Raw genomic sequence first — 72089 nt, forward strand, 5'->3', positions numbered from 1 at the left:
ATTTGTTCTAGTTCATGGAAGAACATTCTTGCTGTTCCTGATATAGCAGGAGTCAAGTAAATGACTGCTTCCCACCAAACTGAGAGGCATACAAAGATTAGACCAAAGAAAGACTCTGACAAGTCTGGCTTAGCATGGGCAGAGAGTGTGGCACTTCAGAGCCTCGAGCTGCATTTGCCACAAAGCAACAAGGGTCTTTTATGCTACATGTCTACATGAGTTTGGGAAGGGTATGGAGGGGAGCTTGATTAAAAAGTATAGTGCTCAACTTCTTTCATTAGTGTGTTACATTCATTGCAATTGGTGATGACATTTTGGAGCATTGCCACACAGCATGGACTATACATTACTGGGGAGTGGGGCATATGGGAATCCCCTATATTTTTTTAGGTAACATTTTATGTAACCAATGTATTTTTTTAAAAATAATTTAAAAATATATTAATATTGATATATATAGTGTTCAAGAAAGATATTCAAGGGCCAGATGTTCACAGTGTTTCCCAGCAGGGCAGAAGTTAGACTTTACCAGCAACTATGTAAAACAAGCATTTACAATGCTTGCCAGTAAGGTTGAGGTTACATCTTTACAGTAGTTACTAAGGGATCTATTGATACAAAGGTGGTCAAACAGTTCACAGATCAGATTATTCTTAGAATTTCTGGGAAAGAAGTCTAAGCATACAAGTTTTACTTATCACACTTGGCACAATGATGGAGGATGTTGTTGGTATGGGAGGAGTGGGGTGGGGGGGTGGGGGGTATACAGGGACCTCATATTTTTTAATGTAACTTTTTTTTTGGTCATGTATATATCTTCAAAAAACACAATTTACAAAAATGATGGGGTTAGGGGGTGGGGAAGAGGGTATACGGGAACCTCTTAATTTTTTTATGTTTGTTTTTTATGTTTTTTAATGTATCGTTCTTTGTGATCTATTAACTTCAATAAAAAATGTGTAATAAAAATAAAACAGACTTTTTGATTAAAAAAAAAGTTTTATTTATCAGCCATGAGCTCACAGTTATTTCTCAAGCCTTGCTGTGTAACTATTAATAAATGAAATGCTTCCATGATTAGAAGGGGAAAGAATTGGAAAGGTTGTAGGAAAAATGCAAAGTCACATAAGCTAGAACCCACCCTGTCCCACAACTCTCATAATCTTTCCTAAGGTGGAGTTTTTTAATACTCACTTAAGCCAATGGGACAAGTAAGTTGGAAAACTCATAAGCTTGCTTAAAATGCAAGACATAAGGGTTCCAATTCCCATGTGCTTTTTCATTAGTGTACACTGCTTCCAAATAGCCCCACAAAACTGGCCTGGTTCTGCTATTTATTATCTGTGTCCTACTTGTCAGGCATCATATTAGTCACCAAGTATGTGGGTCTGACTTTCTGGTTTGTAATAACATTTTTAAGACTAAGATGCTTTCCAATTTTTTGAACCTGAATGGGAGAGCATGACCAGTGAAATATAGGGCTACATTTCATGAGATCCCTTTATTCACATAGGGATTACAGGAGAAGAATTGCTTCTACAATGAATATTACTTTTCCTCCACTGGCAGAATGCAAAAGGAAATCATGACTTGTGAGAGAGTATGCTCTCCTGTAGGGAGCCATCCGCTGTGAGACCTATTTACAACCTGCCACAACATGGCGGATCTCACAACATGGCGGAATTCAAATCTGCCCTGTCATTTCCTTATTCTTCCTCCCTGCTTCTTTGTTCTCCCCTTCCCGCTGCAACTCAGATGACCACAGCAATACGCATGCACAAGGCGCGAAACACTGCAGACCCGGCACGAACTTTCAGCCAATCCCCTCCTTGGACGTGTGCCACCCGCAAAACCAGCCTATCACCTATGTACATGCTCCCTTCCCTCTCTATATATCCCCGTGTTTTACCCCCAATAAACGAGGCTTGATCAGAATCCTGTCTTGCCTCCATTCTTCTTGTACCCCTGCCCCCACTTCTTCCCACAGGTCCCTGGAATCCGCCCCCGCCGGTTCGGACACTCTCCTAATGTCGAGACCACTGGGACAGTCAAGTCAAAGGTTAAAGCCCAATTTCACCCTAACTGTGCTCTCCATGGGGATTTACCCTCTAGAATTTTCACCAAAACACATTATGTCCATGATATAATATTCTCTGAACCAGATATATACAAGTAACTGATCTTAAATATTAACTGTCCTCAGAGCTGCAGGTAAAGGGAGAGTAAAATAAGAGAGAACCCATTTTCTTCTTTGGCCTCAGGGAGTTTTAACTAAGACTGCAAGATTAGCTTAAACAGATTCTTGCTCAGCTTGCCATAAAACTTAAGAACTATTTCTTTTTTAATTTTGTATATTATCTTACTGAACCCTACATTAATTTTTAAAGTGGGAAGGGAAATAGTAATGTTGTGGAATTTAAGAGAAGTTCAATTATTTGAGTATAGAGAGGCCAGGACTCAGGAATGATTTTGAGAAGGAAAAATGTTTTATTGACGGCCGGCCGGACTCGGGAGCTTTCTGTTTGAATCCCGAGCCCCGAACAAGATTTTCAAACGTCTTTTATACAGAGAGGAAAGGCCAAATGGTCCCTTTGTTTCAGTTCTCAATAGGCTTCAATTAGCATATATCTCTTCCACATCTTAGGTAAGCTTTTAGCAAGGACTCCAGACATTCTAGATAAGCCTTGGTTTTTGCATTTCCCCTAAATACTTAAAGTTTATAGCCCTTGCTTTGTTAAACATTTCCTGGGACTGGAGCCTGCTGTCACCGTCCCTAAGGGCAGGACTGCAGCCTCTTACCGTTCCACACCCACAAGTCAAACAACTTAGTTATTTCTGAAGAGACACAAGTCAAACAGCTTAGTTATTTCTGAAGAGACAAAGAGCCTTCCACCCATAGCCCACATCATTCCCCCCTTTCTGCCAAAGATTAACTTGCTAAGCTTTGGCATAATTATTGTTGGAGCTATGAGGTGGATGGCTGTTTGTTGTTTTGATTGATTATTTATCAGTCTTTAGTACAGCATCCAGGACTGTTTTTAGAAGTTTAGAGCTTTTCATTCTGGACAGCAGAATCTTGGGCAGGGGCCTCCTGCAGTTATTCTGCTGCCACTGGCACTCACGTGGATTTCCAGTCAGGTTCCAGATCCATCTATTACTTTTATTTTACTCTTAAAGAGTTTACACCTTTAATTTAAAAGGGGTGCTGAAGGGAGACGATCTCTTTTCTGTAACTGCTTCCTGCTGGCCATGGGCTGTAGTCATTGCCTAATAAGGTGTAAAAACTCTTTAATTTATTCTAACTGGAGGAAGATGGATCTGGCATTCTGTACGAAGTTGGATGAAGTTTTCATATGGTTAATAAGATGTTCACTCTGAAAGAAACAAACTTAATTAAAAATTTGGAATACCCGTTTTTAAAAGAGGACACATTGGATTACAGAGATAGACAAGATTAGATGCCTATAAAGATGGCATTCCTTAAAAGCTGGTGGGAACAGCATATATATTCTTTTTTAAGTTATCCATCTTTAGAGAGAAATTGCAACAGACACTTAGCTTTGTCTGAAGACACATTCCAAGCTGTTCAATGATTGACACTCATTCGCTCTGTCAGATGCTCCTGGTGAACTGGCACTCCTTGGGCAACTGGCTTCACTCAGGATTAGAACACTAATTTGGAAATACTCTTAGTTTTCACCTGTGGGAGTGATCAACTACAGAATAAAGATTTTTACACCTTGGTTTTCATTGTACAATTTCTAGCAATTTTGACTTGTTCAATAGGTGACTCACCATCAGCAAGCAAGCCTCACTTTTGCTAACTGAGACTGGCTGAGACTGCCACCTTATTCTATAGACATGTTATTAACTGTTTAGAAAATGATTTTACCAGGAATTTAACATGTCTAATATACTTCTGCACTTGATCCAAAATAGAAAAGATAACATTACAATTATTAGGCATATATTTAGTACAGGATAAAAGTACAGCACTTAATATTAACTAATGTATTACTTAATGCATAAGGATTCAGAGTTGCCATTATTAGTTTTGAGTTTCAGGTTTGTAATACTTTACATGTTATCTCTCCATGAGAGCAGGCCATAATGCCAATTGTGCTCAAGTTTTACTTACAGTCTCCTGGTATCATGGCTCCACTCAGCATGTTCTTCAACGCAGTGAGCAAGTTGCAGCATCCTTCCAGTATTCCAGAGATTTTCCAGTATTCTACTAGCCTGGTGCATAGTGCTCTCTGGCACCATGGAACAGTGCCAGTCTGGAGGCGATATCCATTGTACACTTGGCTGTACCGAGTCATTATTGGCTGCAGGAGCTTGAAACTGCAATATAGTTTCCATCAACTTCAGGAGCAGAACCAGAGACTGATATAGCACATATTTTTAATTGAGGGGTCAGTGACCAGCCTAGCCAATAACTCACATGGAGAGGCCACCTGTAATGTATACAAGGCCTGGTTCGAATGCACAAGAGTTTGACAATGTTAAAGTTTATTCCTTGTTTTATATATATTTTAAGCAACTTAACGCAATACATATATCAAATGACTATTTACTTACACAATTTTACTATGAAGATAACAGTAGGTACTTTACTTTAGTAATAGAGGAAAAATACTTTTCATTGTTAGAATGAAAACAGAATATTTCCAATAGAATCAAGACAACTTTTTATTACCATTTACTTAAATGTGTATTTTGCAGTGGCCTTCAGACAGGTTTATTATCATGAAGTTATTTCTGCTACCAATACCAATCTAAGTTTCTTTAGTTAACAATGACTTCTACAACTAGAATTATTTAAACATTTTCAGTTTGGAAGATGTTTTACAAACTCTTTATAATTGACTATAACCGCATTGACTAGACACCTCATGTTTAAATAAACTTACTAAATTACAATTACCAATGAAAGAAATTTACTCTTTATTTAAGAGAGCATATCTACAATCTTTTCCCTTTAGCCTAATTTCACCAATGTGAACTTACAATTTTCACTTACAATTTTCATTACTGTAAAGATTTTGTACATATGTTAATTTAGTTTATAAATTAACTATGGGAGATTACACTCAAGTTAAATAAAATTGAAACCATAATAGTTTATGCAAGGAATGTTCTCTTTTTCCCTTACAGGAAGCTAAAAACTTCTTTTCTTTAAGTTATGAAAATTATTAATTTAAAAGCATAACTGACTACCAGGTTTTAAAACACATGCATACTGACTTCCAGGTTTCAAAACACATTACACAATTACTTAATTTTTTAAAATCATAAGCCAGGAAAGATCTCTCCATAGTTTTTATGGACTTTCCTTTACTTACTGAAATTTGTTAATAGAGCCACTAATTACCTTATTTTGTTGGAAAGAAATCTTCTGGAAGAAAATAAGGCTCACCAGATTGTGGAGAAGAAAATACTTTATTCTCAATCTTGCAAGAAGGGGTGCAGAGCCAGATATGGCTGGTGCCCCGAACAAAGAAAAATGACACAATTTATACCCCTAAGCCTAGCATGCAAGCTCTTCCTGTTTTTCCATAGATTGGATACTTCAGAAGTTACAGCTTATCTGAGATTTAACTTTCCCACGCAAAAGTTTGATTTAACTGCTTCTTCTATCACATTCCAACCATTTTAGTTTTTACCTGCTCCCCCCCTTTGTCAAATAAGGAATAGAATTTAGTGCTGAAATGGCACCGACTTAGTTAGCTCCTTCTTGGGCATCCTTCCACTGCCCATAGGACTGGCCTAAACTGGTCTCCTCCACTGCTGTCCAACCCGGGAGTGGGAGACTGAGGCAGCAGGCCGCCGGGTTACATCAACATTTTTCTTCTGTGAAAATTAACCTAATCTTTGTTTTTGTTTTTTTTTTTTCCAATTTATGGCTGACAAAGGTTTAAACTGGGAAATTACCAGGCAAACTGATTCTTAATTCCCTAGCCTAGTAGATAGGTTTAATCTGCCACACCTAGTCTTGCCTTAAAAGCTCTTGCAAAGAGGAGGCCCTTTCCCAATTGTTTCCATAATCAGATTTCTATGACTTTTTCATCCTGCTTAGTTCAATTTGGGCTTTAAGAATATTTATAAATATAACTGCATATTTAATTTTTAACAATTTGAGCAAATAGGCAGACATGAATAGTTTGACACAACAACATGACTTTAGTTACTTTAAACTTTTCAAAGACTTTTGAAACTCTTCTTAATTTGCACTATGACCATGCAGTTTACCACAAGAATTTTCTTTCTTACTTAATGGATTGTAATAACCAAAATGTTCTCAATGCCTTAGCACCATTTTGTTTTAGAACTTTATATTTTACCTTGAAATTAGCAGAATTTTGGATAAGCAACAAGATTAGTTTTATATATATTTACTGAGGCTATTTGAAGCCTCAGGGAGACAGACTGCTTTCTCTCATGAATTGCCACTCTTAGAACACTGACCGTCAAGGCAGGAGACTTCTCCCCCTCCACCCCCCTTTTGGTTTTGGAGATAATAAAACTCCAGTGGTCATTTAACCTTATTCTATCAGGCAGCAATTTATTTAGTTTACACTTGAATTCATGAGAGAAAGGGTTACTAATACCAGAAGAGGAGACAGTGATGTCCCAGCTCTTCTCAATTATGAAATAACCACAGGCAAAGGCAAAGGGCGAGGTTAGGCCTGAAGCAACCATAAACAAAGGAAAGGTTAGTGTAGAATTTACACTTAAATAATAGTTTCAGGCTAAATTCACCCAGCTATAATCTCAGTTATTGTCTTTCCACTGTTTTACAATATAAATGCATTTATAAATGATTTTAACTCTTAGTTACAGTTTTTATTAATTTTTTAAAACCTATTAATTTTATAACACCTTTAAATACCTTTCATTCAACTTATAACATATTAAATGAACTTAACCATTACTTTAATTTTTCCTTTAAAGTGAAAGAATAAATCTCTTGCAGTTAGTTTGAAATAAAAGGCTACTTTTCAGGATTTGATTTCTAGAACATAAAATGTTCTTTTAAAAGAACTCTTCTTCAAACATTGAGGATATGATGAGGTTAAAGCACAAGAAGCTATTGATAAAATATTTTCTTTGTATATTGATCTTACTCAATTTAATCATAAAAATTTCCCTTCCACAAACCTTCTACACTTTCAGTATTCATTCAGGTTCTGTCCCACACTCTACTCTTTCCAATAATCAATCATTTTATCTTAGGACAAAATCATCTTCTGTTGCCTTAACAATAAAAACACACTCCATATATCCCACATACTAAGTTACCAGGCAAACTTCTTGCAACATATAATTGCCATTAATACTAAACAAGTTTGTTAAAATAATGAACTTTTCTTCACTTTAAATACTTAGTAGCATGTAATACCAGAAACAGTTTTTTTGGAAGCAAGTTGGCAGGGGAGATTGGCTGCCGAATAAGTTTGTTATAAAATTGCCTTTTATTATTATTATTATCAATTCAGTTTTGTTAAATAATGACTTTCTGCAATTAGCCACTTAAATACCTTAAACAATGCTTTGTAAAACTTTTATATTTATACCCTTAACACAAATTTTACCTTCACAGAACATTCTCTTACTTAAGGTTACTACAATACCTTCTAAGAACCTGAGCAGAATGCAAACGTATTTTGGCTTTGACACCCTAAGGAGGGAACTTTACTGCATTTATTCTGATTCTGCTTTTCACCTCCTTCACTTCCCCCCCTTCCAGGCAGTCGGGTGCACAACAAACAGGAATGCGGCTTATGAATAGAAGGGTGGACTCACTGGAAAGGGGCAAGCCGCTCCCCCCTTTCCAGCTTTCAGCCAAAATGGGCAGACAGAACCTACTCAAATTTGGCAACTCTCCCAGGAACCCAGCCGCCCTGACTGGGACATTCCCAACAGACTTGGGTGCTTGGCGCGGACACAGATGGCCTCCAAGCCCCGGCAAAGGGCCAGACCAGAGACAAGACACCAGAACATGCACAAACATCTAGACTCCTCAGCTTTTGCCCCAGAATCATTTCACCCCCTTGCCAATGGCAAGGGAGGGCTCCAGCTCAGCTGTAATTCTACTTCATGTAAGGACACAACTCCAACACTAACATTGAGCTGACACAGACAGAAGCACAAAGGTCACTAATCTGACTCACAAGTTTATATATTTATTTTCACCACGGCTGCCCCCACAGCCATCACAAACCTCAGAACACTTAACATTTGGTATAAAGCAAATTCATTCACAAATTAGCACCATAACAAAAGATTTCAGCTAGACTTTTCCACTGTTTAAACTTTACACCCAGACCAAGCTCCACCAGAAAAGCCGATCCATTTTCCTGTAACCAAGTTTTGTTTTCCTTAATCTAGACCAATTTCCAGGATATTAGGACTCGAACCTATAAATACCCTTCCTATTAAAATCGAGACTCCACTCCTTTAGTGGATATAAGACCAGTACCAGATTCTAACATGCAGTTAGACAAACCCAAAACACCAGGGCTTTTCCCCGGTTTTCCTCCTTTTCCCAAGCCTAGAGAGAACGGCTTCCCCCCAGCCTTCTGGGGCTACTAGGGTTCTCTCGGGAGGTGATCAGCCTCCCCTTCCTAGCAATTAAAGCTAGGGCCTTCCAGACTCTGCTCACCCGGGGAGTCTTACCTTCTTCCCTGTTCGGAGCTCTTTTTCATTCCCAGAATCTTTCTCTTCAGACCTTCCATTGCCCCTTGATTTTGTCGGGAAGATTCTGGTGGAGCCCACATCTTTTCTGGATTAAATTTAATCCAGGGGCGCCCAGATTTGGGGTTCACCCGAGTCCTCCCGGCTTCCTCGGGGATTTGGAAGGGGCAGCAAAATGCTACCGTCTCTGGCCTTCATTTATTATCCCTTCGTGGTTGCCATTAATGTTGTGGAATTTAAGAGAAGTTCAATTATTTGAGTATAGAGAGGCCAGGACTCAGGAATGATTTTGAGAAGGAAAAATGTTTTATTGACGGCCGGCCGGACTCGGGAGCTTTCTGTTTGAATCCTGAGCCCCGAACAAGATTTTCAAAAGTCTTTTATACAGAGAGGAAAGGCCAAATGGTCCCTTTGTTTCAGTTCTCAATAGGCTTCAATTAGCATATATCTCTTCCACATCTTAGGTAAGCTTTTAGCAAGGACTCCAGACATTCTAGATAAGCCTTGGTTTTTGCATTTCCCCTAAATACTTAAAGTTTATAGCCCTTGCTTTGTTAAACATTTCCTGGGACTGGAGCCTGCTGTCACCGTCCCTAAGGGCAGGACTGCAGCCTCTTACCGTTCCACACCCACAAGTCAAACAACTTAGTTATTTCTGAAGAGACACAAGTCAAACAGCTTAGTTATTTCTGAAGAGACAAAGAGCCTTCCACCCATAGCCCACATCAGTAACATATCTTATAAATGAAATACACTTAAGTGAAAGCAAACTTTATGTCCTTTGCTTCAAAAGCTGTTTAGGAGAAAGGGTTTTAAATAAGGAGAATTACAGCATAAATTAGAGAGGAAACAATATTTCAGACGTTCCTTGATTTTCTACCTTAAACACATTTCAAAGCATCTTCAGATATTGTTGACATGAAGCTCGTATTTTTATTCTCTGAGGACAAAGAGGAAAAATGTTTATCTTATATAAATTTTTGCCTTACTGAACATGATTTCTTTTCTTGACAAAAATGCTTTTTCATTGGTTTAATAGCTGAGCAAACGACACTTTCAATCTTGTGTAATTTGGTAAATATCTGTTGCTTTCTAGGATTAATGCCAGTCAGACCCTGGGAACATTTCTGAGTTTGCTGTTTAATAAGGAGAAGGTCCAAATACACACCTGGTTACAGGTGATATAAGTGTGATGGATAAGAGAGGACATCTGTACAGCAGGAGGACATATATGTGGCTTTGCAATAAAAGGTAGACGGTTAGGGCTAACCTCTTAAAGCAAAATGTAACAAAGCAAAGCCTAGGAGGTTGGTTGAACGCTCTTCTTACATAGTTGCACACTCACTTCACTGAACTTTTACTGTTTACTGGGCACTGGGTAAGAGCTAATCATCATCCCTACAACAAGGTTCATTGCTTATCCGCATTGTACAGATGAGAAAACAGACGCTACGAACAGACCCTAATAACTTACCCTAAGAATGTATCCAAGTCACATTTTTTTTTAAATGGCATAAATTCATCCAAAGTATACAATCAATGGTATTCAGTATAATCACAGATTTATTAATATGTATCAATAAAATGGGTTTTTAAAAAAATCATACCCCAACTGAAAAAAAAAGAAGAAAAAAAAAGCAGGGGTGAGATTTCAATACAGATTCCTTTAACTTCAAACCTGTGCATGCTCTTCTGCAATTTGGAGGATTTTAGGGCTCATAGAATAATATAATTCATTAATTAATCACCTTTAATCCTGACCAGAATTCCTTCCGAAACATAAGCATGTGGTCATCTAGCCTATTTACAAACCTCTACCACATATGTTTCTGAAAAGTTCTCACACATATTGTCCGATTCTAACAATCACATTTTATAACAGTCCTCTTCTATTCTTCAACCATACTGCTGCAAGTTTGACCTTCCCAAATATAGACCATTGTAAACCTCTCCCCTTCCAAGCTATTTATGGTTCTCTATTGCCTTACTGTAGAATTCTTTAAATTTGACAAAATTTGTCTTTCCATCCTTTTTTGTTCCCCATATATTGTGAATAATAGTGAGCAACATTACTCACTATGGAGTGATGTGAGGGTTAAGTATGATTTTTATGAATTTAGCACACCTTGCCTTTTTTTCCAGAATAAATTTTCCCTCCCAAACCATTATGAATACCTTGAGGACAGTGTCCATATTATCCTGTCTTCCTTTGTGCTTTATGTGCCTAGAATACAGTAAATACTTAGCAGTAATCCAATGCATGGATTTAACATGAGCAATAAAGCTGCAGGTAAGGTCATATATTGCTCTGACTTCATTGTCAGCCCAACCACTTCCATTTAAACTCTCATTTCTTCACCTCTCAAACTCCCTTTAGCTTTAATTCTATGTAAATCATGCTTACATATATTTACCCAAGGATTAGCTCACCTGGGCATGGCTATCACATGATTACTTTTCCAGATAAACTCATTTACCCCCAGTGATGATGTGGAAAATTCATACTTACCCATTATGGCAATTCAATTAATTGTCAGTAATAGGGTACGGGTAGGCAATGACTGCTTATTACAAACTTGAAAAAATATGTGCTTATTTAATCTTTAAAAAACAAGAATTTTAATTATGTGCAACTTAATAAAATTACAGAGTACATAAAGTTATTTATAAAGATCATATGTATTCTGTAAACTTTTAATTAAAAATACCTTTAAAGACAGTATATTTACTTTTTAAATCAAAAGTTTAAACACAGAAAAAGGTTAAAATTGTTAACAAAAAATACTTCAAGAAGGATCACAGATTTAAATAAAAATCTATAAACCTAAAGATGTACATAAAGCACAACAAAAGGGAACTGTTAAGAATAAGAATTAAATGTCATAGCACTAATCAACTAATAGTGTAGGTATGAACAGCCAATGGTCTTCAGTCAAAATGAGTCAATAGCAATGATACATGTTTCAGATGTGACTATTGCAATGAAAGCTATCAAAGGTATAGGTTGAACATGTGAAATGAATACTTTTAATTTGCTACATTGCAACTATAAAATACATGTTAATCAAAATGCATTTTATGTTAAAATAAGAGCATCTAGGATAGTTTAGTCGTGCTAGATTAAGCCATTATATGTAATCTATATTTTACCTTTTGTTTTCTCTTTATCTAGTCTCCTTTCTTCCTTTATCTTTTCTTTATCTTATTTTTAAAAAATTAGGTCCTTCTTGCATTCTTCTGATTTCTTTTTTTGTCTTCCAAATGGGATTTAGTTGTGGTAGCAATTGTTCTTTAAAAATAATTAGTGGCAACAGCAGGTTTGTAATGTTTTCAATGTGCCTAATGAATGAAAGAACCTCTACAACTCCACCTTGTCTCATAAAATATGTTGATTCTCAAGAATTACAAAACTATAGCTGGATTTAGCAATTTACAATCAAGACTACAAGAGCTGGAAAATGCCTTCAGGAGTATGTATTCCTAGGGATCTCATCCTTGACTAGTTGTAATTAAACTTACCACTATCTGTTGGTAATTAAAATTACCTGGAAAGAATTTGTAAAAAAAAAATGTATATCCAACCCCACCTATGAGAGTGAGAAATCAGCTTTCTCAAGTCACCTAGAAAATTCATAGAAATGAGAATAAACAGGCCTGGAAATCTTGCTAAAATGAACATTTGATTCAGTTCTGTGGTGGAGCCTGGGATTCTGCATTCCTAACAAGCTCCCAAGTTATATTAGTGCAGCTGGTCTACAGACCACATCACATAGCAGCAAGGTCCTGAATCACATCTGCATGCCAAATGATTTACAACACTGTAGAGTTACTAGAAAGATTCCATTATTTTAATATGTTGTAAGTCAGAGAGAACTCCAAGATAAGAGGTGGCAAGTCTTCCTTATTTCCACAAATCAAGAGAGGAATAGTTTGTTATGTTAACTTGAAGAAGTTGTGGAAGTTCTCCAATAAGTTTTTGGTTAACTCAGCTATGAAATAATAATCATCATAAAGGACTGTGATTAAGACGAAATGAACAAATAACTGTGCAAGTATCTCAAATGAAACTTAAGTGAAAGAGGCTAATTAATATATTTTTTTATATATTTCTGCTTTGGTTACAATTAAAATTTTATATTTTGAGTGGCTAATCTCTTTATATTCTTTCAAAATTAATTTTTTTTTTTTTTTTTTTCTGATGAGAACTGGAAGTAAAACAGATCAAGTAGAAGCCGTCAGTAGGGTGGCTGCTATGGGATATTCAGTAGTGTCCCTGTCAAAGCAAATAAACTATCTTTCTTGTTTTAACAAAGTCTTTGCTCTCCCTCCTTTAAAACTATGGGGTACTTCTCCCTGCCAACATTGTTTAGTCCCCAAGCTAGATAACTAAAGACTAGATTTATAGCTTAGTCTATTTCAGTTACCCTTGCATAGTACTTGTGTTTGAGCCAAGAAAATGCATACATTTGTTCAATCATCAAAGTCATAGCACTTTCTTTGGGCCAATTATTATGCCAGACAATGAGAAGAGGGGGATGAGCAATAAAATTTTGTTCTCCATTCTCAAGGAAATCACAGTTTTCCTGCAGAGATAAGCATTTAACAGAACATTGGAATGTGGTAGGGGAAATTTTAGGAAAGTATTTGAATAAGAGAAAGAAACATTTAAATAAAAATAGAACACAATGTTCAGAGAAGGCATTAAGTGTGAAGAGATACTTGAGTGTGGTCATTAGAAATAAATGGGAGGTGTCTCCATGAATAAGAAATTTTGTTGTTGTTGTTGTTTTAATCTAGACAAATGGTATAGCTTAAGGATATGCCATTGTCACAATTTTTGAAATATTCAACAAGACTTCATGTCTCCATGCTTTGCAAATACTGATCGCCTTAACTCTATATCCTCTTATCACTCCAACAATTGACTCCTATTAGTTTACCAAAACAAAGTAAAATATAAATGACATTATAAGGCCTATTCAACTATCTAAGCTGAAAGAGTTATTCCATCTTCTTTGAGCTGACGGCATCACACATATGCTTTTTAGCAGATTCTGTAATATTGTGCTGAGATCCTCTCTTCAAGACCAAAATCCCATCCCTTAGCTGTTGGGAATATCTGCTGCTGTTGGCCCACAGCAATGTCCCTCATTAGATATTTCAATCAGCTGCAAGAAATTATCTCACCCAAAGGTATACCTCCTCTGTGGGGGAAACTCATAGTCATTTATTGTCTGATACAGGCATATAGAGGCCCATTCCCCTTTCCTAAATTTAGAACTGAAAAAGTCCTTTATAAGTTAAACTTTGTATGACCCACCAAGTCATAGGCTAGAAGTGATCATCATAACATGGAATTGGAAGATCCAGGAGCCAGCACAAATGGGGCAGACAATCATGGTAAGCTACAAAAGCAGGGGGACCAGTAACCCATGTCACCCACTATAGTTGTTCTAGTGCCCCACCTTCTGCTCAGAATTATGGATGATCATACATAGGATGATTGTTGTTCATGGAAAGGTTGGCTCAGTATGTGACTGTGAGATAACAATTGACTGATTCATTACATCCTCACTAATGAGTACTTAATAAAAGACAGCAGTGAGGAAAAATGCCTCCAAAGGGCAGATCTCTAGGTGGGACACATAGTCATCCAAAATGAACGGAAAATGTAATGACCTGAGATAAAAATTTACATGGACTTACATGTAATGGCCAATGGTCAAACTAACTGGTCAGTAACTTAGAAAGAAAAAGATTCAGGAATTATGTACAAGGAGATCTAGCAAGGAAGTGGGCTGATGGACATATAAGAGTGGACATGAAGTATATCTTTGCATTGCATAACACCCGCCAGAGAACATCCACCTTGGAAAAGGCACCAAATAGACAGCATGAGCCAGCCAACTGCCCTCAGCCAGCTTCTCTCGTTGGCCATCTCAGAGAAAGACCAAGGGGTACATTAGCACAGCAGCCAAGATGGTAAGGGTGGAGGCTCTGCTTGGGTCTAACAGCATAGGCCTCCATTTATCAAGACTGATCTAACTATTGCACTGTTAAAAATCCAACCTCCCAACATTAGAGACCAATACTGGGGACCCAATTTGGCACCATTCAGCAAGAAAACCAGTCATCCATTTTGAGGCAAGTTGATCACTTTAGACCCCTTCCAATTCAAAAGGAACAGAGGTTAATTATGAAAGAAATAGATACATATTATAGGTGGAATTTTATTTCTTCTGACCTCGGGCTTTGGCAAGAAACACTAGTATGTTTTATCCACCAGCATGAGATGCCACATACAACTCACTTTACAGAAAAGTTTAATCTACTAGTTTTATCACATACCACATCTTTCAGAAGCCATTGTTCTGATAGAGTAAGATAATAACTTTTTGAAGAGGCAGAGCTGTTGCAAATTTAGAAATGGAGACATTGTTTGGCAAACAAGGAGCACCATTCTCCAGATGCAATATATATCCCACAGTAAAAGTTATCCTATTTTATCCCCAGAGGTGATATTCACGGATTTGGAAATTGTCAAGGTGATGTTTCACAATGATAACAATGGAGAGATTTTTTCCCCTCAAATGATTAACTGTACACATAATTGTTCTTCTCTGTCTACTTATAATGATAAATGGGAAAGTACAGTAGCCATAGCCAAAGAAAAGAATGATAGCAAAGCCTCTCACTCTCCTGTCTTTGTAAATGGAGATGAATCGTATGCTTCTGGAATCACTGAACTAGGATTTTAGCTGAGATGGGACAGAATGAAGGGCTTCACTTGCCATGGGCAAATGATTGAGAGGCAAATAAAGCACAAAGGATACTTTGGGAAAAGGAGGAAGTTCAAAGAGACCAAAAATGGAACAAAGTCCACGCCAATATGTAAACAGGGGAGAGGATGGAGCCACCCATGGTGGCTGTGCTCCTGGGCATGGGAGGAGTCTGTGGTGTTGAACCGCTTTAAGGAGCCCTAACTCCTCCTTCACCCTCTGTTGTGGTCCCCAGCAAGACTTGCCCCCAAACTCATGAGCCCTCCATAGTTAATGCAGTCTCTGTCAGCTCAGGAACTAGTCAGAAAGTTCATGACTAAACAAACATCCAACCAAAAATGGAATACCAGGTATTATCATACAGATAATCCTCTTAAGTCCGAAATTATTCATCTTCAGAACAGCAAGGAGACGAGAGAATTGCCCTTTCCTGCATATTGCATGCCATGCAAAAAGGCCACCATTCTCCCTTTCTCTTTCTGGATATGGATGGGAGGCAGGGTTAGTTCTGTTGGAGTGGTATCTACACAGATAACGTCTGGCTCCAATAGCTGAACCTAGCTTCTAGTTAACTTGGGGCTGTTAACACCACACAATTTTACTGAGACCTAGCTAACAATTTTGGCACCTAGCCCTATCCTTTTAGCCTCCCCCTGAGTAATTTTTGAATCTTCAGGCAAAACACAGTTCCACATCTCACTTTAAGCAAAATGACAGCAGCATCATTTAACCTTCCTGAGACTAAATTACCTCATCTTTAAAAGGAGGACTTATGGGATTGTAATGGCAATAAAACTAAAATCATAACTAGGAAGGCACTTTGTAAACTTTCAGTCCTATATGTTTAATTCAGTGTTATGTAAATAATGACTATAATAATACTTCTCATACTTAATACTTCCTAAAAAAAGAATAATAATAACCTAAGGCTCAGACTCCAGTGGCCAAGTTATCTAGTCTAACAGAGATGGAAACTAGGAGCAAGGAAAATCTAGAATGGGTGGTAGAGGGAAGGGAGGACGATGGGTATCAGTGTAACTGTTTGAAAGCATTGAAGAAATCTTTACTTTTATAAAAATATTTATTGTATTTCCCACTATATAAGGCATCAGGAAATGCTTATTGATTTTGTTCAAGAACAAAACTACAAATACACAGTAACAGGTTTTGTTTGTTTTCCTTTTTCGATTTTGTTTTCTTGTGTTTTTTCTTTTCACCAACTCAGATAATGACATAATGATTATGAAACTGAAACCATAGACCTCAAAACCGAAACGTCTTCTGGAATGTATGCTTATTAACGTCATACTTAAGTGAAAACTTATTCATCTGTTATAATCATCATCAAGAATCATGCATTTTATTTTAGAGAAATTGCATGAGATATACAAGTTATTTTAATATCCAAAAATGCATGTCCCCATCCACAAATTCTGCCAGAAATATAAAAGAAAGAAACAAAAACTAACCTATAAAGGACAATAACCCCAGTAACAGGGGCCAACTCTAGAGGGAAATCTAGAGATGCCAAATTTAAAAGTCAGTCACATAAAGAGGGGCAGTTAACTTCATGCAATGTATGTCTATGGATATTACTAAAACATGTAATTTTTAAATTAATTTGGATTATTGTAATTTAAGAAAAAATTGACAGGGATTGTTTGGGATTTTATTTTAGAAGTTTGTTTATTTTTAAAGACACAAAAACAGTTTAAAAAATCTCTAGTATCTTCATGATGCACAATCTGTCACCATTAAAAATCAATCCATTTTCACATAATCTTTTTAAGGATTAGAGGGATTATTCAATACTTCTTATTAATCAATCCTTCAGCTTTAATTCATTTAAAACCAGCTTCATTAGAATCAGGGTAGGTTATTTTTCATATCTTAAAAAACAAGCTAACAAGAAAAGCATTAGTGAAAATGAAGCTGGATTTTGATGCATGTTCATAGTTGTTACTATATACTATTGCATTTTAAAAATTGAAATTGCTATTTGGCACAAAAACTAATATATATTTGATCTCACTTTTGAGGGTTGATCATATTTAACATGGTATATCTTTTTTAGTTTGTTGCATGTATTGCTTCAATAAACTATGTCTAGAGTAAGTTTACTGGATATTTGGACTTCCCAAATTCTCTGCAATAATATGTTTATTAAGCATTTTCTAAAGAACATGAAAAGAAGTAGTTTTCTTTTCAGACTTGATGAGTTACAATTGATGTATATCACTGATCATCAGTGTCAAATGGCCTGGTCGTTGATTCTTGATTCTAACTCAGTGCTTTGGAAACAGAAGCAAGATTTCTTTTCAAGTACTTCTCTGATGGGTTGAGTGCCTTTTATTTTTGTGTTTTCACTTGCTAAAACAAATGCTATAAAATGGGTTGACTTAACAACAGGAATTTTTTGACTCATGGTTTCAGAGACTGGAAGGCTTACTTCCTCCTGGGTCAGTATCCTTTGCTTGCCAGTGATCTTTGGAGTTCTTGGCTTTTCTTTTACATGGCAACAACTTCAACTTTCTCCTTCTTTGGGTTTCCTGAACTTCTACCTTCTGGCTATTCCCTGTGGCTTTCACTCTGCTTATAAAGGACTCCAGTATTCTGGATTAAAGCCCAACCTGATTCATTTGGGCCACATTTTAGCCAAAGTAACAACTTGAAGCGATTTTATTTATGATGGGGTCACACTTGCCAGAATGCTAAGACCAAGAACGGATCCAAACTAGGGTACACAATTCATTCCGCCTCAGAATCATATGCTAAATCAATCAAACCATGGGCCAGATGTTTAACATATTCCTTCAGTTGGTCAAACAGCAAGAAAGAGCACTGTGTCAGACTGAAGCAATATAATGTGCCAACCGCACTTCTTTGGCCATGAAAAGATGTTTGTCATTTTATTAACATTCACGCCTGAGATCCTGAAGTAGAACAAATTAGACAGGAACCTGAAGAATTTATGGGAAGTAATATAGTTATTTTCCCTCAAAGTATTTCCTTTCGCAACAGACATGTAGGTATTACCTATGATGTTACTAGGGATTGAATCATGTCCCCCACAAAAGGCATGTTCAGTTCCTAACCCCTTGTCCTGTGGATGTGAACTCATTTGTAAATAGGACTTTTACAGATGTTATCTGTTAAAGTGTGCCCAAACTGAATGAGGGTGATCCTTAATCCAATATGGCTGAAGTTCTTAGAAATGAAGGAAATTGGACAGAATCAGCCAGAAGCTGGAAGTCAGCAGAACCTGGAAGAAAAAGGAGAAGAAGTTGCTGTATGTATATGTATTGCCACATGACAGAGAAGCCAAGGACCAAAGATCACCAGTAGCAAGGTAATACTTTCAAAGAGAAAGCATTAACTTGAAGACACCTCAATTTTGGATTTCTTACTTCAAAACCATGAACCAATAAATTTCCATTGTTTAAACCAACCCATTGTGTAATATTTGTTTTAGCAGCTAGGAAACTAAAACAAAGTTTCAGTCCTTCAATAAAATACAAAATAATTGAGTGGGTCATAGTCTGATTATTGGCAATTTGGTTGATTACCTAACGTTTTATTTATTTATTTATTTAGTAATAACTTTGTTTTTGGAGAAACTTTAGATTTACATTTATAGAAAAATTACACTGAAAGTATAGGGAATTCACATATAACCCTAACTCCCACCCACCCACACCCATATCCACACACAGTTTCCCCTATTATTGACATCTTAGATTAGTGTTACAGTTGATGAACCAATATTGAAGCATTGCGAATACCCAAAGTCTATAGTTTTCATTGGGCTTAGGATAGGGATTCCTTAGAGCTGTTATGGCACTGCAATAAATTTTCACAGCATGGATGTCTCAGATCCAGAGAAGACATAGACCAGTAAGCCGGAGAAAACATGGGTAAGTCCTTCTAAAGCAGAAACTTGATCACCTAGAGATTACAACCTATCCTTCTTACCTATAGAGCATGTCCATGGGAGACAGAGGAAGGTGGGGACATAGCTGGATGGTAGGCCCATTTCTCATGACATACAAAGTACGTTTATGTAATGGAATTTTCAATCAATTATTCATAGAAGCTGATATGAACCTATTCTATAAGCAAAGGCTAAAGGTACCAGATAAGGTACAATATCATCTCTAAATCCAGTGGATCTTACTAGAAGAGGTTGCCAGAAAGAAAAATAAATGGAGAAAAGTGTTGTACCAGCTCTGTGTATGATATTGTGCTCAGTGATTTTATTCACCTCATTTCATTTTCAGAGAAATTTCCAAAGGTGATGTATTGTCCTTATTATATATATAGAAATAGACTCAGAGAGTTTAAGTATTTTGCCAGTATCGACAACACATAATCACAATTTACATTCACATCTGATCTACTCTTTCCACCACACAATATCTTTCTTTGTGATCAATCAAAAGATCATAACATCTAAATGGAGAAATTATGATTTTCTAATAAGTCTATGCTATTACTGACGAAGTTGGGAACAAAAGAAAGTCCTGCTTTGAATGAAGCCAGAAGTACATGTCTCTATTTAGCATCTTTCTATTGGAGTTGGCTCATAATATCTTATTAGACCATTGCAATAGTAATTTATATTTATCCTTAATATTTGTGTTTTGTCTCCACATAGGATCTATTAGACTTCCCTAATTCTTTGAAATTGGGTATAGCTAAGTATATAAATACGCCAATAGTGTAACTAAGCAAGAATGGCATGTGTCATTTCCAGGTCAAAGTATTTAATTGCAAATCTTTGAATTTTCAGTTTTCTCTTCCCATTTCACAGTGAACTTGAAGGCTTCTGTGTGTGACTGCATCATAAAATAATATAGCATAAATGTGAGAACCCAATTCTGCCACCAAATTGTGTCTATGTCTTAAACATGTAACAGAAATATTGGAAATAAAACCTATTGTGTTAAGCCACTAATATTTTTTTTTATATTTACTTTTGCACCATAACCTACCCTTCCTTGACTAATGAAGATTAAATATTAGGAAATAATTTCTTTCCTTGCAAAGTAAAATAGCATATCATACAGCTTACATGAGCAAAAATATCAGAGCAAAATTACTTCTATAACCATTATTGCCTTCCATCCTTCCTACAACCTATTTTAATCATCTATTTTGAAGAAAAGAGTGTTCAGTTCCATGGAAGCAAAATAATTTGCTCCGTGCCACACATTAATTATCTTTGAGTCTGGTTATGAATGCAGATTCTCCAGCTTTTAGTCCAGGATTTCTTTCTTTCATCCTTGGCCAATCCTAGTTCTTAGTGCCAAATTCAATAAATGTGCTCCAGACATAAATGAACTCTTTTGCTAGGTGTTTCAGCTGCATTTGGCATTATTGATGTTGTCTTCCTCAAAATTATCTATTTCCCTGATTTCTGTGACACTCCCTTCTTTCATATTCACTCTTTTATCTTTCTTTGCTTCATTCATAGACTTCATTTGCTCTTCCTATCTCAAATATTTATGCTTTATGTGTTCTCAGCTAATTTCTTTTCTTTCTCTTATATGGATGATCTCATCCACTCTGATAGTTATAATTTTCATTTTATGCAAAGGAATCTCTAATATATAGGCAGGTAGGAGCTCATTCTGAATAGCAAAGCTCTATGGCCAGTGTCACTGAAGTACCACCTTTTTGAAGTCCCCAAGACAGCTCAAACTCAATACATGCAAAGTAAAATGTTTCTATTCTTCCAATCTGCCTGTATCTCAAATATATGTCACTATCATTCAACAAATTAATTAGTGCAGAAACTTAAACATCATTTGGAACCTGGCCATCTCCTTTTTTAAAAAAAAAGATTTATTTATTTATTTATTTCCCTTCCCCACACCCACCCCAGTTGTCTGTTCTTTGTGTCTATTTGCTGCGTCTTCTTTGTCCACTTCTGTTGTTGTCAGCAGCACGGGAATCTGTGTTTCTTTTTGTTGCATCATCTTGTGTCAGCTTTCCATGTGTGCGGTGCCATTTCTGGGCAGGCTGCACTTTCTTTCCTGCTGGGCGGCTCTCTTTATGGGGCACACCCCTTGCACGTGGGGCTCCCCTACGCAGGACACCCCTGCGTGGCAGGCACTCCTTGCACGCAGCAGCACTGTGCATGGGCCAGCTCCACACGGGTCAAGGAGGCCTGGGGTTTGAACCGCTGACTTCCCATGTGGTAGACAGACGCCCTAACCACTGGGCCAAGTCTGCTGCCCACCATCTTCTTTTTACCACCCATCCTACCAACTCCCAAGATCTGTTGATTTTAACTTCTAAATAATATGGATGTTTTAAAGCCACTTTTTCCTGCTCCTGCCCAGAGACCAGATTAGATTTTTGTTTGATATTTTCCTTTTTTTATTTGGTACTTCCCACTGTCCCACAGGTGAATGCTCCAACCAGGCTTTCTGCCTACAACCTTCATCCTTCATCCTGAATAAGTCTCCACACTTCTAGCATATTTTAATAAACTTTATTAAAATACAATTTCTGTATATGTAAAATAAAACCATGCTATTAAAATAGAGCTTTCTAAGTTTGGGCAAATGTATGTAGCTACATTTTTACTATCACAATCAATATGTATAATATATCCATCACTATGAAAAATAACTTTGTGCCCCTGTGCATTCAATATCCCTCTAAAAACAAAACAAACAAAAACATAGGAAACCACTGATTTGCTTTTTGTCCCTATATATTACATTGTCTTCTGAGGAGTTTCATATAAATGGAATTATACAGTGTTTACCCTTTTATATTTCACATCTTTCATTCCATTTTCTCTTGTGTTTCTGTAGTTTATTCTTTTTTGTTGCTGAGTACTATTTCATTGTATGGATATACCACAATTTTGTTATTCATCTTTCTATTAATAGAAATTTAGGTTGTTTGCACTTTGGGGCAATTATGAATACAGCTACTTTGAACATTCATGTAAAAATCTTTTGAGTGGACATAAGTTTCCATGTCTTTTGAGTAAATAACTAGGAGTACAATTTTATGTTCCTTTACTGGCCAGTCATCTTTAATTTCTGGTTCATTTTCACATTTAATTAGTAAGGATCTGTAGAAAGCCAGGATATTTCCCAAGTCCCTCTAGCTTTGGAGAGAGTGAACTTCACTCTCCCTCTCTCCTGTAAATCTTACCAAGTCTTATTTTTAGGCTTTCTTTAGGTGAAGGGTGTTTAATTTTGGGTGCAATCTTTATTCCTAAGGAATGGCCACTATTGTGACCTAAGTTATCCAAGATTAAAAATAGGATGGTAAGGGAAATTCTCCACTTTGGTAAGGCTAGAACTCAAGTCCCTGAGTACTGCTCCATTTCTACTGTCTCCTTCTCCTCTCAACCCCACAGCAGTGGCTGTCTGGTAAGCTTTAGGTGGTCCCACCCTGCATGTGTACAACCCAACCCTCAGCCACCAACATGTGGGAAGCACTCTGTGGAAATCTGGACCTTTCTATAGGGCTCCATCTCTCAGACTCCAGCCATTTCAAGTGTACCTACCTTTGATCTCTGATTCCTCAGCTTGGTGTACAGCTGTGCTCTGCTCAGATTCCATCTCTCTGTAATGAAAAATTGTCCCCAGGCAGAGATCTGGTCAGGGAGACCTATCTTGCAATCTCGCCTTCTCTCAGATATCAAAGGGTTGCATTGCCTGCTATCTGTGTTCTGAAAAGCGTCTTCTCAGGCATCTTGTCAGTTTTATAGCTGTCAGAGTGGGAGGGTTAACCTGAGATACAGTAGTATATTATAACCTAAAATATAAGTCTATAATATGAATTTAAGTACATTATCCTCACTGAAAATCCTTTAATGTGTAAGTATCATAAACAATTCAACATGTTTTGTTTTTTCTGTCCAAGCTCAAACTCATCTTTTTGTAAATTGTGGTAACATACATATAACATAAAATTTTGCCATTTCAACCATCTTAAGTATACAATTTAGTGGAGTTAACGACAGTGTTTTAATACCATTACTATCATCCATTACCAATAATTTTCATCAACCAATATAGAAACTCTTTATCTTTTTGGCAATAACTCCCTATCTTTTCTCCCTCCAGACTTTGATAACCTCTAATCTACTGTCTGTCTCTGTGAATTAGCTTTTCCTATATGTCATATAAGTTGAATCATATAATATTTGTCCTTTTATGTCATCTGGATTATTTCACTTAGTATAATGTTTTCAAGCCTTGTCCATAATGTAATATATATCAGATCTTCATTCCTTTTTATGATTGAATAGTATTAAACCCTTATAAGATATAGGATTTACAACTATTTCCCCCCATTGTGTAGTTGTCTTTTTACTTTAATTATCTCTCTTGATACCCAAAAGTTTTTATTTTGAAAAAGTCAAATTTATATGTATATTTCTTTTATGGCTTGTGCTTTGGAGTCACATCTAAGAATCGATTGTCAGATCAAAGTTTGTGAGAGTTCATCACGTTTTCTTCTGAATTGTTATGGTTTTCAGTCTTACACTTAGGTCATTGATACATTTTGAGTTACTTTTTCTCTAAGGTATATGATAGGTGTCCAGTTTCATTGTTTTGCATATGGACATCCAGTTTTCCCAAAACCATTTATTGAAGAGACTCTTCTTCCCCATTAAGTGGATTCAACACCATGGTAGAAAATCAACTGACTGTAGATCTCAGGCTTGATCTCTATACTCTCAGTTTTATTCCTTTGGCTTTTATGTCCATCTTTATATCAATACCACACTGTTATGATTACTGTAACTTTGTAGTAAGCTTTGACATTACTGGGAAGTGTGAGTCATCCAACTTTCTTGTTATTTTTCAGACTTGTTTTGGTTATTAAGGGCCCCTTGCAGTTCCATATGAATTTTAGGACTGACTTCCTATTTCTGCAAAATAAAATATACTGGACTTTTGATTGAGATTGCATTGAATCTGTAGATAACTTTGGGTAGTATTGACATCTTAACAATGTTAAGTCTTCCAATCCATGAACACTGGATATCTCATTTATTTCTTTAATTTCTTTCAGAAATGTTTTGTAGTTGTTAGTGTACAGCCTTTTGCATCCTTGGTTGAATGTATGCCTAGATATGTCATTTGTTCATTTTTCTCTTGTTTTCCTTTTCAAATTGTTTATTGCTTGTATATACAACCAAAACTGACTTTTGTATTTTGATCTTGTACCCACAATTTTTCTGAATTTGTTCATAGGCTCTAGAAACTTTCTTATGCATTCTTTGGGATTTTCTATACATAGGACATGTCATCTCTGAATAGGAATAGTTGTACTTCTTCTTTTCCAATTTTTGATGTTTTTATTTCTTTATCTTGCCTAATTGATCTGGCTGAACTTCCAGCACAATGTTTTATAGTAGTGTTGCAAGTGGGATCTTTGTCTTGTTTCTTACTATATGGGAAAGATTTTCAGTATTTCATCATTGAGTATGATGTTATCAGAATATTTTCTCAAGGTCCTTCATGAAATGACTCTCTTTGACTCTATTATTTAGCTCCTTCTAATTGCCTTCTCATTTTTATTTATTTATTTATTTTTTAATTTTTTTATTTACCCGTTCCTTGTCCCCTCCTCTTGCCCTGCTATTTTTGCTGTCTGTGTCCATTTGTTGTGTGACCTTCTGTATCTAGTTCTCTTTTTGCCTTCTCATCTCATCTTTCTCCTCTAGAATTCATCAGGGACTTGTGATGTAGAGAAAGTTTTCCTGTCAATTGTGCCACCTCAGTTTCTGGTCTCTGCTGTGCTTCACCTTGACTCTCCCCTTTGTCTCTCTTTTTGTTGTGTCATCATCTTGCTGGGTGACTCACTTGCGTGGGCACTGGCTCACCATACAGGCACTTGGCTCACCATGCAGACATTTGCATGGGCACTTGGCTCACCATGAGGGCACTCAGCTCACCACAAGGGGACACAGTTCACTACATGGGCACTGGCTTACCACGCAGGCACTGACTCTCCATGCAGACATGCTTTCTCTTCTTCTTTTTCACCAGGACGCCCCAGGGGTTAAACCCAGGTCCTCCTATATGGTAGGCAGAAGCCCTATCACTTGAGCCACATCTGCTTCCCCTCCTCATTTCTTGAACTGCAGTTGCTTACAAATGCCGTGCAGCCTCTAGCCCCTATCCATATCAGCACACATGTTCTTTTACTTAACATCTAAATGTAAACATTTGAAAAGGGTTGGCACCCCCAAAATGCTTTTGCTATTTTTTGAATATATTTGGCCCATGCATTAACAATGGGCCACTGGGGGTAGGTATAACTGTTATGGGAATAAGAGTTCTGTGAATCCCCCAGAGGGGGGAAATAAACTTTTAAATCTTTAAAGCAGTAAACCACAAGTCTACAGTATCTGATAAACAAACAAATGAAGCCAAGATTTCCTTCTTTGTTTAGGAGTAGTATGGCTATTCATTCAGTATAATGAATCAGATATAAGAAGAGGCTCTCCTCTTTTTTGAAAGCACATTTCTCTTAAACAACATTATAAATTACTTAATACAAAAAACAATAGAACAGAACGAAAGAGGATATTCAAATATTCTAAAAGTAATGTCTTTAACCTAGCATATAAACCTCCCTAAGCTCCATTCATTTATCTATCAAATATTTATGAATCTCCTATAATACATAGTAGTTACTGGGAATACACAGGATGAATGAGGCATTCTTCCCCTAAAAGGCCCTTTCAAATTATTTCCTGACCATCCCCTAAGAAAAAAACATTTTCTCCTCAAATGAAAAGTTCAAAGGTGAATGGCATGACAGAAAAGTATAGATAGATATCATTACCTTAACAACAATAGTTGAAATAAGAAATACTGTATTTTTTCATGATGGTGGAAGGAAATTACTTAAGGCTATTCTTGTAGATTTAATTATTTACCCTAATTTAGACATGTTCTTAATCTTACTGTTCATTTCTGTGGGTGTAAATCCATTGTAAATAAAGAGTCTCTTGACGATATTTTCATTATGGTATGGCCCAAATGATTGAGTATGGGCCTTTATCTGGATTATAGGAGAAATCTAGACATAGTAAGGGAATGTTGCAAGGTGGACCCAGAAGCCAGAAGTCAATGGAATCCAAAAGAGCAACGAAGGGCTTTGCCATGTGGTGTGAGGAAGAGGTACAATACAAGGAACACCAAGGATCACTGGCAGCAAGCACAAGGATGTTAAAGACTTTGAAAAGTCATTATCTGGCTGATTTTGGACTTCTTCTAGCCTTAAAATCATGAGCCAATAAATTCTCATTGTTTAAGCCAGGACAGTGTGTAGTATTTGTCTTAGCAGCATGGTACACTGAAACACACATAAATTTTAACCTCAAGAAATACACTGAGATAAAGGTTGCCAATGAAGTTTTCCTCTTCTGCTACCCTCTTATCAAATAGCCCTTCACTATACAAATAAAATAAGACATCTAGTCCACATAACTGGGCTTCAAGTCTAAATTTATTTACCATTAACAAGTGTTAGATAATTTATATTTTTGAAAAATATTATAATGTAGTAGAAAGACAGGGCTTTGGAATTAGAAATGTCTGAGTTCAAATCTCCTTTTTACCTCCTACTTTCTGTGAAACCTTTTGAATATTAATTTACTACTCTAAATTTTAGTAGCCTCTTCTATAAAATGATACTAATAAAAATAACAGCAAAATTACAAGGTCTTCGAATGGATTTTAAAAAATCAATGCACATAAAGCATATAATATGACATTGTTGGAACTAAATACATGGCACCTTCTATTGTGATTATTTATTTTTTCGAGTATAGCACTTTTTCATTTGATTTTGTAGGCCCAGGCAAATGAATACGTAGAACAAAGTCAGAAACTTGGATTCTTTAAATTTTGTAAATGGGAAATTTAAGATATTTTGAAGGAAGCTATTCTGTCTATTTTAATGTACAGGTAAAGAGCTCTAACAAAGTAGTAATCCTGTCACTGAAATTGGGAAATCTAACTGTACAACCATCACTGTATAGACCCAAAGACACTTAGAGAACAAATAGCCCTATCTATTTCTACCAGTTGGTTTCCCACTGATATGCTGCTCCCTGGCCCCAGGTGACAATATATGAAAGTCAAGCTTATCTGAAGGCACTAAATTACTTCACTACTTTGTTTTTAAAAACAGAAAAATAGTGTGATTCTGTCTAGGCAGAATTGTTTATTCCTAAGAATCCATAATGTGCTTCTTTGAAAAATAACTGCCTTTGCTATGAATAGCCAAGCCTTATAACCTTTGTCAATGGCAACACAATAACTATCAGCTATTAGGTATCTTCAAAGTGTCAAGTCTATTATATATTTTATATGAGTTTACATATTGATGCAATGTAGGTAGAAAAAAGAGACTCTACTTTTGAAGTTACTTCCTCAAGGTCAAACAATAAGTACTTGATGCCAGAGTTTAATCCTGTTCTGTGTGATTTCATCTCCTACAATTTTTTTCCCACTAAAAACCTTTCCAAATATTGTTGGATATATCTCTGTTAATACCAGCCTCAAACATGTTGACAGATGCATTAATTAATTCACTTATTCTTTTGGGTTCTCTGTTGTGAATACCTAATCTGTGTCTCACACATGGCAAGCCACCCAGGATACAATAACAGTCAATTTCTACTACAAGGGTTTATACTCTAGTTGAAGAGATAGGCATGGAAACAAATAATTATAGTGATATTGTGTTATGATATATGTTTCAAAAATGCCATAGTGAAAGATATAGTGGGGGAAATTAAGCTTGATGAAGGATTCTAATACGTCTTCAAACCAGCGTTGATTTTGAGTTTGATAATTAGGAACATACTTTAGGTTAAACCACATGTCAATTTATGTGCATCAACTCTTCTTACCCTTAAAGTAAAATGTATCATAAATGATAAATGCAGGAGCAGTGTGAAGAAGAGGCAAGAACGACCCCCAAACCAATCAAAGCCTGAATGCCGCTGCATCCCCGTGTCCAGTGCCCATGTCCCAAAATTGCCACCAAGAGAAGAGCTGAAGGGGACGTTGAAGGAGATAAAGCCAAGGTAAAGGACAAACCACAGAGAAGATCTGCAAGGTTACCTGCTAAATCTGCTCTTCCAAAGCCAGAACCCAAGCCTAAAGAGACATCTGCAAAGAAAGAAGAGAAGGTACCCAAAGAAAAAAAAGGGAAAGCTGATGCTGGCAGCGATGGAAATAACCCTGCAGAAAATGGAGACCAGAAACAGAAAGCTGAATGTGCTAGAGATGCCAAGTGAAGTGTATTTTTGATAATCATGTACTTCTGATGACTGTACAGTTTGAAATACTATCTCTTTATCAAGTTTTATAAAAATGCAGAATTTTGTTTTACTTTTTTTTTTTTTTAAAGCTATGTTCTTAGCACACAGAACACTTCATTGTTGTTTTTGGGGAAGGGGCAAATGTCACTAATAGAATATCTCTGAAGCTGGATTAATATGGGAGAAAACATCTTTCCCTTCTCATTTTTTGAAAGACTTCCTCTTTACTTCCAGGAGAAGGGAATCCCTGATGTTGATAAACATTACTCACCTTGGCACAGATGCCTTGCAGTGAGGAAAAACTAAAATTTGTTTTTATGTCCTCATGACCTCTTCTCTGCCTCTGCCTTCAGTATACACTTGACTCCCTTAAACCTTTGGGGCCTGACCCAAAAAATTGGTTACCAGGATGTCAGGCAATCTGGAATTTCCAGTGATACCATAAAAATGGCATCCCTCAAAAAAGCAGCAATTCCTTTTTTAGATTTGGATAATTCTGCTGTTTTTGTTTCACTTCCTGAAAGTCAGGGTCGTCTCATGAAAAGTTGTTTAACAACATGCTAAATGTAAAATATCAATCCTCACTCTAAACTTCCCCTGTTCAGAGCATCATGAAAATCTCATTGGGTTTTATAGTGGCTTTCTGATTTGAGTAGTTCATTGAAAAGGGAGTTTGAAAGTTGTATATTGTTAATGATTGTCTTCCTATGTCCTGCCTAAAATGCCATGATTACTTATGAAAAGTATCTTTAATAAAGGCTGGATACAGTTTGAAAAATAAATAAATAATAAACACAATTTTTAGCACATTAAAATAAGAAAACAAAGGCCAAGAGAAGTTAAGTGATTTCACCTGAGTCCAATAGCCAATTAAGGTGAAGAAAGAGAATTTGGATCCTGGCAATCCATGTCATGAGCTGGCACTCTATGCTAATCTAATTCTTAAGGGAAAACTATGAATTAATCAAAAGGAAGAAAAGGGAAAGGGAATAGGGAAATTCCAAGGAAAGTGGGCAGTGGGTTTACAAATGAAAGAGACCTGAACATAAATGGAGGCATTTCCAAATCATGGCGTGTAATGGACCATGAGTTAAGTTAGCATGAGGAAATTTTGATTAATACTTTCAGGAAACAACTAAATACACTGAAATTGTCATTTACTTGAAAGTAGCCTTGTATTTCTCAAGAGGCCTCACAATATGTCCCCTGCATGTCTTAAAGTTGTAAAAGTATGTCATTGTGTCTGCTAGAGAACAGACTCTAAGAACTGGCACTTTAAACAGTGGAAGACTTTACTTAAGACCCTGGCTTATTTGATTCACTTATTGATTCACTTTCAATCTAGACCTCTGTCTGACTCCTTCCTTCCTTCCTTCCTTCCTTCCTTCCTTCCTCCCTCCCTCCCTTCCTCCCTTCCCTCCTGCCTTCTTCCTTCTTTTCTTTCTTTCTGCTACTAGGACCAGCTTCTACCATGTATTGTTAACATGGCATTTGAAACATTTATGCCCTTGCCATGTTGAAGTCTCAAAGGGCCAGAATTCTTTAAAACGTAATTTAAAACTTAAGTTTTATACTTTCTTTTTGAGAATGTTCCTCTCACTATCAATTTCCACCTGCCTTTAATTAGAGGTTGAATACTATCTTTCACCTCCATCAAATTACATGGATCTTTTAGGAATTCAAAACCACCCCTTGACTTCAAACTTACTCAGTTTTGGTTGTCAGTAGCTATTAAATAAATTACACTAAAGCGTAGCAGCTTAAAATCTTGATCGTTTTACTATAATTCATGATTAGTGGAGTTTGGCAGGAACAAAACCATGATGAGGAGTCAATCGCAAACTCATAAAAGAGGATGTGTGTGTGTGTGCTTGCATGTGTTTAAAATTCACTTATAAGATAGCTAAATTGTGAACATTAAAACTACGAAAAATGTTCTAAGCATATTATATTGCCTTACTGAACAGGTGAAAAAATCAAACGTATGAATAAATAATAAGCAAATATTACTAACAAACATAAATGCATATATATTTTATGTGTGACTTTACATCAAAATATATTGATTACTAAATACTGTATTAAATATAAGTATATGCATGCATTCTGTAAATAGTTATCTGTAGTATTTATGAGAAAAGTATTATTCACAAACATAAAGGTTCAGATGTAGTACTTGTTACAGAGATACAGTAATAAGAAAAAGCACTGCTCCCAAAGGATGTCTCTAGTAGTGAGATGATATAAAAATAGATGATTAACACACAGTGAAATCATATAAAGAACAGGGATGAAAAACACCACCAATACCTTGTGTAGACTATCCTTAATTAGTGGATTTGCAACCTTACACATGTTTCTATTTGACTAAACAGAAATATTTTTTTCTCAACCTAGGTCTGCTCTTGGTTGGTGCCATCACCTAGGCAAAGGTGGAACTTGGATTTCAAAGTGTACCAGGGTTCTTATTTGTCTGACTCATAAAAAACCTCAGAGTGATTAAACAGTTGGAAGGGAATAGGAAGAAAGAACAATAGTTTACATTTATAAATTACCTTGTAAGAGCTAACAGATATGGCAAACACTTATCCATGTCATCTCATTAAATCAATCATACATGTCTATGAAGCAGATATTTTTATTTCTATATTACTGAGTGTGGTAGGTAGACTAATGTCACTGCACTCCAAGATATCCACATCCCAATACCAAAAACCTGTGACTATGTTGCCTTTCATGGTAAATATAATTAAGTTTATAAACCTTGGAATGGGAAAATGATGTTGGTTTATAAGGATGGGTCCAATCTAATAACAAGGGAACCCAGAAGCAAAGAACCAACTGTGATCAGAGGAGATGGAATTGCAGAAGAACGGTCAGACAGACATTATTATGTTGATGGTTTGAAGATAAAGGGAAGAACCCAGGGGCCAAGGAATATGGGTGATCTCTAAATGGTAGACTAGGCAAGGAAACAGATTCTCCCATAGAACCTCCAAAAAGGAGGGCAGCCCTGCTGATACCTTAATGTTAGCCCAATGAAACCTGTATCAGACTTCCAATCTACAGAACTATAATGTATTTTTATTGTTTTAAACCATTAATTTTGCAATAATTTGTTACAGTAGCAATAGAAAACTATTTCACTAAGGATGAAACAGATGGTCAGAGAAGGACACACACGAGACTTAGACTTTGGAGTCTGGACCTAGTTCCCATAATCTCTCCATTGCACTAAACTGCACTGGAAAACTCTATTTTCCTGGAAATCTCCCTTTTGTGGATCAAGGACAGATTTTATAGCAGGAGAAGACAATTTCTGGGACCGGCATGAAAATACTTTCACAGAATAAAGATATAATATTATGACATCAAATTTTATGGAAGATGAATATAAATACTTTATTTTGAAGAAACTATTTGTGTCTTCCTTAAACTTGTGGGATAATATATTGTCTATTATGCTTGGTGATGCCAGTTATCATAGAGTCCGGGTGATAAATACCATCTTGCTGTCCACTGATAGGAGACAGTGTGCCACTGGAATTAATTCTAATATTACTACAAAACAGCAGCTTTGTAATGCAATATGTTTTGCTTTACTGTTGTTTCTCTGTCCAAAATACACCTTCACAATTTTAAAATAAGGCTTTAGGAAGAAAGATTAAGCAAACTGAATTCTAATAAGTCAATTTAATTTCATGGACTTGACTGAAAGTATTATCACACATTTCAAATATTTCTGTTATATATATTATAAGAAAATATAATCTGTTAAATATGTCATTATAAAAGATTAAAATATTTTAATGTATACAATAATAAATACATTATTGAAAATAATTGTTTGTGGTGCTCTAGGAAATGTACACACCTGTGAGCACCTATCCTTCTTCCCATCCTGACATAGATGCATCACACTCCTCACTGATGTTATATATTAAAGTTTGTTTTAGGTTATACAGATAGTTTTCATTTGCAATGACAACTCTGGATACTTAGTAGTTATTTTCTGAAATGCTATTTTGAAGAATAGTCAGGAGTCTCACCTAACTTCCATGAGAAAGTACATTCTAAATAATGGTCACAGTAAAGGAAATTACTGCAGGCTTATGCCTCATTTGCCATCTCAAAATTAGAGCATATATACCATGGCAATATGCACGTATGTGTATAATTATACACACACATACACACACTGTTCTCCATTCTGTGTGTTGGAATTGGTGCGTAAATTCAAGCTGTTTATTTCAGGCAGTGATTCGCATTGAAAGAGTAAAAGAGGGATTAAGGAATAGCCAATCTAAAGGTACATTATTCAACCAGTCATTCATATAGGCATGTGGGGCTCTGTTACTCTGAGAACATCTAAGGATCCATGTAGAATACTCATCAGAGTTGTCTTCTGAGGGAACAGAAAAAGGGGGCATTATTACCTCCCGACCCCCATCCCGTGTGGGACATGACTCCTGGAGATGAGCCTCCCTGGCACCAAGGGGTTACTACCAAGCACCAACTGATGATGCAACCAGAAAGAGACCTTGGATAAAAGGGTCAATTCAGACCAGGAGAATATCTCAGTCTGCATGTGAAATTATGCCTTAAAAATTGCTTTTTGACCTTGAATAAAAGGGGGAAATGGCAAAGGCAAATGAGTTTATATGGCTAAGAGTCTTCAAAAAAGAGTTGGGAGGTCATCAGAGGGGTCATGCTTATGCACACCTTAGCAGGACCCCAGAAACAACCAAAGTAGGTACAACCCTAGTATACTGGTTCTCCTAATGGCTATGGAGGCCTACAGGGTATATGGTCATGGCAGATGAATTTGGAGTTCTGTGCCATGTCAGTGAACCCTACTTTGGAGTTTGTGCTCCTGAAAGTGATGGAGCTGGACTCAGATGTGACCTTTTCACACATGCTTCTTCTGTCACTTTTACTGTACCTGTGGTTGGTGCTAGGAATAGTGTATACTCACAGGACTTGAATCTATGGACTGCCCATGTGCCAGCTGGGCCCTGAGCCTCAGCAGAGTTGTAACTCCTACTCTCTGGCTCATTGGTCTTACCCAGGTCAGCTAACAGGGAGGTGAAGATGGTCAACTATCACACCAGGGAACCAAGAGTGCCTATGATTGCAAGCAGAAGAATTGCATTCATCATCCATGTGGAATCTAACCCCCTTTTGATAAAGAGGTGGAGTGGACATCAACATCCCAAGGCCCACAGATTGGAGGAATAAAATAATTAGAGTGGACTTACTGATATTCTACTATAAAACTATTGTGACTAGTAATAGAAGAAATTGTAGAATTAATGCAGAGAAAATGGCTACAGTAGTTGCTGAAGGCAGGGAGAGGGAAGAAGAGATGTGATGTGGGGGCATTTGGGGACTTGGAATCGTCGTGAATGATACTGCAGGGTCAGATGCTGGACATTATATATCCTGCCATAACCCACTGAATGGACTGGGGGAGAGTGTGAACTACAGGGTAAACTATTATTCATGTGGTACAGCAGTGCTTCCAAATGTGTTTGCCAAGGGCAATGAGTGTACCACAATGATGGGGGAGGTTGTTGGGTGGTAGGAGTGGGGGGCTATATGGAAACCTCATGTTTTTTTAATGTAACATATTTTTGTGATGTATGTATGTTCAAAAAAGTACAATTTACAAAACTGATGGGGGTGGGGGGTATGGTTATATGGGAACTTCTTATGTTTTTTTAATGTAACATTTTATGTGAGCTATTAACTTTAAAAAAATGCGTTTAAAAAAAAGAAAAGAAAAAGGGAGCTTTTATCCACCCAGTTCCTCACTCCAATTAGCCAAATATTGCCCATGGGATGTTAATTCCCTTGCTCTTCCTAGTTTGTGCATGCAGAAGTGTAGGTACCTCCAGGCTCCCCACACCATGGTGTCAGAGAAACCCTAGAACAGCAAGAGAGATACAAGGATTTCGGTTGAGAGTATATGTCTTCTTGTTGCAGCAAAGTCTGGAGTAAAAGGTATGCTGCTACAATGTGAGGTGGGGCATGAGAAATGGCTAAAACGTATGTAGATATGTATTTTGAGCATTCATATGCAAACATTTGTTTCTTTCCAGGCTATATTCAAAAGGGATTTGTCAACATTTTAAAGTACGTGAGTGTGCATTCCTGCAGGGACACACACACATTCAGATGACTTCCATGAGTGATTTCTTATGGTAGAAGCTGGAAGTCAGCAAACATTTTACCCCATACATTGATTTAAAATGTGTAACTAAATTTGTATTCTCTAGGGCCGTCTTAGAACAGTCAAGCAAAGAAGCCTCAAAAGTGGATTAACACAAATATGAGTGCTGTGATCAGAACCAGCGCTGGAATAATAAACTCCATGGCAGAGGTCTGTAAAGGGCCAAATAGTAAATACTCTAGCCTTGCAGGCCCTAAGTTCTCTGTTGCAGGGCAAAAAAGTCATAGAAATTACATAATCAAATTGGTGTGGGTACACCCATTTATGTACAAATATAGTTTTATGTACAAAAACAGGTGGGGATTTTGTGGACCCCTCATTTAAACAATAGATAAAACTTTTTTATAGTATCAGATTTTCAAAAATGTATGCATGTTATAAGTATTCATAAAATTACATCAAATAAGTTTGACAAGTTAATTCAATGACTAGAAATTACCAGACATCATCTGAGCCTGTTGCATTAAATCTCATGAAGTAAACACAGAATGAATGGGAGGTCATGTGCTGAGAACATAGGGAATAGCATTGGTGTAGGAAGCAGAAAACCTGGTTTCTAATCCTTTCCTTGCTATTTAATCTTTGCCATGTTAGACAGAAACACTTCAATTGTCTGTGCTTAAATATCATCATTTGTAAGATAGGCACAATATTAGAAACCTCAAAAAAGTGTTGTGAAAATTAAATGGAACCATGCATTTACCTCTGCCTGCTGTATGAAAGACATTCAATAAATATCAGTTAAATTTCAACAAATAAAAAAGGAATGGCACTGGAGGTGAGATCATTCCATTCACCCTCATTACTGACACTAATCACTGTGCCAACAGAAGCTGTGAGAATCAATTAGGTCCTTCTGCCTAAGATCACACATTAGTAGCATGAGGGTCAGTGATAGTGGCACCTGTTAGTGGGACGACCCTAATGGCAGCCTAACAGAGAAATGTCTGGGCAGGGATTCATGTACCCCGACACTACCAGGAAAGTTTTGAGGCTTCTCAGAAATATGACAAATTCCGTGATTCTGGATAGCACTACTGGTTGCTTCTAGAGAATTTAATTAACTATAACAGACTTTCTAGCTTTTACTAACAGCTAACCTTATAAAGCAAAAACTACTTAAAGAGCTTTCAAAGCAGAAATCTTAGCAAGCAATTCATCTTGGCAAATTAGACCATGGCATTTCCCTCCTCAAAGATTATTGTCTAATGGTTCTGCTTCCCTAAGAGATACATAACTATGTGATTCAATCAAAATAGGCTCACATCCTGAAATAAAGCCTTTCCAGGAATGCATCATTAAAAGACAGGGAGATCTCATCAATTTGTTCAATGGAGTCATCTTAGTGGGTTAGGCACAACTTCTTTTAGAAAGGGTTTTGCTTCAGTATCATGGAGTGAGAATTCACAATTGCGACATTCACTTACAAGGATCAATAAGCTTCATTCTAAAAACTCTTCCATCATCAGCAGGGATGGGGAATCTCCCTGCAGATGCTATCTTTTTTGGCTGCTGCTTTGGAGTTCCTACTGTTTCAGGGAATTATGTAAGTCCCTGTCAGAAGTGAATGGAATTCAGCATGAAATCATTCTTCTCAGAATATCGCTTCTTTGGGAATGTATCTCCAAGGTCATAAAAGGTTTACTGAGTGCCTCTTGGGAGGCTGATGATGAGATGCTTGGCAACGAGATGCAGAGCTATGCTTTGGAGGGACGAATAAGCTTGTGTCATCTTAACAAATCTAGGGCGGTAAAATATTTCGACAGAATCTCCTGGGGAGTTCTCTCATAATTGTACCACTATTTAGTTATTTAAGCATATTTCTCTTGTTGCTGTCTACTAATGATTATTCATTTATTAATTCAACCAACATTCAAGCCATTTCTTCTGGCCTAGGTCTTGCGGTCAGTAGTAGAATTAATGTATTAACTGAAGTAACATTTTTGTTTGTATATAAAGAGCTCAGATTCTAATTTGGAGAAATATATGAATCTGGAATATAAAATATGTTATGAAGCTTGTTGTGTCCTGGAATTACTTCCTTCCTGTGTTACCTGACTTTCTAATAGTGTAATGCTCACCAAATATCACAGATAAGGAGTGTGATGATATTCACAAGAGAATTTGACCTTTTAAGTTGAAGACTTATCCACACCACCTGCTGCTTTCCTACTCCTGCTAATTTATTCATTTGGCTTTCCTGTATTTTTCCCTTGGCCAATTCTCTTGGCACTGTAACTCAGCAACTAGGATCATCTCATGCCCATTGTTTGGAAGTAGGGTTTGGTATTAAGTTCTGGTTTTAATACTGGCACAGTCTTAGGCATGTTTTCAAGTATGAATATTGGGTCTTTATATGCCAGATTCTCTGGGGAAAAAGCAGATCACCACACTTTTTCCCCAAGGACTTCATTTTAGAAACTCCCTACATTTATTCTCCTCCACTTAAATTCAGCAACATGTCAGAGGTTCAGGACACAGAGTACCTGATATTCAGGGGATATACTCTCAGTCTTCTCTGGGGAGTTAGTGAAATCTTACCAGAGGAGACAATGGTTGAGATGAGACTTAATAGGTAAATATTAATAGCATTTTGCCATTTAGATAGGCTTATAAAAGGCATGGCTGATGGAGGGGTTTTCATATTCCATTGCACAGAAAAATGCACATATATATCACATAATTATAAAGTCACTGGAATTTTTCAGATTATCAAGTAAAAGATGTGTCTGGTTAGAGAGCTAGGGTGAGATCATTAAGAGGCTTATAGGCCTTGATAAAGGTTCAGATTGTACTGTACATATTTTTAAAAGCCACCAAAGGATGGTAGCAAGTCAGTGAATTAACTAATATATTGGAATGATCAGTCCAAAGACAGCAAAGAACAGATGTGAGAGGAAGTGAGAGATGATTACTACAGTCTAGAAAACAAATAACAAGGGACTGAAACACAGCATGGCATGAGTAAAGGAAAGCATGAAAAAAATCATTTTGACAATATTCATCCAGTGCAGTCTGTTGTATACAGTGAGTAGGTAAACCTCCACACAGAATTGGAGATCAGGAGAGAATTTGACTTGAAGGCTTTGACAGTCATGTGCATGGGTATAAGACCTAAAACTATTATCATGACTGAGATTTACTAGGTAGAATGTGCTGTATGAGAAAAGAAGAATATCAAGGATGGAGTCTGCAGATCATGAACCATACTTCATTCAATCACTCAGCATTTATGAATGGACTTACTTTAGGCCTAAGATTGGTTAGATTCAACCCTTCGATGAGAGAGAGAGAGAAAGCTGGTGTGGCATTTAATATATCTGGAAAATAGGGATGATATATAAGGTGTCAACACTCAGATTATCTTATCATTCATCAATTTATTAAATAAAAATTAGTGCACATCTTATTTCTATAGCCACTGTGCTGTGCAACTCATATGCAAGAATGAAAGAATCATATAGACCATTAACATGAAAATTGTAATTTTTAACATTTATTCCTATTGAGCAATTGTTCAATGTCTTTCTGCCTCTTGGTGTCCCTTCTTCATACTGTGCTATCACATAACTTTCTCAAATTGCAATGTCTGACACATGCTATTTACACAGAATGCATTCTAATAGAATGCTGCCTACATACTAATCAATATCAGAATGAATAACTAGAAAAGAAAATCTGACTGTGTGATGAAAATTATAAGAAAAATACAAAATTCTGCAACATTTCTTAGTGTAGCAGTTTAATATTATTGATGAATTCCAAAAAGAAATATTGGATTATACTTCTAATCTGATCTGTACCTGGGCAAGACTGAATTATGATTAGGGCATTGAGTCCCCACCGGTTGGTAGGTGGGGACTCACAGATAAAAGGCATGGCAAAGGACAGAGTTGGAGCTTTTGATGCGAGGGTTTTTGATGTTGGAGTTGATGCTGAAGGCTTAAGCTGGAGCCCTGGGAAGTAAGCTCACAGAGGAAAGAGAAAAGCAAGCCCCAGGAATGTAGGAACCCAGAAAGCCTGAACCCTTGCAGACATCGGCAGCCATCTTGCTCCAAATAGACTTTGGTGAGGGAAGTAACTTATGCTTTATGGTCTGGTATCTGTAAGCTGCTACCCCAAATAAATACCCTTTAAAAAACCAACCATTTTCTGGTATTTTGCATCAGCACCCCTTTGACTGACTAATATACTTAGTGTTTGGGTTTCATGGGTAAATACATACATTCAAATAAAAACTTCTTAATTCTGCCAGGTTATTCACTCCTCAGTAGATCAAACTAATCAATTAGGGGAAAAATGACTGTGATTCCAATTGTGTTGTCCTTCAGACTTTTACTACAGAATGCAGCTGACATCATGAGGGAGTACAGTGCATGCTGAATGTGAAACTTCCCTGAAGTGAACTCTGCATTTTATTCTCTAGCTAAACAACACACTCATACAAGTCCCAACATGGCTAGCATTAAAAAGAAATCTATAAGCAGGACTGTTATAAGAAGGTGCCGATTTCATCTTTTAAATATTGCTAAATTCCCATCCCAAGTCATGAAATTGTTGCCTTATTTATTGGTAGAAGGAGAGAAGGAGGAGGAGGAGGAGAAGAAGAAGAATTACCTAGAAAAACACCCCCTGACTATTTTTGTCCAATAGGGTACAATCAGCCTGTGGTTATCCAGGATCACTTTGATCCCAGGTGGGGGAAAGTTTCAGTAGAACTTGAAGGAATACACCTAAGACTGGTCAATAAGTTCAGGTGGTTAAATCTCAAGAGTCATCTGATCTCAAAGGTGAGTCCAAGGAAGCTGTGAGCCCAAGTCCTTGTTATTTAAAACAGGTAGTCACGTACATATGAGGAAGGACACTAAAAGGACTGGACATCCAAATGGAGGTCTGATAGTCAAGGGAAACTGGTTAGGAAGAACTCAGTGATGGAGAGGAGGCACTCCAAAGTCAGAAAATGCCAGCTATATTCAGACTATCTGTGTTTTGTATGTTTATTTGCCTGTTTGCTTTTCTTTCCCTATTTATGTTTGTGTGTATGTATTTTTTGGGGAGGTTGGGGGTCAGGTAGAAAGACACAAGGCTAAGCACACAAATCTCGGCTGGAAAAAAGACAATTATATTACAAGGAAATAGAGCCTAATTATATAAACAGAAACATTTCCAATCTTCTTGGAAGGATGATATATTGTCACTTTTGGCAAATCCACTTTCCACCCAAATGAATGCCGTGGTCTGAGTGGACCCTATCAATTAGGAATCTTACTAGGAATACCCACCCACTCCTGATGCAGACAGGTTAGGGCTGAATTTCATTTCATTTATTTGTTTATTTATTTATTTACTGACAAAAGTCATGACCAGGTACCTGGTGTAATTCATAAAAGTTTAGATTTCAATCAGATCAGAAACACATCATGTTTTGGGAGATACAAAAATGCAATATTTCAGTGTTAAACACCTGTACTTCATCCAAAACATCTTTATCATAAAAGAAAAGTTGATACCAAAAGGATTTTAGCTAAAAATATTCCTAAAAGGCCTTATGTAAACAAAGCATTTAGGTAACTGTGTTAAATCTTTGTCTCACTCTTCCCTATCATCTATCTATATCTCTATTATTTATCATTAACATCATCATCAGAACCATCATCCTTTAGCCATCCTTTTATGTAGTATACTAGGAAAAAAAAAGAACACAATAAATTTAGAATGGCCAACACATGAATCACAGATCTGCTTCTTACTAGCTGTGTGTCACTTGGGAAGCCACATTCTTTGAACCTTTGTTTCCTGTATCAACAATGTTGTCTTGAAGGTATGTGTTTATATAGAAAACATTTGTCATATTAGTTTTATTTGTGTGTGTGTGTGTATATATATATATACTGTCATATTAGTTTTAGTAGTTATGTCCTTTGTAAGAGATTTCAGTTGATTTCTGCTTTCAAGGCATGTCAACATATTCCTCTGGGTATTGCTGATGAGATAATTTGGGAGTAAGAAAACAGGAGGAAAAATAAAATTATGTTAATCCAGAAATATATTTATTTATTTAATACCCTACACTCAGCATGAGGATACTCATGAGGTTAATCCCTAGGAATTCATTACACAGGCATCTCATTTATGTCTTGCATTGTGCCACAGTCCTCAGAAAGATCACATGCATTTTCTGGGAAAGAACAATAGCAATACCATTGTTCCTGAAGGGATTTTATTCATCTGCTCAGTGATCAGTATGTAAGGATAATTTTGAAACATTGTGTGTGTAAACACACCTTTTAATGCCACTCCTAGAATCTTAATAGTTCTTTCATACACATGGCATGCTTCATCTCTTTCGAGAAACACAATAAAAACAGACAGTTTATTCTATATGAAGTATATGTTGGAAAGATAGCCAAAAATGACAAACTAGAAGAAGATCCAAGATGATAACAGATTAGGAAACTCTAACAATCAGCTCGTCCTGCAGGGCAACTAACTAATAATCAGCCAGGATCTGTCCGGATCAACTGTTTGGGGTCTCTGGAGACCAGGATACATTGCACCTCCAGAAGAGACTGACCATTTGCAGTGAAGCTTCCTGAGTAGATTCCATGTTGCAGAGGCAGTTGCCCAACCCCCACTAGCGAGGCTGACCACCCCCAGACCTTCTCCCCACCTGGAAGCAGAAGCTCTCTTTCCCAAATGCAGAGGAGGGGATTGGCCTGGAAACAATTACCAAGTGTTGACTGGCAAATTCAGTCACCTGGATTCCAATCTTGAGCACACCTGAGGTTTAAACCTGCCCAATCCACCAAGAAGCCAGCAGCATTTGTGCTGTTTCCATACCAGGCAGGAGTGGAAGCAGGGCTGACTGAAAAACACTGGTCCCTGGGGGTGGCAGGGAGAAGATGTAATGCACCCGGTTTGGAAAGCCACTGCTTAGGTCCCCATACCCAGGAGTGGAAACTGGGTGCAGTTTGAACACTTTCTAGGAGCAGAGCAGGCAGGTTCAACTGGGCCCCTGGGAGGAGGGGAAGTGCATGCTTTCTCCCAGGCACTGCGGCAGGTTCACGCAGCCTACCTTGAAGGGCTGCTGCACCCTGACCCCCAAAGTGCTCCTAGACAAGAGGAACCATGCACTCTCTTGCAAGCAGTGTGGGCAGATTCACCCCTTTTCATGTTAAAAGGGCCACTGCACACTTAGCTCCAGAGGCCCCTGGAAGGAAGGAAAGCAGGTACTCTCTCATGGGCAGTGCAGGCAGATTCTCCCACCCACCTTGAGCAGCTGATCCATTTCTTCCCCCAGGTGCCCCAGGAAGGAGAACCAGGAATCCTCTGATCACTCTCTCTCAAAACAGTGCAAGCAGAGGTACCTCGCCCACTGGATTGGGGGCAGCACAGAGGGTGGCAGCTGATCGGACCATTCAGATTCAGGGGCTAGGAGCTGTGCAACCTGCGTAGACTGGTAACCTCAGTCTCAACCATGCCCCATCAGGAGCTAAATCAGCTGAGAATGAAAGCACAGAATAACCTTAGGGCAGCAGAAAACAACTAGATAAAGAGTGCTACCTGCTGCTGGGGAGACATCAAAGAGAAGATGGGTGGCTATCACTGTCTCTTCTCCAGAGCACATTGGAATTGATCTGCACTTCCTTCATAGGTTCCCTGAGCCTGTTTTGACTGGGAAACCCCAGCTGGGAAGGTTGTCTCCAGGGGGCAATTCTACCAAAATTAGCCCTCCAGGATATAGCAGTGAGAGAAGACAAACAGAGTATTAAAAATATGCAGAGGCAAATAAAAAACAAACAGAACCTACTAACATTCACCGAGGAGGAACGTAGGAAGCTTTAGCAAATAGCCAACCAATAAGAAAACTATAAGTTAAAGAGAGAAACTGAGCACAGAATAAACACATTAAAAAAAAAAAAATCAGATGCCAAGATACCAGCAAAAAATTACAAGCCATTTCAAGAAACAGTACAATATGGCTCAGTCAAAGAAACAAAAAATTATATAATCGGCTCTTATTCCTTATTGTTTGCTATTTTCCTAGCTATCAATAGAAAATATTATTGCTTTAAGGAAACCTATAGATCATCTAGTCCAACCATCCCACATAAAAGTAGACAGACTTATGGTAAATCCCAGAGCAAATGAGCAGTATCATGACTGGAATTCAATTTCCTAATTTCAACATCAACATCCCATAAAATGATTTTTCCCAGAAACATTATCCATGATCTACAAATATATTTTATCTAAAACATTTTCAAGGCAAATATTTAAGTCTGTGACTCTTACTAAAACTCTAAGGAAATGAGTAAAAAATTTCCACTTTTTTCATTTATAATGAGAATCAGGAACCAGCAGCATTTGATACTTAGAAAAATAAATCCCAATCCTGGCTGTTAGAGAACCCAAGCAATATTCAAATAGGTATATTTCCTCTCTTTTTTTTTCTCCCAGACAAGAAGCATCCTCAACACACTGACTCTGTATTCAATTGCACAGCAGATAACTGCTAAAGAATATTGGTGGATAAATGAAAAAACAATGATTATGATGATGATGATAATAAGTAAAACAATTATTTTTAGTTTTTGCATCTCTGCTAAGCATTCTCAAGCATTTGCCATGTCTTCTTGATAATACAGCAAGCCAAATCAATTGCATTTAACAATCACAACTCTAAGAGTAACGCATTAGTAGATTAATTTTATAAAAGGATATCAAAGTGTTAATAACTTGCCCAAGGCTGCACAGCTTGCAAAGCAAATGTTCTCATGTGTGACATTTGGAAATACCTGGAGACGTTTGGGTAGTCATGACCAGGAGAGGGATGCTACTAGTATCTAGTGGGTAATGACCAAGGTTCCTGCTAAACTTCCTACAATGCACAAAGCAGCCTCCTTCCTCCTACTACAAACAGAAATATCTAGTTCAAAATGTCAGTAATGTCAAGGTTGAGGAATCTGGGTATAAGGCTTTGCAATAAGGCAGACCACCTCTAAGACCCATGTGCTCAACTACTCCATGGATGGGGAGTGAGAAGAGTTAATCCTGGAGGTGGGTGCTCCTTGCTCAGGCAGGAGCTCCTGTTCTGAGTATGTGCTTCAATGGTTCTGAGAGCAGTGGCTCCAAAGAGGTAGGTGTGGGAGAATTTCCTTTTCTTAAAGTCACCATTGGGCTGTTTACTTTCTATGCCCATTGTTTAAAATTTATTTTGTAGAAATAATAAAATTTTTCAGACAATATTTGAAAAATAGAAATGAACAGAGTTATAACAATGATCCATTTTTTAAACAAATCAAAGCCAGCTGTTGAGTCCATTTGAACATATTTCTTTTAGGCTTTTTCAATGCCAACTATGACAAAACTTTGATCATATTGTATGCATAATAAAATTTGTGTCCAGTATTAAAAAATTAGCATCAGTATATCAGTACAAAATAGTTTTCTTATCTGTAAAAAACATTATTTTTAATGACTACTTTTTTTTTCATGAGCATAACATATTATCTCTGTATAGTAAAAATGTCAACGTGATCAAGTTGTATCCAGTTTCTGTCTTTGTCTTTCTAATATTTGTCTCTACCTACTTCCTGTAAATTAGGTTACTAGAATCAGGATTAGTGAGATGAGTATTATGAAAATGATTCTTTCATTCCTTTTACTAAGTATTGTATCCACTTTCCCCATCAGTATATGCATTTTTCACCTTCTTTCCAATATATAGCAGGATGATTTAAAGGGAAAAAGTGTATCTGATTTTCACAGTTGTTTTCTACCTTAGAGAAGTCATATAGTTTTTCCAAGTTAGCTATTTACATTTTTGCATCTGTTTTATATATGTTATGCTTTCTTCATTTTTATAATATGAAATGTATAGTATGTGACCTGTATGTACTCCATTAATGCTACATATTTTAAATGTTTTTCTGTCTAATTCAATCATTTGATATCAATTTAATATTTCTTTCCTCAACTTATAGATTTTGTGTGATTTTTCATTATAAATATGGTAGAAGATATTGCTCACATTCACTTCAATTTTCTCTCCCTCCTAAGACCTTACACACTAATAAAAAAAAGGGGGGTGACAGTTAAAAGCACTGTTTACATACAATGACATAGAAACAGGTAAGGTGAAAAGAACAGACCATTTTTTCAATGTCCGTTATATATTTTCAAAATATCTGTAGATAGAGTGCAGACTGAGGAGATTTAATTATCGCAGATGTGAAGAAGTTAAAACGTAAGGGGCTGCTGAGGAGAGAGACTATTAATAAATCGACCAATTTGTCTTACAAAAGGCCTGAGGGTTTCAGAATCTAGAAGGGGATTGAAGGATATGCAAACACAGGGTATTTGTTATATATTTTTTCTTCTTCAGAACAGTTCTAATCTCTCACATCTTCATTCATCCCACTCATTCAAGAGATTATTCCTTCCTCTCCCACTCACTCTAACTCTCCACCACAAGAGAGCAGACTTTACATTTAGAGATATTTACCAGGAACTGCCGACTCAGTCATATTAGTCAGACCATAGAGCTGTGATGTGAAGGATTAAAGAACAAGGGAAATCCTCTTGTCTGTTTAGAATACTAGGGTTCCATCCTGTTTATTCACAATATCTAGACACATGGTGTTTTAGTTTCCTAAGCTACTCAAAGCAAATACCACAAAATGACTTGGTTCAAATCAAGGCATCATCAAGGTGATGCTTTCTTCCAAAAGCCAGTGATCCTGGGCTCCTCTGCCACATGGCAGTTTGAGCTGGTCTCTCCCTTTCTTCCAAGTTTTGTTGATTCCATATTCTTGCTTCCATGGCTTGCTTTCTTTGTCTGAATGTCCTTCTCTTATAATGGACTCCAATTATATGATTAAGACCCATCCTGAAATGAGATGGGTCACATCTTAACTGAAGTAGCCATGTCAAAAGGTGGTACTTACTATGGGTTTACACCCATAGGAATGGATTAGATTGAAGAACATGTTTTTCTGGTATTTCTTCAAACCAGCACGAGTGGCTTATGCATACTCAAGCAGGAATGGGAAGAGCTTCTCTAAAGAACTTGAGTGAACCCAACAAATATCTCCACAAATATTCCAATGTAATAGCACACTACTTCCTGGTAGTGTGGTAAACTGAGGACATGATCATCAATATTTCCCCCATGCACAAAATTTTAGTGCTTTATTGAATGGACATCAGATATTTGAGGAAATTCTCCAACATGAGAGAGACAAATATAAGCACATAGGAAATGATAAAATGAAAAGAGCAAATAAAACCTTTGAAAATGGAAGAATATTCCATACATAAATAATGTAGATATATCTTAATCATTAAAAAGTTGAAAGAATGTTGAGAGAATTTATAGAGCACACTGAAAGTAGAAAGATAGGGAAAGGAGAAAAGACAAATGAAAAAAGGTTAATCAGGCAGTTCCATATGTAATTAGATAAGTTTTAGGTAGAGAAAATGAAAAGGACATATATGTGGATCAAGAAAAACTTAAGTAAATACACACACACACACGCCCCAAGATATGTAAGTGTGAGGTTTTAGGACACTAGACAAAGAGATAATCCTTAATTTTATTGTTCTATATAGAATAACAGGTCACCTGCAAAATAATATAAATGCAGTATTGGACTTCCCAAGAGTTTTATTAAATAATAAAATATATCACAACAATGCCTTTAAAATTCTCATGAAAAAAAATATACTTGCATCCGAATTTCTATATCCAACACAATTATCAATCAAGTGAGAGGGCAAAATAAAAACGGGCCAAAAATGTTTACATGCCTCTCTGGTAGGAAGTATTGAAAAATGTACCTCAGTGAAATTGTGAAATTAAATGAATAAATGGGATACAGAAAGAAGGACTCCTTTTCAATAGGATGGAAAAAAGATATCCCAGGATATAATGCTACCTCAACTTTTTATTGTCGATCATTGAGAAAGCAGCTAATATAAATTACAACACATCAATACCCCAGGAATAATATCTTTAGGTGATAATTCTGACAAATTATGTTATAGGTCAGAACAATGGGGAAAATACTGCTTGGTGTCAACAATACAGGGGAAATGATCAAGAGACACAACAGAGGCTTATTGGAGCAGCATTTATTATATGAATCTCACAGAGAAAATGACAGTGGCAGATATGTAGGGCTCCTGTTGCATGAGGCCTGCACATTTATTCCTCCAGTTTGTTCCACCAGGACATTGCCTCAGCAAGGCAGATTCTGTGACCAAAGTTATCAGCTTCTCTTGACACAGCTCTTTCCACTCAGGGTTCTGTTAAGGCCCCCTTCTCTGATTTATCTGGGACCAGTTGTAGCAATATAGAAATACCCCATGGTTATTAGTTATCATTTATGGTTTTGCTACATCTTGTCCACAACTTGTAAGTGGTAACTTTAATAAACCCTCCTCAAGTTCCAATTTAAGAATTCTGTTTCCTGCCAAGGTTTCAGGTAAAACAAACCTGTAATGACAATGAAAAAAAAAAGATAAGGACTTCAGAAAATAAAGGCAGGGCATAGAAAATTGGCTCATGAAATTTCAAACTGTTTTGTCTGAAATTTCTGAGCAACAGTTTCCTCATAATTAAAATGGGGATAGTAACACTTTCTTCTTTGGGTTTTTATAAAGAAAAAATGAGCTAATGGGTATAAGTACTGGCACACGGTGGACACTCAACAAGAACAAAAATAATAGGTAGACATTTATACTGTGTCTGCTCTTCTCCAACTTTAATGTGCAAGCAGAGGTTGTGGGGATCTGGTTAAAAAGGTAGACTTTGATTTGGTCTGGGGTGAATTCTGCAATACTACATTTCTGACTGACATCAGTGCTGCTACTACCTACACCACATTGTGAATAGTGAGGCTGTGTGTTATTCTAAACATATGTCCATAACAGTTTATGTAAGATTTCAATTGTAAATTCAGCCATTATTAACTGCCTTTCATTAATGCTAAAATATCGTCATTTAAATTACAGGCTACAGCAACCATTTATTCATCACCTACTCTCAACAGCCAGGAGGCTGAAAGCTTTGTATCTATTATCACATTTAATAGTTACAATACCTTTATAAGGCAAATTAATGATCTTGCTTTTTCAGATGAGGAAGAGAAAGCTCAAGGTAGTTGAGTAACTTGCCCATGTTTACACTGCTCGTAGGTTGCAGACAGGGATTTGATACCACATGTTATCTGATTTAAAATATTTGTTGGGAGAAGGAGGATGCCCAGAGGCTCAGTTCTAGGAAGCATCAAGCAGCCCTTCTAGAAAGGAACTATCTACTTCTGGGTACCATTTATTGCAGAAAGTGTGTCTTCCCCTGCAACCTACAGGCGACACTTCATCTGATGGACAATACCTGGCAATGCAATCCTAGCTGACATCTTTTTCTTTGACGATTTTTCTTTGGTTATCTTTTTTTTTTTTTTTTGAGAGTGGCAGCAGGGAGAGTTGGGGACAGCTGGCCATCTGAAACTCACGTTTATCTACCTTTAATTTCACCAATCATGTGAAGAAACCCTGCCCCACAACTGTGGTTGACACCAGTGCCCTATTATCTCTAACTGTACAAGTATAAGGAACTCATTTTTCAGCTTATCCTTTTTCCAACCTTCAGTCTCGGGTGGGGTAGGCTGTGCCAGCTGGAGGTCAGCACACAGAACTGATCCACTGTTAATCAATTGCTTTTTAGGACCTCAGTTACTTCCAATGAAGTACCTATGCAGTAGTGGACTGAAGTGGAGTGAAACAGAATATAACTACATTCTTGCTTATTCATAACTTGAGACACTTGATTCTGCAACGTTAGAAACAACTGAAACCACATTTCTTCCAAATGCATTTTTCATCATTAAATTATATTATTTTCAAATAAGTAAAATATATATTCATGTTTTTTTCCTAGTCTCTACACATAGAAGGAAGAGAAGACTTAATATTAATAGTTCTATTAGTAAAAAAGCAAATAAAGGAAATTGCAAGCCAAATCATATTTTGGTGTTATCTGACCAACCTTGTCAACTTTATTGGATCTCAGTTTGTCTATTTATAAAATGAAAGGGTGGACAAAACTATAGTTGTTTAAGATGGAGGAATGCACTACTGTGGTGGGATCAGTTGTCAAGGGCCAAAAGAAATAGCGTAATAAGGAATTAATAGGGGTGAGACTGCCAAAATTTGCAAATGGCTTACTTTTAAAAGTAATTAGATTCAATTTTCCCACTTCCCCTTCACTTTATTAAGTTTTTGAGATAGAAAAAATCAAAGAACCCCTCAAGTTTGCAGAGAAAAAGGAGGTTTTGTTCCAACAATATTGCTTTTTTCCTTCATTTCACAGACCCCCCAAGGGCAGGGGAGTAGCTACATCCTGGGTATTTAAGAACTGGAACACTCTGAGTGACCAAGGTCATTTTCCTCTATCTCTACATATCTCTTCATTCTATAATATCTTTCTTTTTCCAGCTCTGAACTACATAAGTTCACATATAGTTTAACCCCTTAAGGAAGTCCTTTAAGGAGAAACTGACTTGTAAGTCTGATTTGGTATCCCTTTAATTTTCTGGTCACGGATCTGCCATCAGCATGGAGCAGCTTTAATGATGTGGGAACCTTTTAAGTACTGTTCCACCTCCAGAAGTGTTCTAAGAGCCAAGCCAACTGCCATGTTCAACACACATGCTAGCCAGTTTTGTTCTCTCAACTTCTGCGGTCCATGATTGCGTTTCCCACAGTGCTGCATAACTTCAAATAAATGGTACTGAAAGTGCAAGCCTTTAAAAAAATTATTCTCCCATATCTCTACATCTCCTTTCACAATTCTTGGTAAAGAGTAAGACTCAATAAATGCTTTTTGAATTGATGGTATTGGCAATTCATTTGCTTTACTTTAATTTCTCTCTCTAGGTATAAAATGACTGACTCTTCATTGAGCACATTTCAGATGGAATTTTTCAGACTGAAACAATGTAGACAAAGCATGAACTGAAATTCTTTTTAGTTGATGAGTGAATTTTATTATCTGTTGTTTGCTAGCAATTAGATACCAAAAAAATCTGAAGGTTTTGTAAGCACAAGGGGGATTAATGCAGAAGAGCTCACCAACTACATGGGCTGCATTTCAAAGAGATTCAGATGAACTATATGCTTTGTGTTGCTTGTTTTGCATTGTTTTAAAAGATTCTCTGCAGCATATCTTTTCCCCAGACGGACTTGGTGAAAGTGGCATTGGAGTATTAAAGAAATTAGCCTCATGCCGTATAAATATCAATTATTCCACAAAAAGTCAGCATTGGACAATCTTCTTGCTCATAACCCACTTGAAACTCTTCCCCCAAAAACCTCCATTTCAGCTTAGCTGGTGAATCGTGGTACCTCATATGTGTTTTGTCACAGCTGTGTGTGAAATATTATGTAATTAAATTTTACATTACATCAGTCCAACTGCATAATAAAATGTCATCTGGTTAATTTTGGTTTCCAAATATGCTTTTGTAACCAACTCAGAGAAACTACTACATGTGATTCATACTGCAAATTGTTATGTAGGCATGTACTAGCATATTTATGGTATTATACTGCAAGCCAAATGATGCATTAAATTCAAATATGGACATGCTAATTTCCCTTGTGTTGACAATATGAAGTTCTAAGCATTATTCTTTAATCAGAACACAACGAGTTCACTGAAGTCATAAAATGGACTTCTCCCAAATCTGCTTGCTTACTTCCTTTTTTTTTTTTCCAAAGTAGTGAGCTCATTAATTCTTCCAAGTATCAGTATTTTAAGGGAAATTTTTCAAAAAATTTTTTAGTTTTATTCGCAAGAGCTGCTATGTCATATATCACATACTGGGTTGTTTAAACAACAGGAATTTATTAGTTCACAGTTTGGAGGCTGGAAATCCAAAATCAAGATCTTAGAAAATCTTGCTCCTGAAGCTGGTAGTGTTCAAGTGAGTCAGTCCTTCAACAAATGACAATCTCTTTCTCCTCTCTGGCTTTTTCTGACTTCAGGCTTCTTCTTGTGACTTTCTCTGACTTTTACATCTGAATTTCTTCTCTTTATAAGGCCTCCCATCAAACAGATTAAGATCCACCCTCATTCAATTTGGCCACACTTTAACTAAAAAACATCTTCAAAAGGTTTTATTTACAGATGGGTTTGCACTCACAAGAACACAGATTAAGATATGAATACATCTTTTAGAGGGAACATGATTTCAATTCCTCAGAATATACATTGCCAAAATATCACAGTACAATCACAGAACAGGCATGCAGGAATAGTTGGGGGCAATCATAACTTATATCCAAGTGTAAAAGTCTTTGACAGTATTCCATGTCAAAATTATTTGTAAACTAAGGCAAGTGAACAAATGACCTGGTAATGGAAAATGGCCAGGATTGGGTATAAATTGTATGGTGCTGCTTAAACCAAGAAAAAAAAAATGGGGCAGGGGCGGACATTGATAGGATTAAAGAGGTACCTTTACTACATAATAATTATTATAATTAAAAACTGTATCTTTGATTTTATTATTTTTCCAAATTTTAAATTTATTTGGTAGAAGACAATGATCTTTATCATGCTTACACTAAACTCTAGGTATCTATAAATAGTAACTAATTTTATTCTCATCAAAGACTTTGTGGTTCCTCTACAATTTATTTACTTTTATTTTCTCCTATTTTAGACATGAAGAAAACTGTCATGAGTCAAGCATTCATGAAAGAGTGTCACCTGATGCCTTGATTTGGATATTTTTTTCTCAGCCTCAGAACTGTAAGCTTACAAGTCAATAAATCCCCATTATAAAAGCCAACCCATTTCTGGTATATTGACTTCGGCAACTTTTAGCAAACCAAAACAAATAGGATCACTGGAAATTAAGCCACTTATCATATATATGAGTATATATAAATATAACACTCAAAAAGCTATAAAATTAACGTAAACGTAGATTAACATATGTACATATTTTCTATGTGTAAATTATATCCACACATTAAGTACTTATAATTTGGAGTAAATAATTTGGTTCATTTATATAACTGGATGTTTGAAAGAGTTCTTTGCTATTTACATATATCCATTTTTATTACATATATCCATTAGTTTAATGGCCATTGCCTAAGCACTAAACCTATCCTGGGTATTATCTTAGTCATTAAGTATACAATTGTGAAAAAAAAATGACACAGTCTAGATACCTCACATGCTAGGAGGGTAATAAGACAAGTAAACATTAAACTTGTATATATCTGATATAACTCACACAGAGAAAGGGCAGGGTGCAAAGGGAACTCCAAAAGGGATACCTAAGATCACTAGGGTGTGTCAACAAAGGTGTCTGAGTTAATTATCCTTCATTTGCCCCCCCAGATCCATCCTCTACCATTCTCTGCCCTGTACTCTGCCATCTCCATGTGTCTTCTAACTTCTGTTGTATTTGAGGTATTTGAGGTACAATGAGAGGTACTAGCAGAAGACAAAAGGACAGAACAAAAGAGAGTTCAGGGATTACTCCTCCGGCTTCTTTCCTACTTTGCTATAGTTCCGGAAATAGCTTATTTTCCCTATAGATACAGTTGGTTGGACTTTTTCCAAAGTTCCATTCTTTACTAGGTGCTATGTAACATGGTCATTCCCCTAGCCTTATCCAATCTAGGAATGGTAGTAGCTTCCAGCTGTTATTAGCCATGTGTGACTCATCATCCCTTGTTGATTTCCATAACCCTGCCTACTACTCTAAATAATTCCTCAATTACATTATTTTCCGTTAAACCATTTGAAGTGTGCCATTATTTCCTGCTGAGGTCTGGACTGATATAATTTCTTAAAAAGATAAAATTGGCTAAAATGTAGATTACAACAATGAAAAATGTTAGATTTATATTTATATAAGCATTGTTGAGATAAACAGCCTGCAAATTAGTATGAGCTATTTAAGTTGATCCTTGTAAACATCAATCTTCTCAACTATAAAACCATAAGATCTGGAAAGTCATGAAGAGAAGTGTAGATTTTGTCCACAGGCAATAAGAAGCTACTGAAATATTTCATAAGCAAAAGGGTGTCTTGTTTGTTTTGTGACTTCATACAGATTTTACCTGAATTTGTGGTTGGGAGAAACCAATGGTCATAACACTAAATCAAAAAAGCCACTCTTTAATGTTTCAGTCATTACTAAATTTTAGACACCTGCAATTCTACAAGTGCAATGAGAGAGGATTATAGTTCATGTTGTTACATAAGGTCAGGAAAACTATTTTTATCTAGGTTTCTAAACCTTTTTTGCATTCTCTTTGACTATACTGAAGGGCAACTGGTCAGAAGAATAGGAAATTACAGATGAAAGCAGAGATGAGTCATTAGACAAGGACTTCAAGAGGCCTAAATTGAGAAATTCTGTAGGTTGGTTAGAAACATGAGAGAAGATCTTAGAGGTTATATTTCCTAGGGCGAGAAGTAGGAAGCTACAGTATATTTAATATGGAGCAGCTTATTATTCTAAGTGGTTTAAGTTCTTCAAGTTATAAATAAAATTTAGGGGAGGATAACTAAATTAGATATAAATGAAGTTGAGCAGCAGAGAATTTGGCTTTCCCCAAAAAGAGGTCTGGCCTTTGCCCTCAGCCTGGGAGATAATCTCTAAGCCCTTGAAATGTCTTGCTTAGTTAAAGTGTCTTTGTTTGCCACGGGGCTTTGGGATATGCTAGGTAACTTAAAGTGCGATTTATAGTGGGATTTTGGATCATGCAATATCTGCAAAAGGTGGAGACTGAAGTGAGCCACATTTTCAGTTGCCTATGTCTACATGATGAGACATGAAAACCTCTGGGCACAAAGGCTTGAGTGAGCTTCCCTGGTTGGCAATACTCTCTATATTGTCACACATTGTTTCTAGGAGATTTAGAGAACAACAGGAAGCTGTGTGTTTGGAGCTTCTTAGACTCTGCTCTATATGTGTCTTCCCTTGGCTAATTTCAATATGTATCTTTTTCTTCTAGCCATGACCAAGAGCATAAAAGCTCATTGAGTTCTATGAGCTCGTCTAGTGAATTAGAAAACCTGAGGGTGGTTTTGACAGACCTTGAACTTGTATTTGGTATCAGAAGTGGGTGTGGTTTTGGGGGCTGCCAATTAACTTCACAGAAGCTATCTAATGAAGCATAATTTGAAGATGTGGAGAGATTAGAAAATGTGTGTACTTTTTTTTTTTTTTTTTTTTTTTTTGTATGAATGTTTTTAATCATTCCACCTGGTAAAACTACACACCATGCCTCACAACAGATTGTGAATTTTCAGAGGTGTTTTCCTTTCAGTAATAGTCGACAGCAGCATCCCCTTTTAACTTTCTGTAAGGACATTCTGTTTTAACTAATTAATGGTGTTGGGGTGAGTGAAACATAGGTAATTGTAAAAGGTTTATACACTCAGGATTGGTGATTACCTAACTGAAAATGCTACCTGAATCTATTTTTGGTGTGCCAAGGAGGGTGGGGGGATGGGAAGAATGAAACTTGAATCAGTGGCCATCTGGCCCAGATTTGGCTTATTTCCTGTGTACTGCCCTTTGTTTTAGTCAGACAATGGATTGTTCCTTTCACAGATAAGAACACAAGTTGATGACTTTGTGCTGAATCAGCAACTTTAGTTTGGGATTGCAGGCATAGACTCATATCAAGGGGTTTTCTGTTCTGAGATTACTTATCCTTGTCTTCATCTATTATAAATATCTTCTTAAATTTCTCTTCTATAGTGATGGGATTACAGACAAATTGAGTAAAATAATTAGTGATATAGCTTTCTAGTTTGTTATTACCTGTCTTTTTTTTTTTTTTAATTTTTTTATTTTTTATTGACTTTGTAATAATATTACATTAAAAATATATATGTGAGGTCCCATTCAACCCCACCCCCCCACCCCCCCTCTCCCCCCCCCCAACAACACTCGTTCCCATCATCATGACACATCCATTGGATTTGGTAAGTACATCTTTGGGCACCTCTGCACCTCATATACATTGGTTCACATCATGGCCCATACTCTCCTCTATTCCATCATGTAGGCCCTGTGAGGATTTACAATGTCCGGTGATTACCTCTGAAGCACCATCCAGGGCAGCTCCATGTCCCGAAGATGCCTCCACCTCTCATCTCTTCCTGCCTTTCCCCATACCCTTTGTCCATTATGTCCACTTTTCCCAATCCAATGCCACCTCTTCTATGTGGACACTGGATTGGTTGTGTCCATTGCACCTTTATGTCAAGAGGAGGCTCAGATTCCACCTGGATGCTGGATGCAATCCTCCCATTTTCAGTTGTAATCACTCTAGGCTCCATGGTGTGGTGGTTGTCCTTCTTCAACTCCATCTTAGCTGAGTGTGGTAAGTCCAATAAATCAGATTGTAGGTGCTGGAGTCTGTTGAGGCTCAGGATCTGGCTATCACATTGTCAGTCCAGAGATTCAAATCCCCTAAATATATCTTAAACCCCAACATTAACTGCACCTCCAGCACATTAGCATGAAAGTCTTATGAAGGGAGATCCCATCTGAGTCCAGATTCATCACACATAAACACCATTTCCAAAGAGGGGCCATCTGCCCTGGTAGTTAACCCCATCGGCCATGACCATAACTCCCATGGGTCTCTTTAGCCCTCAAAGGAACCAATATCTGGGGGTTGTATCTGCTTTATCTGTCTCTCTGACTCTGCTCAGTTGTGCATGAGGGCAAACCTTCTGCCAGCCTCCAGACTCTTTTTTAGAAACTCGTAGCCATATAAACTCATTTCTCCTTTCCATTTCCCCCTTACTTTAGGTCAAACAGCATTTTAAAGTCATGGTATTTTATGTAGACATGGATATTCTGCTGATCCGCATTGAACCTTCCGTATAAGGTCATTTTCCAGTTGCATCATCAGTTGGTAGTTGATAGTGGTCCCTCGTTGCCAGGGAGGCTCATCCCTGGGTGTCATGTCCCACGCTGGGGGGAAGGCATTGCATTTACATGCTGAGTTTGGCTTCGAGACTGGCCAAAATGTGTGTACTTGTAGGATCTTTATAATTTAATACCACTTTATGTGGAGATCAGTATATAAATTAAGACTGAGAACTATATTGTTTTTCATATCAAACCGATAGTTTCTTGAAAAAACAAACTCTGGATAAGCTGTAGATTACAATACTGAAAAATGTTGGCTTTATATTTAGATAGAGCAAAATACAGACACATGGTTTGCGACTAAATAGTGTGAGCTGCATACTATGAGCCTATATCAATCAGAAATTAGTTCAGAACTGTAAGTTCTGTAAGTAAGGAGGTACTACTTCAGTTTAACATGCAAAAAAAGATGGAAATAAATTTAATATAGCAAAGAGTTCAGAGCATGGATCTATAAAAAATACTCAGAGAGACTGAGTTTGATTCTGAACATTGCCAGTCACATCCTGTGAGACCATGGTCATATTAGTTAACCTCTGTAAGCTCAATTATCCTCAAAATCTAAAATAGGGGCCCAATCTCATGTCTTAAGTATTAGATAAGATTATTGGTGTAAATGCCCTACATAGATCCAGGTATTAAAATACATTTGCTACTATTACTATTACTACTATACTATTAAAATTGAAGTGTTTAAGAATTGAGGAAAGTTCAAGAAGATTATAGAACTTTTTATTATGTGAATATCACTAAAATAATAATTAAATCATGCTAATGCATAAAAATAACTATTATAAATGCCAAGCAGAAAAGCAAAAGGCTAAATAATATAGTATTAGTAATCACTCTCTGTCTTCCTCTCTGCTTGTCTCTCTCTCTTTCTAATATCAAGCTAGAGCACCCTATATCCATAAAAATATTTGAAAGTAAGGGGTGGAGATTTGGGGAAGACTATTCTTTTATAATACACAAATTGAGTATCATTGTACATTTTATGTTGAACCTTTCATTACATAAATATTTTGCTATCTCCTAAATAATAGTTTATATCATTGGTTGATCACAGAAAACTGAGAGGTTGGCTTTGTAGTTCAGTTTTCACTCACATGTAATGCAGGACAACGAAAACCATTCACTAAATAATGCCATATATTTTTCAGAGTTTGAAAACTCCATAAAATTAGCGAGTAGTTGGAATCAGAAGAACATTTTTTACTTATCCCACGTATATAATTTTAATGGCTATTCTATCATATAGTTTTCAACAATTTTCGACCCAAAGTAAAACAACAGAGATGGTTTAGTAATCTCTAGGAACTGAAACAAGAAGCTTTAGCTTACAACATGGCTTACATTAATTTAGAGGCCATTTCAAATGGAATTCATGAAACATTCCAAATAATTACATTTTCAATGTTAAAATTTTAACTCATAGTCCAATTAAATAAATTTGATTGCTGTATGGTGACAAATTTAATTATGTTCCTATTTTAATGAAGGTAAAGACATTATTTGTGAAGCATTGCCATTCAAAAATTCTGTGATAACTCCAATAGAGATATTTTGATTTTATTTGGTTTTAAGAAATGCACAGAACTCAAGCAACTATGAAAGAACAAGATGAAAATCTGAGCCCATAACTTCCCACAGTAGATGAGATGGTACATGACGTATCTCCTGACTCTGCCCTCATTTGTGAAGTTCAGTGAATATGGATTAGTAATTAACCAGGGCTATACTCAAAGCTATGATCTATTAAAGGAATAAATTCAAGGTGGACAGTATGGTGTGCATTGTATTGATCAGCTTACAGGAAATGACCTCTAAACTACTATCATCTTTATGTGGCTAAAGATAGTTCTTGCACCAGTGTTTTGTCCAATTATATAGAAGCTGTCATGAGACATGTTGCAAAAGTGCTAAGGAAGCAATTAGTCTGGGATAGATTCCAGAACAGTCATATTTCCTGGGAAACTCAAAGAAAATATAATCTCATAGCATCATAATTTTATTAATAGCTTAATCATTGACCTGGTCTTTTGGATTGTCATTGTCATTTTCTTATCAGTTATTTCTACAGGATCATGATACCTCGAGGACCGATGCTATATTTTGAATCTCTGTACATTCAATATCTGGCATGTAGAATAAGATAAATGAGCATGTGTTAAATTAAATAAGATATAAGGTATTCTCTAGAGCTTTGGCGAGTACAGAATATATCCTCATTCTACCCATTTGATTTTACTGACACTATTATGGACCAGATTTTCCACATGAGGAAATTGATATGTAGATATTTCTCCAAGATGTAAAGAAGAGACCACGAACCACCAGCCTTTTGTTATTTTCAATTGTTTCTCATAGAATAATGAACTAAATTGAACTTTAAATATTGTAAATATCAACTCTCCTTTGGACTGAAAAAGAAATGAAGGAAGAACCAGTTTTAAGGGTTTTGCTCAGGAAGACACAACTAGTTAATAATATAGACAAATACACACACATACATATTTACATACGTATGTATTCATGTATATCAATATGCAGATATAGTTATAAACTTATGTATATGTATACATATATATATATATATACTAAAAATTGTTTCAAAATATAACTGCAATTGTTGATATCAGATATCAGAAACCACAGGATTTGCTCTCATTAAGAAGTGGATTCAAGTCCAGATTGGCTTGCACAATATGTGGAAGGATTGTATCCTGTTAATTAATAAATCTACAGTTTCCAGCCAGAGTATACAATATTGTAGATAAGTTACATATACAATGAGTTATTAATGTTCTTCAGTATACAGGAAAATTATGTATGGGGAAATACATGTGAATTATTTCCTCAGATTATGATTTATTTCCAATGTTGGGTGTCTTCTATCCAAGAGCTATGCCCTTTAAATGGCCAGTGACTTAGAGGATCCAGATTTCTTTTGGACTTAATAAATTTAAGGGATTCATAAGCCATGTAAGGATAAGAAATGTTTTGATTTCTTATTTTGATAGGATAACATCACAAAGAATATAAAAACCCCATGCTTTCAGAATCCTATTAAGTTCTCACACCAGTGTCCCTATTCCATCTAACCTGCATTCTGATACCAACATTTGAGACAGGTTGTCTCCTAATGTCTCAGGATTCCTTTTCCTAACTTTGAAATCTCTAGATACACAAATTCTATCCATTTCTCATTTGTTGCCACTATTTTTTTCTCCTTTTAAAATTATTTTCCACAAAGAAGTCAGAATCATATTTCAAAATATAAATCTGATCATGCCATTACCCTGCTTTAAAGAAAACAAATCTCAATGTCTTACTATTGAACATAAAATAGTGGTCAAGCACTTATATCAGTATAATCTGGAAACACTCCAGGTTAATTTTGAACCATTCTCGCCTTCTGGTCCTTTCATTTTCCAATATAGTTCTTAGTTTCAGAGACTGTGCCTTCTCTCTGTTCATCATGAAACTCCTTGCAAAGAACAACCTCCCTCTTTTCCTCTACGTATTCAGTTAATTTCTTACTGTGCCCTTCTCAGTCCTTTCCAAATAAACCTACCCCTATTGCTGTCTCTAATAATAAATAATATACACCAAAAATATTTTTGGTTTATTGATTTCATGGCATTTATTTTCCACTATCTAATTACATCATTATTGATCAACCTGTGCATTACCATTCTTTCTCTATTAGAGACGATGCTCTATGCAGTCAGACATCATCTTTGTTTTACCAATTACTATATATCAACCACCTAACATAGTGTTCAGCATATAATAGCTATTAATAAATGTTGTTTGATATGATAAGTGAAAGAAAGAATGAATCATTGTTTCAAATTTATCAACCACACTATTAGAAAGACACCCAAGGGCTAGTATGAATCTGATTCAGGATTTACACATAGACATGTTGTTTTAGTGATACAGTTGAGACTTTGAAAACCCAACCATATTCTGCTCCATTATTCAATGTCTCTATTAGCCAAGGAAATGCCCATGATTCACAAATATAAATTAACTCAATATTCTTCTCAATAGGCTTATTGTTTTAAAGGATCATGAATGATTATACTCTAGAATTAAGAAAGTTTTTATTATATTTCTACTAAGAACTTATTAGTCTTCTCTATGATTACATGTTAGGTATAAATGTTCTTAACAGCCATATATTAATAAATTGATAGAAGAATGCTATCACTCCTAAAATATGCTAAAATTAATTTCTCCTACTTAGCTCCAGTTACTTATACTCTGAAAGTAGCCTCCTTTAAGGAAAAAAGTTGCAGGTCATGCTAGGGTAAGACTGCTTAGGGCAATAGTTTACATTGTTACTTTGCCCTAAGCTTAAATATATGTTTATCAAATTTAACAAATGTACCACTCGAATGAAAGATGTTATTAATGGGGAAATATGTGGGAGGTAGGTGGAAGGAGTGGGGTATATGGGAATTCTCCCATATTTTCGATATATCATTTATGCCATCTAAAGCTCCTTTAAAAATGAAATAAATAAAATAAAATAAAATAAAATAAAATAAATTAAAATAAAAAGTTACCCTCAGGACCAAGATGGAAGCTCATGTTCTTTGCTTCCACAGCACTGTAAGCATGGTACAAAGAGGATCAAGGAGACATTTGGCTGAATGCTGGCAGCACTTTACCATTTTAAAAGCAACATGAGATAAAATTTTTATATGTCTGCACCATGATGTGTAATGAAAATTAATAAGAAGTTATAACTGGTGGAATTCTCAAGTGGCAGAAACTTCCCAAAGACCCATTAAAAGATTTATCTTCTAAGACAACTAGACTGATGAATAAATCATCAGTCTAGTGTTTATATCAATCTAGAAAAATAGTGCTTATTTTATAATAGAAATCTAAACAATATTTACTGAATGAATACATGTACTCAAGAACTTTTTGACCAGTAAGTTATTTGTCCATCCATCCATCCATCTAGTCACTCACATATTCATCACCTTACTCAACTGTGCAATGTTTTCTTTAAGAAACAATTCTGTTCCATGCACTGCACTTGGTATTGGAAATACTGTGGTAAATTTTTAAAAAAACAACAACCCTTAGCTCCTACCACTAAGGGATCTATATATAGTAAAAATCCACATTCTCCACTCTTGTGCAGTGTAGAAAATACTCAATACAAATAAATAAAACATTTTACCCCCTTGAAAGTGCTAAATATCTAAGGGAGAAACACAAATGTACACAAGTAAATAAAATAAAATTTTTAAATAATCTAGGAGGTATGTGTTCCATGTCCTGGCATCAAAAGTAGCAATTGACTTAGGAAACAAGTCATGGAAAAATCTGTCATACAATCTGTTCCTGAAGAATGAATAGGAATTTGGGTAGAAAGCACGCAAACACAAAAGCACTTCAAATGCAAAAGACATAAAAGGTGAAATTCACAAAAATTGATAAAAATTTATTTGTGGCTTGAATACCGTATACATTGATATTTTATTGAGCAGGCCATTGTAAGTCATACAGATGAGCTATGATTTATTGTGTTTACAGCAGGAGCTACCAAAGTTTGGGGTAAGTAACTAGGCAAGCACCTTTGCCTTTGACTATATCACCTTGATAAGACAGTTTGAATGTGTGTGTGTATATTATTTTTGAAGCAATACCTAGATGGATGTTCTACCTAGCATATCTTAGAAAATATATTTGAAGTTTAAGACTTATTTATTCCATTTTGCAAATGAAAAAGTAAATGCATTAATTTAGGTTGTTCAGCTAGGAAATTGTAAGGAATGAACTCAGGTCCATCTGACCTCCCAAGCTTGATACTTCTTAATACATCATAATGAATATCTGATACTTGCTTTTCTAAATTTAAGGAGAAGAGTCAAGAGAATGAATGTTCCAATCCCAGTAAAATATTTATACTTAGGACCTGGCAGTGACTATAAAAACGAAGTTAGATTATCCAATGCTCAAGACAAAGAGGAAAATACTAAAAGCAGCAAGAGAAAAGAGAACCATCACATACAAAGGAGGCTCCATAAGATTAAATGCTGATTTCTCATTTGAAACCATGGAGGCAAGAAGGCAGTGGTATGACACAGTCAAGGTACTAAAAGAAAAAAAAATTCCAACCAAGAATACTCTATCCAGCAAAGTTAACCTTCAAAAATGATAGAGTTCAAAATAGTCACAGATAAACAGAAACTTAGAGAGTACATCAACAAGAATCCTGCCCTTCAAGAAATATTAAAGGGAGTTCTGCAGGAGGAAAGAAAAAAAAGAAACAAGAGAGACAGAGTTAGAGGAGAATGTAAGAGCAACTAAAAAGACAAAAACAGAAAAAAATCAAAATATAACAAACACGAATCCAAAGAAAATATGGCTAATATAATTCCTTGAATTTATAACACTGAATGTCAATGGATTAAACTCACCTGTCAAGAGACTCAGATTGGAAGATTGGATAAGAAAATATGACCCATCTATATGCTGTCTACAAGAAACACATCTTAGATCCAGGGATTCAAGGAGACTGAAAGTGAATGGCTGGAAAACAATCTTACAAGAAAACAATAACCAAAATAGGGCAGGAGTAGCTATATTAATATCAGACAAAATAGGCTTTAAATGCAAAATAATTGTGAGAGACAAAGATGGACCCTACATATTAGTGAAAAGGATAATCTTTCAAGAAGAAAGAACAATCAGAACATTTATGCTCCAAACAAGGGTGCCTCCAAATATTTGAGGCAAATACTGGAAAAACTAAGTGAAGGAATAGATACCTCTACAATTATAGTGGGGGACTTTAATACACCACAATCAATTTTGGACAGAATATCTCAAAAGAGAATCAATAAAGAAACAAAGACTTTGAACAATATATTAGAGGAGCTGGACCTAATAGACATACAGAACATTACAACCAAATACAGCAGGATATACATTCTTCTCAAGTACACATGGATCATTCTCCAAGATAGACCACATGACAGGCTACAGAGAAAGTCTCAATGAATTCAGAAAAATTGAAATCATACAAAATAATTTCTCTTACCACAATGGAATGAAGCTGGAAAACTGCAAGGGCCAGAGACCCAGATTTGGCACCCAGATTTGGAAGTTAAACAACATACTCTTAGAAAAACAGTGGGTCAAGGAGGAAATATTAAAAGAAATTAATAACTACCTTGAAACTAATGAAAATGTTAGCACAACATAGCCAAACTTATGGGATGAAGCAAAAGCCGTACCAAGAAGGAAATTTATAGCCATAAATTCATTCATCAAAAAAGAAGAAAGAACTAAAATTGAAGAACTAACTGCACTCTTGGCAGAATTAGTAAAATAAACAACAAACTAAATCCAAAGGAAGAAGAAAGAAAGAAATAACAAAGATCAGAGCAGAACTAAATGAAAGAAAAAATAAGAAAGCACTTGAAAAAATAAAAATAAAACAAGAACTGGTTCCTTGAGAAGATCAATAAAATTTACAAACCCTTAGCTAGACTGACAAAGAAAAAAAGAGAGAAGATGCAAATACACAAAATAAGAAATGGGAAAGGGGATATCACCACTGGCTCCACAAAAATAAAACCTATCATAAGAGGATAATTTGAAAAACTGTATTCCAACAAGAAGGAAAATTTAGTGGAAATGGACAAATTCCTAGAAACACATAAGCAGCCTACACTGATGGAAGAAGAAATTGATGATCTCAATAAAACAATCACAAGCAAAGAGATAGAATCATTCATTAAAAACTCCCAACTAAGAACCCTGCACCAGATGGCTTAACAGATGAATTCTACCAAACATTTCAGAAAGAACTAACACCAATCTTGCTTAAACTCTTCCAAAACATCAAAACAGAAGGATCATTGCCTAACTCATTTTATGGCACCAACATTACTCTAGTACCAAAGCCAAACAAAGACACCACAAGAAAGGAAAATTACAGACCAATCTCTCTAATGAATCTAGACATGAAAATCCTCAACAAAATACTTGCCAATCATATTCAACAACACATTAAACCAATTATACACTATGACCAAGTGGGATTCATTCCTGCTATGCAGGATGGTTCAAGATAAGAAAGTCAAGTAATGTAATACACTATATAAACAAACTGAAGGGAAAAAAATCACATGAACATATCTACAGATGCAGAAAAAACATTTGACAAAATACAGCACTCTTTCTTGATAAAAACTCTGCAAAAGATCAGAATAGAAGGAACTTTCTGAACATGATAAAGAGTATATGTGGAAAACCCACAACTAACATCATCTACAATGGTGAAATCCTAAAGTCTTTCCTTCTAAGATTGGAAACAAGACAAGGATGCCCACTCACACCCCTTCTATTTAACATAGCCTTAGAAGTACTTGCTTGAGCACTGAGGCAAGAACCATACATAAAAGGCATCCAAATTGGAAAGGAAGATGTCAAAATTTCACTATTTGCAGATGATATGATCCTATAGATAGAAAACCCTGAGAAGTCTACCACAAAGCTTCTAGAACATATAAATGAGTTCAGTAAAATCACAGGTTACAAGATCAGTATGCAAAAATCGGTAGCATTTCTGTACACCAGTAATGAGCAATCTGAGGAGGAAATCAGGAATCAAATACCATTTACAATAGTAAATAAAAAAATCAAATACCTGGGAATAAATTTAACTAAAGATGTAAAAGTCTTACACAGAAAACTACACAACATTGTTCAAGGAAATCAAAGAAGACCTAAATAAATGGAAGAATATTCCCTGTTCATGGATAGAAAGACTAAATATTATAAAGATGTCTATCCTCCCAAAACTGATCTACAGATTCAATGCAATCCCAATAAAAATCAACACAGCATTCCTTAATGAACTAAACAATCTAACTATGAAATTTATTTAGAAAGGAAAGAGATCCTGAATAGCCAAAGGCATATTGAAAAAGAAAAATGAAACTGAAGGAATCACACCTACCAGACTTCAAAACATACTACAAAGCTACAGTAGTGAAAATGGCATGGTATAAGCAACTGAACAATGGAATCGAATTGAGAGTTCTGATATAGACCCTCATATATACAGCCATATGGTATTCAACAAGGCCACCAAACCTTCTCAACTGGGAGAGAATGGCCTCTTCAACAAATGGTGCCTGGTGAACTGGATATCCATATGTAAAAGAATGAAAGAGGATTACCAACTCACATCTTATACAAAAATCAACTCAAGATGGATCAAAGACCTAAATATAAGAGTCAAGACCTTAAAGACCTTGGAAAGCAATGTAGGGAAGCATCTACAGGACCTTGTAATAGGAAATGGTTTCATGAACTTCACACCAAAAGCACGAGCAGCAAAAGAACAAATAGATAATTAAATTAAAGCCTTCTGCACCTCAAAGGAGTTTGTCAAGAAAGTGAAAAGAGTCCACACAATGAGAGAAAATATTTGGTAACCATATATCTGATAGGAGACTTATATCTTGCATATATAAAAAACTCCTGGGAAGCGGACTTGGCCCAGTGGTTAGGGCATCCGTATACCACATGGGAGGTCTGCGGTTTAAACCGCGGGCCTCTTTGACCCGTGTGGAGCTGGCCCATGCGCAGTGCTGATGCGCGCAAGGAGTGCCATGCCATGCAGGGGTGTCCCCCCATAGGGGAGCCCCACGTGCAAGGAGTGTGCCCGGTAAGGAAAGCCACCCAGTGCAAAAGAAATTGCTGCCTGCCCAGGAATGGCACCACTCACACAGAGAGCTGACACAGCAAGATGACGCAACAAAAAAGAAACACAGATTCCTGTGTGGCTGACAACAGAAGCGGACAAAGAAACGCAGCAAATAGACACAGAGAACAGACAATTGGGGCTGGGGGGCAGGGGAAAGGAGAGAGAAATAAACAAACAAACAAACAAACTAATAAAGAAATAAAGAACTCCTTTGTCTTGAAAATAAAAAGACAAACAGCCCGTTTAAAAAATGGGAGAAAGATTTGAACAGACACTTCTCCAAAGATGATATACAAATGGTTAAAAAACAAATGAAAAAATGCTCAAAATCACTAGCTATTAGGGAAATGCAAATCAAAACTACAATGAAATACCCTCTAACTCCCATAAGTGTAGTGACTGTCAAAAAACCAGATGACTACAAGTGCTGGAGAGGATGTGGAGGAATGGGAACACTCATCCACTGCTGGTGGGAATGCAGAAGGATCCAGCCATTCTGGGGGACAATTTGGCGGTTTCTCAAAAAACTAGCTATAGATTTGCCAAATGACCCAGCAATTCCACTGCTGGATATATACCCAGTAGAATTGAAAACAAGGACACAAATTGATATATGCACACCAATGTTCATAGCAGCACTACTCACTATTGCCAAAAGTTGAAATCAATGGAAATGCCCATCAACAGATGAATGGATAAATAAAATGTGGTATATACACACAATGAAATACTACTCAGCTATAAGAACAAGTACAGTACAAACACATGTGATAACCTGGATGACTCTTGAGAACCTTATGTTGAGTGAAGCAACCCAGACATTGAAGGACAAATACTACATGACCTCTCTGATATGAAATAAGTAAACCAAGCTATCTCAGAAAGCTAGAGACTGGATGATAAGCTTAAAGGAAGTTGGGGGATAGAGGAAGGTTGCAAGCTGACACCTATATTGATGAAATCTATGATAAGTTGGAGTTAAGTATTGGTAGAGGGAAGGGATAAAATGGGGGCATAGGAATAGTTTTGGGTAGGGCTTTGTGGGCTTAAGGGGGGGCTAGGTATGGGAGGATGGGTCAGATGATCCAAGAAATTGGGAGGAGGGTGGGGGGGACATTTGAACATAGGAGATTTTCAGGTATGTGGTTGAAATTATAATGTAGAGAAAACTCTTTAGAAAATACAATAAGGAAGATTACCTGTTTAAGATGCTTAAGGGGGGGGGGGGCGCATCTGACATAGGGAAAGCTTCTAGGGAGTGTGTGAGTCCTCATTTTGTCATAGTGGGTTATATCATTGGGTGGAAACCCATACAATGAGAGTGAAGGTATACCCATATCCTGGGGAGGACTGATGCTCTCAAACAGAGGGAATTGTATCTCTCAAAAGAATTGGTGGCTCCCAATGGGTTAAGGGAGTCAAATATGTCAAGCCCTCAACATTGTTGCAAGTATCTCTGAATATTGTCCTTCAAGTAATGAAGATTGATTGTCACGGTGGGCCAGTGAGGGTAGGGGGAAGGAGGTGTTGAATAGATGGAATCAGTGTAACTGTGGGGCAATGGAAGTGTTCCACAAGATCATGCAAGGATGGATATAAGACATGTTAAATTACACACAAAAAAAATGTATAAAAGCCTATAGGCTAAAATGTAAACCATAATGTAAAACATAAGATAACTAACATTTTAAAAATTGTATAATCTAAGATATAAATCATAATGTAAATCCAAATGGAACCATGTTTGAAAGCTATTGTTTCAATATCTGTACATCAGCTGCAGCAAATATAATATGAACATGTAAAAAGATCATTGTTTGGGAAGGGACAAAGGGTTTGATGCTGGATATGTGGGAATACCATATATTGTATATCTGAATTATTGTGATCTAAAACTCATGTGAAAACAAACTTAATAATTAGAAAAAAAATAAAGGATTTAGACACTGAGGAAGAAGTGGAAGAAATTGCCTTGCCACTGTATGTACAGGGCAACACCTATAGCAGTAATGAAAGGCAAAATGTCAAAAACAAAGCTTTTTCATTTTTTCATTTTTTGATACCCCAATTAATTTTTCCTTTATTTAATTTTTCTAAATTAGTATGTATTCTATATCTAACCTTTAAATCCATCACCCATCCATTTTACTATTAAAAGAGCCTGGTAATATATTAGGCTTCATTTTAAAGAAGTTTTGTACTACAGAGAGGTTCAACTATGATAGGGGAGGAACCCTGGTGTGGGGTGTTATTGATAGGGGGCACATGGTTGGGTGGGAATTCTCAAGGGCATGTATACAGGGTTCATAAAAATGTTTGGATATGTTCATAGTGGTTTCAGTTATAAACAACAACTGAGGGAGTGCTGAGTTCCTAGCCAGGGGAACTCTATCACATTCCCCAATGGAACAGCAACAATCATCCAAGTACAATGGCAAAGACCAATAAAGACGGATGGTCCAACAATGAGCACTTGATACTGATGGCTATAATTATGAGCCTGTGTGCTTGAAATATGAACTAGGCCTAGAGCTGCAGGGTGCCTAAGAGTTACCTCCTGAGAACCTCCATGTTGCTCAAATGTGGCCACTCTCTAAGCCAAACTCATCATGTAAATGCATTACCTTCCCCCCAGAGTGGGACATGAGTCCTGGGGATGAGCCTCCCCAGTGCTGAGGGATTACTACCAAGCACCAGCTGATGATGTAACTAGAAAAAAGACCTTGAATAAAAGGGTCAACTCAGACCAGCAGAATATCTTAGCCTATATGTAATATCAGGTGTTAAAAACTGCTTTTTGACTTTGGATAAAAGGGGGAAATGGAACGGACAAATGAGTTCATACAGCTATGAATCTCTAAAATGAGTCAGGGGGTCATCAGAGGGGTAACATTTATGCATGCCTCAGGAGGGTACCAGAGATAGTCAAAGTAGATAGAAACCCAGGTACTGGTTCTCCTAAGGGCTACAAAGACCCACAGTTTCTATGGTCATGGCAGATGACTCTGGAGTTCAGTGCCATGTCAGTTGGCCCTACTTTGGAGTTAGTGTTCCTGAGTATGATGGAGTTGGACTCAGATATGACTTTTCTACACATGCCCCTTCTGTTACTTTTACTGGACCTGTGGTTGGCATTGGGGTTGGTGTATACTCAGGAAACCTGAATCTCTGGACTGTCCATGTGCCAGCCAGGCCCTGAACCTCAACAGACTTGCAACTCCTACTCTCTGGGTTATTGGACTTACCCCAGCCAGCTAACAGGGAGGTGAAGAAGGTCAACCACCACACCAGGGAGCCAAGAGTGCCTACAACTGCAAGCAGGAGAAATGCATCCATCATCCATGTGGAATCTAAGCCACTTCTTGATGTAGAGGGGGACTGAACATAACTATCCCAGGGCCCACAAGATGGAGGGATAGAGTATGGATTAGAGTGGACTTACTGGTGTTCTCCTGGGGAACTATTGTGATTAATAATGGAAGATGTTGTAGTATTAATGTGGAGAAAGTGGCCACGGTAGCTGCTGATGATAGGGAGAGGGAAGAAGAGATATGACGTGGATGCAGGATTTGGAGTTGTCCTGGGTGGTGCTGAAGGGACAGATGCTGAACATTGTGTGTCCTGTCATGACCCACTGGGTGAACTGGGGGAGAGTGTAGACTACAATATAGACCACTGCCCATGTGATGCAGCAGTGCTCCAAAGGTATTCACCAGGTGCAGTGAAAGTGCCACGATGATGGAAAAGGTTGTTGATGTGGGAGGAGTGGGGTGATGGGGGTGGGGGGTATATGGGGACCTCATATTTTTTTAATGTAACATTTAAAAGAAAATAAAGAAAAAAATGCTAAAACTATGTTAACATTTAAAATGTGGAGTCAATAGGTTTTGGTGAGCAATTGGATGAGAGACATAATTAGTTGAATTAAGATTTGAGAATGAATCCAAAAGGGATTACTAGGACAAAGTGGGAAATAATGAACCCTTTAACATGATATGAAGGGTAAGAAAACATATGAAGGATAGATCCAGGGCAATCAATCAGACAACAATTTTTATTTTTAAAAGGAAAGATCAGAGGAAATAGAAAGTCAACAACACCAAAGTCAAATACTTCCTAGTCTAAAAATAATTCTGGTATTTGGACACAAGGCACCTACTGAGTTACAAACCAATTAATAAAAAGAATCTGATTTTTATTTTTATATTTTTTTAACATTTTTTAATTGATTTTGTAAAAATATTACATTAAAAAAACAATATGAGGTCCCATTCAACCCCACCACCCCACCCCACCACTCCCCCCCTAGCAACACTCACTCCCATCATCATGATACATCCATTGCATTTGGTAAGTACCTCTCTGGGCATCTCTGCACCTCATGGTCAATGGTCCACATCATGGCCCATACTCTCCCACATTCCATCCAGTGGGCCCTGGGAGGATTTACAATGTCGGGTGATTGCCCCTGCAGCACCATCCAGGGCAACTCTAAGTCCCAAAGGCGCCTCCACATCTCATCTCTTCCTGCCATTCCCCATACCCATATCAGCCACCATGTCCACTTTTCCCACTCCACTCCAATGCCACCTTTTCTCTATGGACCTTGGATTGGTTATGTCCGTGGCATCTCTATGTCAAGAGGAGGCTCAGATTCCACATGGATACTGGATGCAATCCTCCTGCTTTCAGTTGTAGGCACTCCATGGTGTGGTGGTTGTCCTTCTTCAACTCCATCTTAGCTGAGTGAGGAGAGTCCAATAAATCAGATTGTAGGAGCTGAAGTCTGTCGAGGCTCAGGGCCTGGCTATCATATTGTCAGTCCAGAGATTCAATTTCCCTAAATATATCTTAAACCCCAACACCAACTAGAATTCCAGTAAAGTAGCATGAAAGTCTGATGAAAAGCAATTCTATCTGAGTCCAGTTTCATCACGCATAAACACCAGCTCCAAAGAAGGGCCATCTGACTTGGCAGTGAACCCCATCTGCCATGACCATAGAGCCCGTGGGTCTCTTTAGCCCTCAAAGGAACCAATACCTGGGGTTGTATCTACTTTATCTGTCTCTTAGAGAATCTGCTTTTTAGACATGTCAGTGTCACATATGTTCAGCATTTGTCCAATATTCCATCCTTCAGTTAATGACCCTGCTCTCATTCCATGTTGTACTAGTTGATCTTACAGTAATAACAATCTGTCTGTCTCTGAGAAGAGAATGACCATATTGTAGGGCTTGGCAAAACACAAACTCTTTCCCCTTGTTTTATTTTGTAATTCAAGGGCAGCCATATTACTCAAGGCAAATCAAGCAGAGGTCCTCTCAAGAGTTGATCTATGGAAGGTGGATAAAGGAGCTCTAATTTATAATGCATTTTCTAAGATTGGGCACTGAGACTATAAACCTACGGCATCCATCTTTCTTTTCTTTTATTTATTTTTTTATTAGACAAGATGTAGTTTTATGGAAAAATCACACAGAATATTAAGAACTCCCATATCCCCCCTTAAAAGGACAGTTTCTCTACTGTTAACACTTTGCTTTAGTGTGGTAACTTGTTAAAAATTGAAGAAACATTATTTAAAATTATTCCATACTATGGCGTATGTTTTGTTGTTTGTGCTATTTTCATTTTTTAAATAGTAGCCATTTTATTTGGTGTGAAAGGATGTCTCATGTGATTTTTATTTGCATTTCCCTAATGGCTAATGATGTTGAGCATCTATTCATGTGGTTTTGTTTGGACATTTTTATATCTTCTTTGGAGAAACATCTATTCAAGTCTTTAGCCCATTTTTAAGTAGGGCTATCTCTCTTTTTGTTATTAGTTTTGCCAATTCCTGTCTTTTGACTATAGAATTTAATCCATTTACATTTGCAATAACTACTGTTAATGCAGAACTTTCTTCCATCATTTTGCTATTAGGCTTTTTTATATAAGTATTTTCCCACTTTTGTCCCCCAAATCTTCTGTTAATTCATACCATATATATATATATATACACACACACACATACATATATATATATTTACTGTACTATTTGAATCCCATCTCATTTAGTCAGTAAACATTTTTCATATATTTTCTTTGTGATAGCCATGGGGAATAAATGTAATATCCTGAATCTGTAAAAATCACATTTGATTTGATATCACACTAATGTCAACGGTATATACATCCACTGTTCTTATAACCCTCTGTTCCCCCACCATCCCACCATTTTGTTATATTTGCTATAAATATATTTTATTTGAGTATGTTCAAAACCATAGATTTATCATTACATTTTATGACTTTGCATTTTAGAAACTTTAAGAAGTAAGA

Source organism: Dasypus novemcinctus, chromosome 18 (assembly GCF_030445035.2).
Source record: "Dasypus novemcinctus isolate mDasNov1 chromosome 18, mDasNov1.1.hap2, whole genome shotgun sequence".
Classification (NCBI taxonomy): Eukaryota; Metazoa; Chordata; class Mammalia; order Cingulata; family Dasypodidae; genus Dasypus; species Dasypus novemcinctus.